The sequence below is a fragment of the Arabidopsis lyrata genome (genome assembly GCF_000004255.2).
Source record: "Arabidopsis lyrata subsp. lyrata unplaced genomic scaffold ARALYscaffold_4, whole genome shotgun sequence".
In the NCBI taxonomy this organism is placed as follows: Eukaryota; Viridiplantae; Streptophyta; class Magnoliopsida; order Brassicales; family Brassicaceae; genus Arabidopsis; species Arabidopsis lyrata.
Genome location: NW_003302552.1, coordinates 11,547,331 through 11,616,941, shown reverse-complemented (window position 1 = coordinate 11,616,941; position 69,611 = coordinate 11,547,331). Strand labels below are relative to the sequence as shown.

The window sequence follows — 69,611 nt, the reverse complement described above, 5'->3', positions numbered from 1 at the left end:
AAAAAAGGCGTTAGCGATTTTTTTCCGCAACAAAATTGTAAATTATTTTAAGCAATTTAAGTGGAGCTCTTATTGATTATTTTCAGTGGAACGCGTGGTCGTGACTAGATGATTCCTTCTTTCCCATAATAGTTCACCACAAATCTCTATCAAAAATCATACTAATTTTAGATTTTATATAACCATTATAAATTATATATATTATATATTTATAGGTTTATGGTTTGTCATCTGTTATATGTTTTAGTCAACGGTTGTTAATTAGTTGTATCAAAACTATGTTTCATGTGTAAAACCATTTACATTAATTGAAAGTAGAAAATACATCTTTAATTACCACACATGAATATATTCGACTATTTGAGATAGAAATTAAAAGAAACACGTGAGTGGATCAGGCGTTGAAGGCGGCGAGGTTAGGGAGGGCAGGTGACAGTAACAGAGAAAGGCGGTGATCGAGACGTGGCCGGCCGGTCCCTGAGATTCACGCCTCCTACTTCACCGTATATATTTTAAAATTCCTCATTTTAGTTAACTTTATGATTTTATTATATCACCAAAATTGTTTACTCGATTTATTTTTATTTTTAAAAATATGATGAAAATTGATGGTGAACAATATAAACATGGAAAAAAGATACTCAGCTACAAAGTATAACCGAATACATGATTACACATGCCAAGTTTAAAAATGTACGATCAACTACACGAACTAAATGTATTGCATACCCACATATACCAACTATATGACGACATGTGGTCAACATCACGAACATTTTATTCTGATACACTATTCATCAAAATTCGGCGTTGACAATCGTTGACCGGCAGTGGTGGATCCAAAACAGATTTCTATATAGGGCACAACATATAAACCACAATAATTTAATTACAAAAATTATCAAAAAGAGGCACTATATAGGAATCGAACTATAGAACTTGAGATAAACCTGGGGAAAATTTAACCAACTAAGCTAAATATATATTAATTGCTCTCAAGTACTCCCTCCGTTTCAATTTAGTTGTCGTTTTAGGATTTAAATTTTGTTTCATAATAGTTGTCGTTTTAGGTTTTCAATGCAAATGTTTGGTGAAAATTCCAGTTTTATCCCTACTGTTTTAATGTTTTGGCCAATGAAATTTTTTATAAAATATATTAATAAAGGGTAAAACAGAAAATTTAATGTTTTTCTTAATTTGGGTGAAAAAATCTTAGACGACAACTAAAACGAAACGGAGGGAGTGTTTATTAAGTTTATAAAATCTGTGTCGGGCACGTGCCCAACCTCCTCTCTAAGTAGATCCGCCCCTGTTGACCGGTATTGACCAACAAAAATATTCAAAAAAAATTATTTTTATTTATTTTAATATTAAAAAATTATTCTATTAAATCTTTTATGGTATGTATAATTAAAAAGGAAAACACATTCAATATTCAACATAAATATATTTTGTATATATATCTAATACATTGCTTATTATAATTAGTTAGTTTTATCAATTTCAAAAGTAAAATAAAAATAATTAGCGAATTAATTATTTTTACTTTGTAAATAAAAAAATTAACTTCTTATTTTACAAATATTTTTGCTAAAATCAATATCGTTAGATTTTCTATTTTTTGATATATTAAAAGAAACATTGCAGCTTTTTTTTGTTTGATTACGCGTTATTACGAAATTTTTTTTAATAATTTTAATTACAAAAGTTAACAATATAATTAAATTTAGACTAAAGAGTATGTAAAATTTTCTATATTTTTAACTATGTATTATGATTTTGATTTTAGTAAAAAACTTTATTTTTTTACCATGCAAACTTTAGACTAAAGAGTTATATACTCAAATTTCTAATAAAATTAATAAAATTTATTTTATTTCACTTTTAATGTAGTTTTGAAATTGTAAACATTAACTAATTATTAGAATCATACCAAACTAACGAACTAATTTTGTTAGTATGTCGACATAACTAACTAACTAATTTTGTTAAATGAAGATATTTTCATAGTTTTTAAACTGAAAAAGAGACTCTAGGAACTTCAATAAAGATTTTATGTAACACTCCGGTTTCAAGAATACGGTGGTGCATGCGAAAAGGTTTAAAAGAATCGATTTGGCTATCTATGTTACTAAAGTTCACTTATCTTCTCGGTCAAACGTCTTGAGAGAACTCCACAGTTAAGCGTGCTTGAGCTGGAGCAATTTTTCAGGATTGATGACTTTCTGAAAAATAATTGTCGGAACTGTGTGAATGAGGACAAAACACAAGAAAAGATCATGTGGTAATTTGTAGGATAGGTAAACAAATCTTTAAAGTCTTTCAAACATAGCGGATCGACTATCGGAAGATAGTAGACCCATGGTCCGAAAGAAGACGTGGAGCCCATAAAAAAGATGATACGTTATATACTAAATGCTAGAAGTCACTATATAACACAAATAATCGTTTAATTAGTTCAATTGCTTTCCTCTCACCTCAAACTCTAGCTAAACTTTGCATTTTGAATTAAACTTTAGAAGTTTTAAGAGACACTGTTGATGTTTCAAGTAACTTCGCTCGTGTTTTCTTTGGTTGATGCGTATTTACTCCTCGCAGCTGATCTTCAACGATATATGTTTTCTTAAAGAGTTTTGTGGACGCCTAAAACTTTTAACAAACAACTCTAAATTGGAGTATTAGATTACGGAAATTAGAGTTAATTAATAAGAATTATAACCCTCTTGATTAGAGAAAAGATTGATCCAACATGCAAAACAACATATATACACGTAAAAAATCTAGTGGAGAGGGTCCACACGTTTGACAACTCAAGTTGTATAGAGACGTACGTGTGCTATTAATCTTATTCTTAGAAACATTGACGATCGAAATAAAGAATCCTAACAATTGTACATACCTAATACATGATACAAAAAACAAATATTTCATTACTTGTCTCTTTCTGTCTTCGATCTAATATGCAAATTGCAACTTGATATAAAACTTATAAAACTAGAAGATGATTTGTACATGTGAATCGTGAAAGTTGCTTTTCATTGAAGCCGCCAGTGGTTATGGAGTGTTTGAATTGAAGACCAGTTGGGGAAGAATTGACCATACTCAATCCCAATTTTATAACCACCATCGTTGTTCTTATTTTAATAATGTTTTCGTCCCACATCCACATGTGAAACCAATAAGAAACGTCACTTTCAGTGTCGGTAAATTGCCTGATAATGTCACGTAGGAATAATATAAACCCACTGGGATATTAATGACTGCAATAACTGAGATATTAAATATCGATGACGAAAAAATCAAGTATCAGTTTTTTTTTCTACAAAAGAGAGGTCAAAATTGTAACGTAAATTGACGTAAGGAAAACAATCATTACAAGTGACGTTTCGTTGTAGGTAATTTAATAGTATATAAACTATTCGAGATTAGAATATTCAAGAAATGGAAGGTAGAAGTAGAACAGCTTGGATTTACATTATTTGTGTCCATAAATCAAACCTACTTATTCCTCTTTGATTTACATGCATGTAATTGAAGGAAACTAGCCAAATTCGTTATATTTATGCTTGAGCTGTAAAGGATATAAAGTAAATCACAATTATACATATTTTAATTACACTTTTGGGCAATTGATTAAGGACACTAATTCTTTTATATATATTATTAGTAAAATTCGACGTCGATATATATATATATATATATTTTTTATGATATTTTTGGATCGATAAGGCCCGAAGGCCCGATCCATAATCAATCTCTATTACATAGAGAAACGCGATTTAGTGGAGTTGAACTCCGATGGAAAAAGACGGAATCAAATAAACTTAACCACTTTACTAAAAACACATCCCCAAAGTTTGACATCGATAGTTTAACTAGACTTTTAACATTATAGTATTAGTTTAACAAATATAATAATTTTGTATGTTATTATTTCCAATTTAAAAAGATTATGTTCTTAGATCCCAAAAAAAATGAATTACCAATTATTAATTATTGAGTTTTATTTTCATTGGATTCTCTTAAAGCTTTCTGGGTTTTTCATGTAACCACGGTTCACTCAAATATTCGATGTCAAATTTGGTCCAAAAAAGGAAGAAAAATACACAAATAAGAGATACCATACCTATTAACAGAAAAAAATTACAAACATAGAAATACATTTATTAAAGGAATAAAAATATAATGTGTAATATAGAAATATAATGCATTAATGAAAGACACCTGGTAAGTTCGAGCTTTTTGACGAACGCGGAAAGCGAGATCGAAAAAAAAACAGTTGGATCTTTCCAAATTCCACCGTGTTGTTGTTATATACGTATTCTTAATACCAAAAAACTAAACCTCAAAAGAAAAAAAAAAAAAAAAGAAGAAGAAGAAGAGGAGCTAAAAACGACGGCGTAGAAGGAGATTCTTGCCATGGCCACACATAGTCTCTCCTTCTTCTTCAGAGTTCTTCTCCTCCTCTTTCTTACTCTCTCAGGTTTCCTCCTTCTCCTTCATTTTTGTTTTAATAACCGCGAAGTTCGGACCAAAGAGACATGTTTTTTTGTCTTTAGGCCAGGACCAGAGCATTCTAATTATGTTTTGTTTGTTTTTTTTATAGAGAGAATTAAAGGGCAAGGTGTGGGAATCAACTACGGCCAAATTGCTAACAATCTCCCATCTCCGGCGAGAGTTGCCGTACTCCTCCGATCACTAAACATCACAAGAGTCAAACTCTACGACGCAGATCCAAACGTTCTCTTCTCCTTCTCAAACTCACAAGTCGATTTCATGATCGGTTTAGGCAACGAGTATCTTCAAAACATGTCAACAGATCCAACCAAAGCTCAAGATTGGTTACAACAAAGACTTGAACCACATATCTCAAAAACTCGAATAACCTCAATCGTTGTCGGTAACGAAATCTTCAAAACCAATGATCATGTCCTCATCGAAAACCTTTTACCGGCTATGAAATCGGTTTACGCTGCTTTAACCAATCTTGGTTTAGAGAAACAAGTAACGGTTACTTCAGCTCATTCTTTAGACATTCTTTCAACTTCTTATCCTCCTTCTTCAGGATCATTTAAAGAAGAGTTTATTCAATATCTTCAACCACTTCTTGATTTTCATTCTCAAATCAAATCACCTTTCTTGATTAATGCTTATCCTTTCTTTGCTTATAAAGATAGTCCTAAAGAAGTTCCATTAGAGTATGTTTTGTTTCAACCTAATCAAGGTATGGTTGATCCAAACACTAATCTTCATTATGATAACATGTTGTTTGCTCAAGTTGATGCACTTTACTCTGCCATTAAAACTTTGGGACATACCGATATCGAGGTTCGGATATCGGAAACTGGATGGCCTTCTAAAGGAGATGAGAATGAGATCGGAGCTTCGCCGGAGAACGCGGCTTTGTATAATGGGAACTTGTTGAAGTTGATTCGGCAGAGGAAAGGAACTCCGGCGAAGCAATCTGTTCCTATTGATGTTTATGTTTTTGCTCTGTTTAATGAGAATCTTAAACCGGGTCCGGTTTCTGAGAGGAATTATGGACTTTTTTACCCGGATGGTAAACCGGTTTACAATGTCGGTATGCAGGGTTATTTACCTGATATTATCTACACTTCAAGGGCAACTACAATCAAGGTAAATTTCCTTTTTTTAATTAATATTTTTAGTTTCTTATGTAGATTTTTAAATCTTTAATTTTTGTTTTCGAAATTCAGCTCTACATATTTTCCATTACTACAATTTTTAAGTTTTTAATTAAAATACCAAAAAAAATTCAGAAATTCTAAAACCAATTGCATAATTTGGAAAATAAATAGTCATTTATAATTTTGGTCATAGTTGATATATGGTATACGTATTATATATTATTGAATACTACCTATGTCGTATCAAATTAAATACCAACTACGACCACATTTATGTAAGTCTATATTCTATATGTAGTGTACGCAATAATATGACAAAATACGAAAGAAACGTCTATATATACAATGACTACTTTACTTATACAGTTTTCCGTTTTTAAAAAAGTTCAAAATTATGTATGAAAATCTTTTAATGGTTGTTTATTTTTTTTGGTAGTAGATTTGGTTAAAAAGCATAAAAAGTTGTAATCTAGTGAAATTTCATTTTATCTATGGACTATAGTCAGATATTTCTTCTATGTTATGATTAAAGTTAAGGAATATCTATAAGTGATAAGATATATTGATAATGTGGATGTTGAATAATTGTGCAGATTTTGAATTTGTGGAGAGTCGTGATGGGTTTGGCTGTGGCTTGGTTTATACTCCTCGATATGGGCGGCAAGATGAGGATGAGATAAGCTTCGCTTGTGTCTTTGTCCTGTCCTTATAGGTTTTTTGTTTTTTTTTTTTTTGTTTTAATATGTTAGTTGATTATAGGTGAGTTATACAATTCTTTGTCATGTATTGGATTCGCAATAATTAAAAAAATTAATTCATTCCTTGACTGGAAAAATGTTTAAACAATTTGTTTGTTAAATATGCTAAGTACTAAAAAAACTCTGTGAATAAAATATACCTTTTATTTAGGTTTTTATGTTTCTGCAACGCAAGTTGATAAATTATTAAATACTAAATGTATTCATCTAGTGATCAACAATTCAACCAACCAATAAATATCCCTGTTTACTTTTTAGCTCAATTATTTTTCTAATACTACATTGTAAGCCGATTTATGTGGTTATGCTAAAAGTATATGTGAATTTCTATTTAAGTCCTTTAATGATACATAACTAAATAATAAATAACTAAATGTAACCATCTAGTGATCCACACATTTCAACCAATCAATTTAAACAACTCTATTTTCTTTTTAGCTCAACTTTTCTTTATCTAAAATATAGTAAGCCAGTTTTTGTAATTATGCTATATTATATGTGTCAAAATTAGTATGTTATTAACATATTTAAATGTGGGTCACACCACTTTTGGTTATCTTCAACTTGCTATCATACATGTGAATCATATCTCGTGATATAAAAAAAATGTTCCTCACAACTTCACCTATACAAAAGTCCATTGGTACAATCAACAATAGTTTAATGAGATTGTCAAAAAGTCGGTTTGTTCCATCAAAAATGTTTCTTTTCAAATATCTATTCATTTCCCCTTCTCACATACACCAGTCTCTAAACGTAATTATTAATTAATGAATTTTATAGAGTTTTTCAATGGTTATTAAATTAGTCTACAGTTGCGGAAACCTGTCAATTTAGTCTTCTTCCAAGTTTAAGTCGACGTTAATATAGGGGACCGGGAAAACGGCCATTTTTAATCCTAACTATTTGGGGTGGGTTTTTCCAACCCAAACTAAGACTCCCCGTCAATTTTTACCCAAACTCAAAACTAATTTAAATTCAAAACCTAAACTAATGAAAATTAGCCGATTTCAACATGACAGAAGACGGTGTTAGTTCGGGATTTAACGGCTGCTAAGTCAGCGATATCGTGGCATTGACGTGGCGGGAAAACGGCCATTTTCAACCCCAACTATTTGGGGGCGGGTTTTTCCAACCCAAACTATTTGGGGGCGGGAAAAAATAAAACGTCGTCGTTTTAATTTTGGGGAAAAATTAAAATTAGGGTTCTTCATTTTCTCTCGAAACAGAAAAATGTTCGTCGATTTTATGAATTCACAGGCACTGTAACTGGAATCTGAAAGTAATGTAGCAATAGCAAGAAAAAACAAAATTTGTTCCTGAATAGTTTGGTTTAACAAAGGGGTCCGTCTAAAGATTTTGTCTTTCTTCTTGCAGCGGAATCATGTACCAGACATTCTATCTGGAAACTTGTCTGAAATAAATAGGGTAACGTCAATAAACTCTTTCGTAACTCCATCACTTGTCGTAACCTTAAACGATAAACATTGTTGGGTAGAAATTGACGGGGGGTCTTAGTTTGGGTTGGAAAAACCCGTCCCCAAATAGTTGGGGTTGAAAATGGCCGTTTTCCCTATAGGGGACCCAAATCTGTTTCACTAATTTCCTTTTTATAAATTCGTAAAAAGAATTTTGATTAATTTATGTGTGAATTTATTTCTGATAAGTGAAATAAAACATATAATTATATATATATGAGAGTTGCCAACTCTATTCATCCTTCTACGTGCCACATAAGCAGTGGAGAGAGTGCCATGTGTCACATCAACATATCATATTTATGATTTTATTTAATTTAATTAAGAGTTTAAATCATGTATAATTCTTGTTTATATGAAAATTTACATGTTTTAACTTATTAATTAAGTAATTTTAATTTAATGCGCTACAAAAGTATATCAAACTCATATATAATTAATTTATTTAAATTTAGCTGAATAAATTGTATAAACTTACGCATAAACATAAAATCAATGGAAGTTTAATTAAATTTTTTGATTTTATTAAAGTATAAAAATTAAATAATATGATATTAGAATTTATTTCATGTTTTCATATACTATGATATATATAGGATTAGTGACAATGAATATGAGTTGAGTTTACAATTTATTTTAAGGCAAATATAAGATACTAAATTATCACTACTTTTCCGTTTATTAAAAGATACCTTTTAAAGGTAAGTAATTATAAATAAGTGTACAACTACAACTACATGCTTGGTTTGCATCAAGACAATACCAATGAGGGAATCTTCTTTGTAGTTTCTTAAAAAAAAATCTGCGATCATTTGTATAAACGTTTATTTTTTTAGAATATAATTTAACATTAGATTCAGAAAAAAGTGTTAAACAATTTAACTTAAATAAATAAATAAAACTAGAATGAATTATTTACTCGAGAGTTAGAGAAAAACATCAAAATGATTATTAAAAAAAACCAAAATATTATTTATCATATAAATTTAGTCGATGTAAATTATTTTAACTAATAAAATATGAATAAAAAACCCCGCACGTTGTGCGGATATTGGTCTAGTAATATATAATAATCACCTAATGTAGGGAAAATGTTGGGGTTACTTTTTGGATGCTTAAAGACAGCTAATCAATACATGACATGTGGTAGCCACCTTAGCAAAACTACAATGGGTAAAACTGACATGGTGTCAACAGCCTTAAGAATGCATATTTTTTTTTTCTAGAAGGCATTACCATTTCAGTATCTATCAAAAGCACTCTTCGTGTTTTGGTTATACATGAGAGTTTAGTTTAAAGAATGTGCAAAAAAGTTAAATAGAAAGCGTTAAAAATAATGGATTAACAACCAAATAAAATCAAAAGAGCGATACAATTAAATCTTGCAGTCATGAATCCCAACTTTACTTTAGTCGATCTAATTTTTTCGTAGAATTTAAACCTACTTTGCTATATTATGGTGATCCGCCACCGTGAACATTTCTAGCTCCTCTTCTACTCAAGAACATGCGGCATGTTTCTCCTTTTATTCATAACTTCTTTATATTTCCACACCCTCTACACGTGTTTAAAGCTCCACAACAAACCACCAATATTTGAGTCTGGAATTCGCCCTATATTTTAGGTGTCTCTAATATGATTTATCTATACACACGAGTGTTTTTTTTTAAATCTCACTTTCCTAAGAAAAGAGAAAAAGTATAGAAAAAGATTTGCACGACGACTGTTTTTTTATTAGGGAGTTATATGTAAATATAGTATATTTCCTAGAGTTTTATGTTAATATCCTTAAGTATGTTTAGGTTTTTTTGTAATATGTATATATACTCTCTCTTTGAGATGAATAAGACACAACATTCTCTTTATTCTCTTATCCCTTTGGCACGGTATCAGAGCTGCCGCTCAAGGAGTATGTTTTACACACTATACGTTGCTCCACTGATCCACCCACACTCTCACCTGCCTCTCAATCAGCGTCCTCTGCTCCAGGTATGATCCTCTATCCCATTGCCAATTATGTGAGTTGTGACAGATTTTCTGATTCACAGAGAGCGTTTCTTGCGGCCATTACTGCTGTCTCGGTTCCTAAGTCATAATCGGAAGCCGTTAAGGATGAGAAATGGTGCAATGCGATGTCTGGAGAGGTGAATGCTTTGGAAGCAAATGATACTTGGGATATTAGTGATCTTCCGCGAGGAAAGAAAGCTATTGGCAGTCATTGGATATTTACTATCAAGTATAAGTCGAATGGAGAAATAGAGCGTTACAAGGCTCGTCTGGTGGCCATGGGTAATCGACAGGTTGAAGGGTTAGATTTTGATGAGACATTCGCTCCGGTTGTGAAAATGATAACTATTCGAGAGTTTCTTAAGATTGCGGCTGTCAAAGGTTGGGAAGTACATTAGATGGATGTTCATAATGCGTTTCTACATGGGGATCTTGAGGAAGAGGTTTATATGAGATTACCTCCTGGCTTTGTTTCTCAAGATAAATCAAAAGTTTATCGCCTTAAGAGATCTTTATATGGTCTGCGTCAAGCACCACGTTGTTGGTTCGCTAAGCTTGCAGCAGCATTGAAAGGTTATGGGTTTGCTCAGCAGGTAGCAGATTACTCTCTTTTTACCTTGGAGCGTGGATCTATGCAACTCTTTGTGTTGGTATATGTGGATGATTTGTTGATTGGGGGAAATAATCTTAAAGGTATTCAGGAGTTTAAGGGATACCTTAGTGAATGCTTTCATATGAAGGACTTGGGGGCTATAAAATATTTTTTGGGCATTGAAGTATCTCGGTCTCCTGATGGCTTTTACTTGTCACAAAGGAAGTATGCTTTGGATATTGTAAGTGAATGTGGGTTGTTGGGATGAAAACCAGTGTCTACTCCGCTTGAACAGAACCATAAGTTACCAGATGATGAAGGAGAGTTTTATGAGGATGTCGAGAGGTATAGGAGGCTTGTTGGACGTTTGGTATATCTTACTTTTACTCGACCAGAATTTTCCTATGTTGTGCATATGTTGGCTCAATTTATGCAACAACCTCGTGCCAAACTTTGGGCTGCAGTCATACGGGTTGTCAGATATCTTAAAGGATGTCCAGGTCAAGGTATTGTGTTGAGTGCTGATTCTGATTTACAATTGACAGCTTATTGTGATTCAGATTTTTCTACATGTTCCCTATCTCGGAGATCGGTTACAGGGTTTATTGTTATGTTGGGTGATTCTCCGATAGCTTGGAAGACAAAGAAGCAAGATGTGGTGTCGTTTTCCTCAGCATAAGCTGAATATTGTGCAATGAGTTTCACTACTCGGGAGTTGAAATGGGATCGTGAGCTTTTAGGATGTTTTGGAGTATCTCATCCGCAGCCGATGCGTTTGTTTTGTGACACTAAAGCAGCCTTACATATTGCTGCCAATCCTGTTTTTCATGAGCGGACGAAGCATATTGAGAGGGATTGCCACTTCATTCGGAATGAAATTCAGGATGGTTCACTGATACTGCACATCTTACCACTACAGAGCAACCAACGGATATCTTTACTAAGGCTTTGGGTTCTCAACAATTTGCTTATTTACGGCGCAAGTTGGGCATGTATAATCTTCATGCTCTAACTTGAGGAGGGAGTATTAGGGAGTTATATGTAAATATAGTATATTTCCTAAAGTTTTATGTTAATATCCTTAAGTATGTTTAGGGTTTCTTGTAACATGTATATATACTCTTTCTTTGAGATGAATAAGACACAACATTCTTTTTATTCTCTTATCCCTTTGACATTTTTTTTTCTTCTTCTCATTAGCTATGTATGCCCATAATATTTGTCATTCGTGCAAAGCCTTACGTTGGATGACATTTGTGCAAAAAAGGAAACTAAGATTAGTTATTTTTTGTGATGTCCATGCATGCGTTTTACCTTTATATGAAATAGGTTGATGGGTTCCTAACTATGCATGTGTATACATATAACAAACGTACTTGTATAAAAAGAAAAAAAAGTACATATGCGTCCATGAAACATCTTGCTCGATCTGCCATTATTACACATGCTTTTCCATTTTATAGATTCGAATCTGATACGTTCGAGGTGTCACATTATCAATGCGGTTCTTGGTGAAGTGTCAAGCTGTCATATAAATTATTGGTATAAAGATGTCATTTTACTCCGATTTTTTTTTCTTGTATCAAACTTTAATTCGAGAGATGTGAAGTCAAAGTATAGTATTGATGAGTACATATGCGTTCACGTATTTTTTGGATCAGTAAAATTTTCCGCGAAGGTCGTCTAGACCCCCACACACGGCTGTCCTTCCTTTTTATGGGCCTTATGGCTATTATGTTTTCTAACTTTCTTTTCCACATATAAATTTTATGGATCCGTAATCATATATATCCGAAATCTATGTAATACTCCCTCTATATCATAAATAATGATTTTATGAGATTTTATTTTGAGAAATTGTTAAAAATGTCCATTTTTCAATATCCTTTTTCAAAAATGCCTTTTTTGAGAGTCCATTTTAAGTTTGCCTTCTTTTAATTTTTAATGACCATTTTATCCTTATTTGAAACAAAATTAGGTCCACAAAATACAAAATATTTTTTGGCGGGAAAAGTGATCCCGTAATTTTCTCGCCAAAACACTTGTAAAAACTTTAAAATACCTTGTAAAATTTTCCCGCCAAAAACTTTTTTTGCGGAAAACGTGATTCCGCAATTTTTTTGGCGGGAAAAATTTACAAGGTATTTTAAAGGTTTTACAGAGTATTTACAAGTGTTTTGTAAGGTTTTACAATGTATTTTAAAAGGTTTTACAAGGTACTTATAAGGTTTTATAAGGTATTTATAACTTGTAAAACCTTATAAAAAACTTGTAAAACCTTATAAAATAGTTTGTAAAATCTTATAATATCTTATAAATACCTTATAAATACGTTGTAAAACCATTAAAAATACATTGTAAAACCTTATAAATACCCTGTAAAAAACCTTTGAAATACCTTGTAAATTTTTCCTGCCAAAAATTTTACGTCAAAAAAATTGCGGAATCACTTTTTCCGCAAAAAAAATTTTTTGGCGGGAAATTTTTTTGGCGGGAAAAATTTTTACGGGAAAATTTTACAAGGTATTTTAAAGGTTTTACAAGTTTTTACAAAATCAAATTTGTAATTTTGATGTGTGCACATTCTCATGTTTTCCTTATTGTGATATCTTTTTATTAAAAGAAGGGTAATTTCGTCATTTTGTACATAAAAAGGGGTATTTTTAAAAATGGACAGCCAAATGGGGCATTTTTGAAAAGGGGTATTGAAAAAAGAGCATTTTTGTGAGTCTCCCTTTTATTTTTGTATCAAAAAGATTGATTTTCTGTAAACTTTTACTCCCTCCGTTTCAAAATGTAAGACGTTTTGAGATATTATTTTTGTTTTAAAATGTAAGACGTTTTCAAGTTTCTATGCAAATTATATATTAATTTAATATTTTCTGATTTTTTATATTATGCAGTCTTATTCATGATTAGTTGAACTTTTTAAAAATAGATATTTTGTAATCTGCGTGTTTTTAACTAAAACGTCTTATATTTTGAAACGGATGGAGTATCAATTAATGTTAATAAATTGTGAATTTCAAAAATCATTAATTGAGAAGTTTAAAATTTGATGAATTACGGTTGATAGTTATGAGAAATAGTTTAGTATGAATAAATAGTGTATTTATAACTAAACATTAAATATTTTTTAATTGGTGTGAAAACTCTTTAAAATTAAACTTTTTGATACAGATGGAGTATAAGTGTAACATGCATCCAAGATGGAAGGTAATCAAACGGTACCTAATATTAGTATAATTCAAATTTATATCAAAAGCTTGTTGAATTATAATGTAACTCCATTTTTAGCTATTCTTCTAATTTTTAATTTGGAAATTTCTATGGGATACTGTCATTGTCACTTTTTTTTTCTTTAATAATCGGACATAGCAACTAACTAATAACAGCGATACTTTAATGTATAAATAAATTCGTAAAACGAATATTACACGTGTATTCATATATTTAATGGATACTAATTGGTCAGAAAATAAAACATGTACATCATATGAAAGCAATATCAGACATATTGTCGGTGGGTGGTGGCTCTCAATATCATGTAAGTGTGGACCATCGTAACCAGTAAGTAAATATGGTTTCATTCGTTTGTCTTTGGTCTGAAAATTAAGGAAAAATGTCGTTTTAATTAGTAGCCAAACTTTTAAGAGTGGCCATTTAATACATCAATTTTTTTATCTGACCAATTTAAACATGAAGTAAACGTTGACCGGTCATTTTACACAAATGTATTCGTTGACCAGGCCAAAATCCACACGACGTTATCTGTCGTTAACAGATCCGATAACAGTCGTTTAACTCACGTTACCCATTCCGTTATTGCCTAAGACGAAGTTGTTTTGGACTTAATCTAAACCCCGAAAATCCCCAATTCGATTTTCAAATCCCCAAATCAAAACCAAAACCCTAAATATCAATTCTCTTCCTTTCAGCTCGAAATCACCATTTTCATCGAATTCTCCATCTTCTATAGATATGAGTTGCAATTCAGGGAGTTCGAGTGTTCAAGATGGAGGCAGTGGGAATTGTGGGTTTCCTTCGAAGTGTCATTGCGGGCGAGACATCGTCAGCTATACATCAAGCACGAAGAAGAATCCATGAAGACTTTTCTTCCGTTGTCCAACCAATCAAGAGGTAAGTTTATTTGATTTTGTATTTTTGTGTTTGGTCGAAAAATGATTTTCGATGTCAATGTAGGACTATTTGTTTAAATGGGTCGAAGATTGTGTGTACGAGGAGGTTGTAGATGTTATACCAAAAATTTCTATCATTGATAGCGAAGTAAACAATGCCAAATCTGAGGTTGCATACGAGATTGCAGAGTTAAAGGGTTTGATCAACGAATTGAAGGAAGATGGAATGTAGAGCAAAAGGGAATTTCAGATATGGAAATTGATGACCAAATTGTGCTTGGTGTGCCTTTGTATAACAGTCATTGCAATTGTGTTCATAATGTTCTATAAGACCAAAAACCAGAAACTTGTTCTTGGTTACTAGTGTAGTTGTGTGTTTGTTTTTTTGTCTTCTGTTGTTGTTGGTCTTTGTTATTTTGTTTGTATTTTCTTTTGTCTAACTTTGTAATGAAAGGTAATGAAATGCTGCTTTGGTAATCATAATGAGAATTTTAAAGAAAAGTTCAAATGCATAAAACCATTCATACATTACAACACTTATGTCAAAGACAAGTCCAAACAACAAAAGAAATCGAAACTAAGCTTATGTCATAAAGACAAGTCCAAACAACAAAAGAAACCGAAACTAAGCTTATGTCAAACACCAAAAAGTAACATGTGACTAAGCTTAAGTTCAAACAACAACAAAAAATCCATAGACTAAGATTGTCTGGAACACTCAAACCATGATGCAAATCTACCAAGTCTTTGAGGTTGAGCATGTGGTTCTGTTTGTGCGTGTGCATGTGGTTCTGTTTGTGCTTGTGCTTGTGATGTTGCAGATCCATGTCTTCGATCAAGCTGTGATCTTTGTCATGCTCCACGTGATGCCCTTTGTCCCTGTCCTTGTGATCCTTGATGAGCATGTGATCCTTGATTAGAATGAGAACCGTGTAATTGCTCTTGTGATCCTTGATATGATTGTGATCCTTATTGAAGTTGTGATCCAAGCACTTGTGGATCCTAAGTCAAATGTATGAAAGTCAGAAACACTTGATTAAGTGAGTTGTAATACAGAAAATAAAAAAAGAACTACAAACCTGATTTTTCCTTGGACGACCTCTTGGTCTCCTTGCTATATTCAGGACAGTTGCATTTTTGTACCCTTGTTTGTTGTGCCCTTCTTACAGGTAGTTAGAGCATGTCATGATTCTCTTTTCCCGTGACATCTTGTTCTTATTTGTAGAAGAGACATCTTCATTTCTTCATGTCCTCTTTGCATAGTTACTTGGCCTCCCAGCTCTGCCTCTTCTCCATGGTGGTGGCAAAACAGGCAACCTATTCGTCATAGGCCACAATGGCATCCCTTGGACAGGCTTTATACCTTTCCAGTATGTTTCTCGCCACCTTTCCTTCGTGTAATAGTCACTGACATAGTCTTCAACCTTCTCTTTTTTTCCTATTATCGCACGTCGCATGAACACAAGGGATCCCAACCGTCTGCCACTCCCTGCAACCTTAATTTTTTTCCTCCATATCAACAAAGTAGCCAAAACCATTAGCCCATATCTCATGCAAATTGCCTCTAGCCATATATCTTTCGCAATGTCTAAGCCCATCTATCATTTTCTCAATCTCCTCATGAGCTCTCCTAACTCTGAAACGCCTTCTGCCGGAGAAACTTAAACTCTGTCTCCGACAACAATATCTGATTCGCCTCGTGCTTCAACTCCGCATCCACAACACTCTTTGGTTCAATCCTCGATATCACGCCATTCTTTCTAACTAACGGCATTTGGGAAGACGATTTCAAGATTTTGGGGATTTTAGGGCTTAGGGTTCTAATTTGGGGATTTATCAGGATTAAGGGATTTGAGAATCGAATTGGGGATTTTCGGGGTTTAGATTAAGTCCAAAACGACGTCGTCTTAGGCAATAACAGAATGGTTAACGTGAGTGAAACGGCTGTTATCGGATCTGTTAACGACAGATAACGTCGTGTGGTTTTTCTTGGTCAACGAATATGTTTGTGCAGAATGGCCGGTCAACGTTTACTTCATGTTTAAATTGGCCATATAAGAAGTTGACGTATTAAATGACCACTTTTTGAAAGTTCGGCTATTAAACGACATTTTCCCACTGAAAATTACACTCAACCATCTATATATTTTTGTCGACCTAACCCAACCCAACCCAAGTCAAGTCTGGTTTCAAGAGTTTTTTTTAATTCTTTATGATGAGTTCAATTCACCCATATATTCCCACCGGCTCTTTGATCTCAGCAAATTCGGGAGCAAGAGCATAAAAACTCAAATAATGAACCTATTGATGTGTCTGGAAAACGATAATCACCAAAGGATCTCCCATTCCTCTTCCACGATGGGATGATCTCAGAATAGACCAACCAAGTGGAGAGAAACAAAACGATGAGAAGCTCAAACAGAAGTAAAAAAAATAGAGTTTTCAAAGATGTTTACAAGTAAACCAACAAATAATTGAGAACAGTTTCAAAGATTGTTGCCATAAATGTTGGTGTTAGATCCCGAACTCCGTGTTCGGATCCACCCGAAGATTGCCACGAAGATCGAGAGTCAACGAAACGGTGTTCAACAAAATATACCCCCGTGCCAAAGTAAGTATCCGAGGCGGAGAGCTCGGAGAAGTTGGACGAAGCGGAAAAAGCTCGAGAAGCAAGTGATGGGCCGAGAGCTCGAAAGCCCAAGAAGGATTCAAGAAAATTCAAATAGAAACATTATGGCATTCATTGGAGAATCAAAACGGACACATTTAAGAACATTTATTTCATTAATTAGCTAATCATGTAATCTTTGTGTATAAATACGAGACCTCCAAGTCCAAGATAAAAGGGGGTACATCGAATTCTTGCTTATTAGTCAATACTATACTATTTTCTCTCTACATTTTTGTTTACATTTTCGTACTATATTCTATACATTTTGTGTCTTGTATTTTGATCTTGAAAGCTTTAACCCACAAATAAATAAATACTTGAGTGTGTGAATCCGACATCCACATCAACAATAAATTAATCTACCAAGTGCAACTAAAAAATATAAACTTATATCACAAAGAAAAGGAATAAGCAATTAACATATCTGCTCAATATTTATAAGCTTACGAAGAACTCTAAGACAATACCAAATATGTTACACCTTCACACATGTAAATCTTGCATTGTTTTGAATCAGAGGCTATGTTAACAATGTAGACCAAAGAGGAAAAAACAGATTAATCAATAAACGGAAATGTGTAAACTTTACAACAAGTTTCTTCAATTTGTAAACCAAAAATAATTAAGACTACCTTAATCTGAAAATCAATTTTCATGTAGCAATCATTTTAACAGAGACTAGATTGTAAGCCGCGGTACACCGCAGAACGATTTGTTTTTAAAATTAGTGATTTTAAAATTTAATGGTTATATATTATATAAACAAATTGCAAAATTGTATCATTTTATAAGACATTTATATTTTATATTTTACAATTGTTATTAAGTAAAGGTATACCACAAGACAATTTTTATTTTATACAATTTACTTTAATTAGGATCATTCGATATGTCTAATATTGGTGGTGTTAAAAAAGTAATAAAATGAAGATTTAACCGTATTGAAGCAGCGGGTTAATGATGTTTTTATTTATTTATTCAAACTCGTTCCGTCATATAACCCCGTCCTGCAATATAACCGTTCCATGTTATTTTAACTCTTATTATATGTTCAAATGTTCTTATTTTATAAATTTTTTATTGATTTTAAATATATGAATTATAATATTTAAAACTTCTTAAAATTTGTCCAAAAAAAAAAAAAACTTCTTAAAAATCCGTCCCGTTATATAACCTTGTCTACCAATATAACCCGTCTCGTGTTATTGTAATTCTTTATATATGTTCAAATGTTCATAATATTAGAAATTTTTTTATTGATTTTAAATATATGAATTATATTATTTAAAACTTTTTAAAAGTTTAAAATTTATTATTTCCGTTAAAATTAAGCAGTTAAACTAAAAACTGAATGGAACGGTATATAATTTAAATTTGGATGCTTATTAAATTGAGCTTCTTGTTCATTAGGATTTGGATTCATTTTGATCATATTTATAATATAATTCTGAATCAATATTTAAATATTTTAGCCGATATGGGACGTTAAACACACACTTTTTTCAATAATTGGGTAACATATATCCGTTTTAAAAATTTCAAATCCCAATATATGCAGATTTTTTTTTACTTTATATATTATATGACGATTGAAAACAATTAAAAAATGTTCAAATAAAAATGATAGAAGAATTGTATTTCTAAATCTTAACCAAATCTTCGAAATATCTATATTTTTAAATATGGAATATCCAGTTCATAATTTTGGATATGTTTTGACCCGATCCAAAAACGATATGAACTATCAGGTGTAAGATTTATGAAGGAAATTTCTTATCGGGTCGGATACCAAATTTGTCGGATAACAATTTAACCCACCCACTAACAAATGTAATTCAAAAATACTAGTATAGATATTACAATAGTAAAACTCTCCTTCTTTCTCCTCAACCAACAAATAATTGGGCTTATATTCTCTTTCTTATTGTCATTTCTTTTATATTTGCTTATAATTTTCTCAAATTTTCTTATATTCTGTTTTATTTTTTGTTATTTTTTCAAAATGTTCAACAATTCTGATATATTGCATATGTAGTCATAAATAATGTATTAGGAAAAACTTAATTCGGTGTTTTGAAAAATATTTGACATAAATATATTTTACAATATTAATATTATTAGAATTTCAATTGGTAAATCTAGAACTACAACAACATTTTAAAGCATATCCTTTTAACTTGTCTGAATCTTGTGAGTTGATGGCGAAAACTGTAACTCAATTGAAAAATTGAATCACAAACACACAACTCGAACCAATGTTCATAAAACAAGGATCCACTTCTCATAAGCAAGAGTCTCAAAAACAGAAAGCTCCATCAAGAATGAGGAGTAGTTTAAGAATTACAAAGAATTTTCAGAGAACCAATGGAGAAGAAGAAGATAACAATCTCAACAACAAATTTTCATGAATGATCCAAATTCTGTTTTGCTTCCCTTTAACACGATTCTCCACTGCTTTTGTGCTCCAAATTATCTCCACCGTCGATCTCAACTTCTAATATCTATCATCCATGTGTCCCGCACTTCTTGACCATTCTTTTACTATATAAAATCCTTCCCTCCCAAACAACCATATCCTCATGGTTGAGAAGATGGATGTCCCTGCAACAAATCACAAAGAAACTCCCAAATAGTCTCTATTTCAATGGAGTTGCATCTTCGACTAAAAATCCTCCAAGATCCCCAACTCGGTTGTCAAAATTTTGCGAATATCGAGCCTTCCAACGATGCCACACATGGTAACTAATTAAGCAATCTCTTGCTCCATAAGAGCGGCGTCCATTCGTCACTATGTTCCCAAACAAAATGTTCATAAAGCACTATAGTATACCAGCTTTATAGGTTTTGGTTTTTAGATTTTAGATTTTGGTTTTGGTTTTTGAATTTTGCAAAAGAGAGAAAAATAAAATAAAAAATAAATGGAAAACAAAAAAAATTTTGAATCCACGGCAAATATTAAAAAAACTAACAAAAATGAGATATTAGATTTTGTTAAGAAAATTTTAAAAACTCTCAAAAATAGATTCCCTATTTTTTAGGAAAACCCATTTTTCTCATAATTTTGATTGGATGATTAAATGGTTTTTGAAAAATAAAAAAAAGAAACTATTATCTATTCAAGGCCTTCAATATCTCGGGCTGACGAGCTATTTTTCCACGAGAAGTATCGCATCAAAATTTGAATCCTAAGACAAAAATAAGTAAAAATAAAAATCCTACGGCAAAATAATGTGGCCTAAAAATCAAAAAACAAATTAGTGGCTTTAGGCAAATGCCTTTTTGCCAATACCATAAGCACGACACTAATTCAAACAAGACATAGTCCAAACTATGACCACATATTAGAGGTCTTCGGAAAAAATATTTGCCAAATCATATCTCACAGAATTGATAGTTTCCATCTGTTTCTCCGTAAATCTAGGTTTAGTTGGTTTACAAACTAAACCAAATACCAAACCACCTAACTAAACATAGTTTGAGGTCTATTTAGCTTGATGCGAAAGTTCTCGTGGTAAAATAGCTCGTTTGCTCCAATATCTCTATATTTCCTATTATTCACATTTAATATCTGTAAAATTGTCATGTGTTTGTGTATACTTACAAAGAAATATAATAGTCCTACCAAAAAAAAAAAGAAATACAATAGCTTGGGTGGTTAAGTAGTGGTTGGTAACTCTTGGAGGTGAGTGGTTCGAATCTCAAAGTTGTGTTCTTTTATAAACATAAAACGACGTCGTGTTTTGCAGTTTGACGAAAGTTTTTAACGTTGACTTAACCCCATTAAATTCGTCCGTCAAGTAACTTAACATCGTCAGTTAATCCCAATTTTGCATCTGAAAAAACTACCAAAAAACTTTAATCTCAATAAAACTATATGTACTTTCGGATTTGTTTTTAAAACTATATCTTCAATTGAACTGGTCAGTTAACCGGTAATATTTAATATGATTTAACTTACCTAGAATTTAAAATTTAATTGATTTTAACTCTATTCTTGGGAAAACGGCCAATTTTCCCCTGAACTTAGTTGCTTTATCGGATGCATACATAGAACTTTGCTTAGTGCCTATAACTACATGAACTCGACTAAAATTTGAATTTCCTACACGAACTATCCAAATTCGGTCAAAATCATCAAATCGACAAAAGGTGTTAGTGCTCCGTTAACAATATGCTGACTAGACGCCACGTCACGAGTACAAACGACTACAATGCAAAACGACGTCGTTTTATCAAAAAAAATCATTGATTCTCAGACTCGATCTCATGACCTTCAAGTGAGTTAAGCAAATTTAATACCACTTGAGCAACACTAGTTTCTGATTGAAATCAACAAATATTTATTGATATCTGGACGAGAGAGGGTTTTTCCATCATGGACGCTTTCGAGAAGCTTGAGGAGAAGAAGTGTCTCCATGAGGATGAAAAAGGTGTTCCTTCCAATATTCTCTGCGAAATCTCCATAGTCAATTCTTTCACTATCTCACTTGTTTTCCACATTTGATAGATCTCAATTTCATTCATATTAATCTGTTTGGAAAGTTAAATAATTGTTATATAATCAGATCTCTTCCAATTTCATCTTCTTCCAAATATGGGTTCGATCCCCCATTTGTCATATTTTGTATCAGATTTTTTTAATTTATAAAATTGAATGGTACAATGTGGCATCCCAGTCAGCATTCGTTAACGGAGTACTTACACCGTTTGTCGATTTGATGGTTTTGACCAAAGTTGGATAGTTCGTGTAAGAAATTCAAATTTTAGACGAGTTCATGTAGTTATAGGCACAAATCAAAGTTCTATGTATGCATCCGATAAAACAACTAAGTTCAGGGGGGAATTGGCCGTTTTCCCCCAAATACTGACCCCAAAAGAAAACAAAATCATAAGTCGCCCCATCAATTCTATTTCCGGCGGTCAAGCATTCTTCATCGCCGACAAAACATTTTTTACCGTTCTCCAGCTTCGTTAATCAATTCCGATCACGTTAATATTCCTAAATTCGATCTCGAAGGGGGTAGAGAAGTCTTTCGCGAAGAGAATCACGGGAATTTGATTACTTTTGGGATTCTTAGGGTTTCTTCCTGGTAAGATTTTCTATTTCTAACCTCAGATTCATCGGATCTCTATTGTTTAGCTTCTACATTTGGTGTCATCAATCCCAATTTTGATTTTATTCAATATCAGAAATTATAACTGCTATCTGAGATTCATGAGTTAGATCATTGATAGAAACTATGAATGAATCTCATTTTGTTGAGACGTTCAATTTTTTAGTTTTTATTTACAATTTGTGAGGATTTGCATTTTCATGGAAAAATTACTAAATTTGATTGATAAACGAGTCTGTAGACACAAGTCGTGATTGTAACTTAGAAAATTTCCTTTTGGATTCTGTTGATTTTCTAGATTTTGTTGTTTCCATTGATTTTCTTCCTTCATCCTCACTTTCTCGAAATAATTTCAAGTGCATTTCATGATTTCTCTATCACCTGTTGGTTTTGTGAATTTCAAAAATATACTGATCGTCGAAGAAAAAAGATATTTTGTTTTCTTTCATTTTTATGGGTTTGGGTTAAAATAGAATAAAATCGATTAAATTTGATTAAATTCTAGATAAGTCAAACCGGATTAAATATTATGTGTTAATTGTTTGGTTCAATTGAAAACGTAATTTTAAGAATAATTCTGACAGTACATGTTGTTTTATTGTAAGTTTATTAGAAACAAAAAGTTTGCTAAGATTACAACTAATATAAGACTGAAAAAAATAGTTAATTTTATAAAATAGATAATTACAAAAGTGATTATCCATCACTTATCTCTATCCATCTAATATTGGATAATGCTCATCTTGTAATTACTTCCTCTCCAAGTTTTCTATACTATATATATGTGGTACGTCAGAAGCAATAAGCTTCACACTTTATTCTCTCGTCTCTCTCCACTTTCTCTCATAGTTTCTCTCTCCACTTTATCTCATCTTTTGTTTATTTTATATACATATATATTTATATACATTATCGTTTATAACAGTTAACTCTTACTAAGTTGATGTTTTAAATGACATTATTTCCTATCTATTGTCTATTGTTATTTTATTTTATTTTTTATTCATATTTGATTCAAGGTTTTCTAATACATGAAAAAAATAAAACACAAGGGTCCAAAGAAGTCCAATTTTTTAATTTAAAGCTCAAAACACATACTATATATTGGAACCTAATTTTTTAAGTCAACTCAAGGAGAAGAAGATGGTCTTGTCTCAGGCCTAGGCCTAGGCAAAAAAACCGGTTCGGAGCGGGTACGGATAAGAGGAAATTATCTCATTAGATACAGTTTTTGTAAATTCGTGGATATCGGGTCAGTCCGGGTATTACCCGTTACCCAAACAGGGTACCCGAGTATCCGAACATATAATTAAATATCCAAAATATTAATTATATATAATTTTAATATAATTTAATTATCTAGAATTATAATTATAAATCTAAATATGACAATTAACTTTAGACTTAAATACCCCAAACAACCAAACTATCCAAAAATTATTTGTTATGTTTGTCAAAAATTTAGCAAAATGTATTCAAATATAACTAAATTTATTAAAATTTAACAAATTTTTAATGTTTTTTTTGAGTACCCGATATTTTACGTACAAAATCCGACATTTTACATATAAAATACCATAACCGAACGGGTACCCATATTTTTCGGGTATTTATAGGGTCTAAATTTTTCTATCCGAACCGACCCGAACACGACGATATCCGAACCGGATCGGAACCAAATGTTTAGAAATACCCGAATGGATCGTAAATTTATTACCTATTTAACCCAAATCCAAACGGGTTTTACTTGAACCGAACGGGTTACCCATATGCCCAGGCATACTCAGGCCCATAGAAGATAGAAATGATTAAACTGGTCCAGTCACACAAAATTGCTAATCTCGTCACTTTAATATTTATTATCAGTCAAATTATCCAAAATTGTGACCATCTCCGTCGTCGATTTCTTCGTATTCCGGTGGCTGAGGAGGTTACTTTCTCATATTCTCCCTCTTTTGTTTTCCCTGTTCGAGCGGATCTCTCTTTTCTTTTACCAATTCGTTTCTTTGTTCATTGATTTTTAATACCCTGATTCATTTTTGCTTTGTCTTTTCTGTGATTCAAGCTGTTTCCTTTTACGTTGTGGGATCCTTAACGTGTGTATTATTTTGGTATTTTTGAAGTGATCTTAGTTATTTTTCTCACTGTGAAGGCAAAAACTGTACAAACCAATTGTAACTTGTAGTTTGGTTTGGTTTGTGTTTATCTTATATGACTGTGACAAATCGATTTATATATGGAATTGCTAAATAAAAGTTGAAGATATGTGGCTCTGTTAGTTAATTATTATTAGTTTTGATTGTGCAGCATTTGTTTAGGTTTTCTCAGACAAACACTGTGAGAAAATTTTAAGTGTTCCTGAGGAGTAAAAGAGGAAAAAGGAGAATGAGAATAGTCGGGTTAACGGGAGGCATAGCGTCTGGGAAGAGTACAGTCTCCAACCTCTTCAAGGCTAGTGGCATTCCCGTTGTTGACGCTGATGTTGTTGCTCGAGTAAGTAACAAACATCTCTCTCTTTTCTATTTGAGTGATCATTGCAAAGAGAGAGGTCCTCCTAGATGAAATTTAGCTTAAGAGAAGTTTAGTAAATGGTTTGGAAATGTGTTGTTTTGCTATATAGGATGTATTGAAGAAAGGAAGCGGTGGTTGGAAAAGAGTAGTTGCAGCTTTTGGTGAGGAGATTCTGCTTCCTAGTGGAGAAGTGGATCGTCCAAAACTCGGTCAGATTGTGTTTTCATCTGGTTCTAAGCGCCAACTTCTAAACAAGTAAGGATTTGAAAATTCCCTTTATTGTCTATTTTATGAGGTCCTGAAATTGGTGTTGTGTCTTTCTCTCTATAGACTGATGGCTCCATACATATCAAGTGGTATCTTTTGGGAAATTCTGAAACAATGGGCGAGTGGTGCTAAAGTGATAGTTGTCGATATCCCTTTGTTGTTCGAAGTGAAGATGGATAAATGGACTAAACCTATTGTGGTTGTGTGGGTTAGTCAAGAAACACAGCTTAAGAGACTAGTGGAGAGAGATGGACTGAGTGAGGAAGATGCAAGAAATAGAGTGATGGCTCAGATGCCGTTGGATTCGAAAAGAAGCAAAGCTGATCTTGTGATCGATAATAATGGCTCTCTCGACGACCTCCACCAACAGTTCGACAAGGTTTTGTCTGAAATCAGAAAACCCTTGACGTGGATCGAGTTTTGGCGTTCAAGGCAAGGAGCCTTCTCGGTCATTGGTTCGGTGATTTTAGGATTATCTGTTTGCAAACAGCTCAAAATTGGCTCTTAACATTTTGATTTTTTTCTGATTTTTCAATGATGCAAACTGTAAGTCATCACTTCTGTTACTGTTAATAAATTTCTTGTAAGAATCTTTCAACTTTCATATATTTAATCTCCCTCTCCCCAACATTAACTTACACTACTCACTAGTTTGATTTCACTTTCCTATTCAGTTCTCAGACATCTATTATCCATGTACAACTTGAAGCTGAGATTGAGAAAAAGAAAGAAGCAGCAAGTGACAATTAATCATAGGAGACGACGAACGGAATGACCATCAACAAGAAAACATCGTAAGGGAGCGTTGCATAGCCTGTGTAACCAGGGTCATTCTCTTTGAACTTCTCAGTCAATCCCTGATAATAAGCATATGACATGCTGTTAAAAAAAAAATAAGCATATGACACAGATATTAAACGATTTCAAGTGGTTTAGATTCTCAATAGAGGTTAAAAGATCATAGTTCATACCTTGACAATCATCCCACATCTGCAAATCCACCACAAAAATGATATTTAGAAACCGAATCAAGAACTACATAATCGACGAAAGACACAGAGAAGAAAACTTACTCAAGGAAACTATCGAAACAGAGGTCAACAGTTTTGCCAGTCCCATCATCAAACTGAGATACGATAAGTTGAAGAACCGAGGTTGGAAGCATGTATCCCAGATGAAAGAAAGCGTCTCTTAGCTCGGTAGCATTGATCTTTCCGCTCCTATCTCTATCGTACCTGTCAAATATTGCCTACAACAGACAACAATACTCACTAGATTGATTAATAAAAGAGAGTCTTAGACACTTAATTGTTCACTTACACGCCATTGTGCAAGGCAATTCCACAACTCAACATACTCCTTAGGACCTACACAAATGGAACATCATAACTCATACTAATCTAAACGCAGCAGAATCAAAAGAAACTAAGGCCTTGAATGGTTGGTCAGTACGCTCTGGACCGGGCTAAAATCGAATCAGTTCAATGTTTATAAAGAGTGATTGAAATTGAATTTCACTTATTTGCATTCTGTTCTATAAAATGAAATTCAAAACCAATTTCAAAACCACAAATAAGTGAATTTACCAAGCCGAAGCAGAGAATCTCCAGGACTCTTGTAAATAAACAGCAGAAACCTAATCGTTCTGTTACTAATTCCTTCGTAACCAGATAACAACAACGCTTGCCGGAGCTCCGACTCTTCGAGAAATCCGCTCCGATCTCTATCCGCCGACTCAAAGCTCCTCACAATCTGCGGATGCGTTTCCGGTGAAAACATCCCGGAGGAGGAGCTTAATTGTTGAGTTTGTTGATATGATGGATACGCGTAACTGTATCTATTTTCGCCGTCGTACTGCTGCTGACCGAACGATTCTGGCAACTCCGGTGCTGACGGCGCGTAGGCGTTTGAGGAAGCCATTGATCAGATTATGAAATTCTTAGAAATGGCTCGAATTCGGAGAATCTGGTTATTGCTTTCTCTCAAATTCCAGAGGTTGAAGACGACTGATTCTGATTCGCGTGATTTAATCGAATTTATTAGTATTATGATTGGACGGTGAAGATATTAATGTATTTAATCCAACGGTGAGATTGAGAGCGTGTGCGTGCTTATAACTCTTTAGTGCTTATCAATTTAAATATGGGCTTTTAATATTAATGGGCCGATATATTAGACGGTGAGGATTTTGTTAAATTAATCCAACGGGTAAGATTTAGCGCGTGGTCATAACTCTTTAGTGCTTATCAATTTGAATATGGGCTTTTATTATTAATGGGCCGAGCAGCTTGTTAGGCGGGAAAGACGGCGAGAGAGAGAGAGAGAAGAGAAGAATGGAATCGGAGAAAGTGGTGGTGGACGAGCTGCCGCTGGCTATCGTGCGCCGGGTGGTGAAGGATAAGCTGTCGGAGTGTTCGCCGGAGTATGACGTCAGTATACACAAGGAAGCGTTGCTTGCATTCTCAGAGAGTGCGAGGATCTTCATCCACTACCTCTCCTCCACGTACGTAGACCTCACAAACCCTAACTTTTTTTCGAGTTTGTTCACTGTGATAGTTAATGATTTGGAATGTTCCAAGTTTGGGTTATTGTTAATGTGATTCAATTGATGAATTTTAGTGTTTGTGATCTATTGAATTGATGAATTTAGTTTAATTTTGGGGGTGAATGATATAGGGCAAATGATTTTTGTAAAGATGCAAGAAGACAAACTATGAAGGCTGATGATGTTTTTAAGGCATTAGAAGAAATGGATTTTTCAGAATTTTTGGAGCCGCTTAAAACTTCTCTTGAAGGTAAGTTTTTTTTTTTTTTTTTTTTTTCCTGATGAAGATCATATTCTCACTATCTGTTGTTTAATTCATGAAGTTTTAGCAGAATTGGCTTAGGCTGTGATTTGTCTTCTTATGGACACTGGCCTAGGTGTGTGCCCTTTGAGCTTTATGATGTCAATCCTAATGTAATCTACATGACTGATTTTCAGATTTTAAGAAGAAGAACGCTGGGAAAAAAGCGGGTGGTGGAGCAGCTTCAAAGCCTGCTGGTGGAGCTGCTTCAAAATCTGCTGGTGCAACAGCTTCGAAGCCCAAAGAGACGAAGAAGAGGAAACAGGAAGGGCCATCAACACAAAAGGGTGCGAGGAAAAGCAAAATAGATGAGGAAACTAACAAGAATGATGAGGAGAATGAGAATGACAACACAGAAGAAGAGAATGGAAACGATGAGGAGGATGACAATGACGATGAAAATACGGAAGAGAATGGGAATGATGAGGAGAACGAGAAGGAGGATGAGGGAAACAGCATGGAAGAGAATGGGAATGAGAGCGAGGAGAGTGGGAATGAGGACCATAGCATGGATGAAAATGGGAGTGGGGATGGTGAAGATAATGAGAACGAGGACGGGAGTGGAAGCGGAAGTGGTGAAGAGGTAGAGGGTGATGAAGAAGATGAATGAACTCAAGGTTATATTTTTTGCTAAGAACATGTTTTCAGGTTAACGTTAGATTAGCTTGTAAGCTTGAAGCAGTGGTTGTGGCCATGAGCATGTCATAGACTCATATCAAATTGTTTTGCTCTTTGGCTCTACTGTTAACAGATATGTAAGTCAAAGTTTAGAAATGAAATTTTGCAACAAAAGAGTGAAGAGCAAATTTTGGCTTATTATTCATTCTGATTTAGAGATCAAAAAAGTTGGGATGCTAGTCTAAGCAAATGTTACAACAAGAAGAGCAAAACTCTTAAATGGGAAAAGTTTTGACACAGTTGAAATTTTTGAGTTCAGTGGCACAGCACTTGAGGACCTCAATATTCATCTTGACATCATCCAGAATCCTAAAACTCACATATTAGAACTCAACTAGCCAATAAAGACACCCTAATGAAAAGCTCGAGGTTGGATGTATAAAAAAACTAAAGGGTCATTTGGCTTTCACTTCATGTATTCAGTGACACGCTGCGAAATATCGTCGAGGAAAGACACGAAACCCATGGCGCTAGCAAAACCAATACCGTCCACATCTTGTTCTTCTATAAGATAGTTCTCAAAGACAGTAGCATCGTCTCGTCCTCCTCGGATAAACATCAGTTTTGGTGTGATGCTCCTTTCTTGCTTCACCTTATTTATGGTCTGCCTCAATAAACCTGTAAGATAAAAGTTTTCAAATCAGCATAATCCAACAGATCTAAAGGTGGTTGAACTGGATTTCATTTGGCAAGCAAACTTACAGTCTTGAGGTGGAGGGAAAGGTATCGACGGGTCTGCAGTTGATGAGTAGAAGACTATCAAAGTGGTATATGCATCTAGGAAAAATATTGGACTACCACTTGTAATCAAAGCCGCGCGGCTCAATGAATGACGCGGATATGCCAGTGTATCTGGTGTTGAATATGACATTAGTGCTGGGTAAATCCCGCAATGAAGAGAGCTCGGGTCCAACACGCTGCAATTTCAAGGAAAAAAAGAACACAAACGGGAAATTTAGGTACTTAAGCCTTGATTGTGGTTGCGTTTACATGCGGTACCAAGGTATTTTTTTTCAAAATAAATCCACTATCTTATATTACCCTACATATGCAATATTGTTCACGATGACTCATTAGGGTGGCTATTAGTAGTTCATTGGGATGGTTACCTGAAAAGGCATTGCAAGTAGATTCTGTAATCAGGATGAACACCTTCTTCATGAAACCGGAGAAGGGGGTTACGGAGTAAGGCAAAGACTAAACGAGGCAAAGGCTCAAGTTGAGGACATTGTGAAAATGTGATATCAATCTGAGAACTCATCGACTTGTTTCCGTTTTTGTATTGGACGAGATTAAAGGCATCGTTGTATTGTGCTGTTAGAATTACTAGCCAATCATGAAGTAATGCCCTCCCTTCACGGACTCCATCTTCCAGAGAGGCTAAAATTACCTGCAGAGAAATAATTACGAAAATACAGACAGAATTAGCAGATTAGTAATGGATTCATTTCTTTCACTGGAGCCGAGATAAAAACAAGAAATGACTTTTACCTTGTGAACGAGCAATGAGAGAACTACTTCATGATCCACACTGTCGTAAATTTCATTGATGTTGTGGGCAGTTCCAAATTGCATGGTTCTGATCCTTAATCGTCTCTGAAGTGTGTGTTTGCCTCTGTGTAACACAGAATAAATCAAACCGAGCTTGAAACACTACAAGATCCACAGTAGTGATTACCATGAAAGGCAATTCTGGGCTCTGGGATTGACCGAGTACAAGGTCATTAATGTAAGGGAAGTTCAAGGTTTACTATCAACTCTAGGCTCTGGCATGGACAGTTTGTTTACGAGGTATGAAATTCATTTCTAGGATACAAAACACTATGAATGTTCCAATGATAAAAAATTCCAATAAAAAGCATAGCCCCATATGAATATGATTATAATGATCAATCAACACCTTTAGCATGGATTAATCTTACCTACTTGAAGATGACATTTCTGAATTTGACAGTCCCTCGGGAGGTACAACAACTGTGTACTGAAATGCAATTTGCACAACTGGTTGCTCTCCAGAATGCCTGGAAAAGAGCACAAGAAGTAAGCATCTTTTAAGTGCCAAGTCTGTTTATCAAATTAGTTAAAAGACTTAGCAGTGGTTTCAACAATATAGTAAAAAGTTCAATAATTTTTTTTAAAGCAATACTTTATTGCAGGTCAGGGAAAGCATGGCAATGACTAGTTACAGATATACTGCGAGTCAAATTAAGTACAAAATCAATGACTAGCGGCTTTACAATTGCATGGAATCAATCAGCATCCATTTCGTCCCTTCGACCAAATCATAAATATAGGAAAAAAGCAATTATTGTTAAGTTTACCTGGAAAATCCAGAATTATCTGCAAAATCAAAGTCATATGCATATGTTGCATATGAATCACAGCAGATGATATGCTGAAGGTTCTCGTACTGTGGATCTGGAAAGAAGTGACCAAACTGCAAGTAAGGCCAAACTGTTAGCTAAAGCAAAAAAAAAAATTCATTATCTGAACTTTCGTTTCTCACAAAAACCACATACAGAGTTGCCAGGTTTGAATTCAGTTGATGTCCTCAATCGCAAGACACAATTGAATGCATACGGCCGGTTAAGCATTCGAAACCTACAAAAGAAGATCATGCAATTTTGTTTTAATTAATTTGGTATAAATAAAGAAAATACAGCATGCTTTCTTTCTATTGGAGTGGAAAAATAATGCCAAGCATCAGAACTAACATGTCTTGGGGAAGAGTTGAATCATCGGTGCTTGAATACAAAAACAGCGAGCCACCACTTTCGATGCTAAGGAACTTCAGGGATGCTAAATCTGTGTATTCATTTGTAACTGCGAATAAATCTACACATACACCAGATTGGACAGCAATGGTGGCCTATAAAAGAGCCGTTAGATCTTAGCTGAAAGTATATATCCATCTTGGAGATAGAAAATCTTGAAATAATACTTACTAGGTCTTTGTAGAATGGTGTTTGTTCAGGAAGCAGAGCACGATCAGCATCTACCCTTTTACTTGCATATTGTTCACCATATCTACTTGTATCCAGTTGTCCACGTCCATAATCAGGAGGACCAGATAGGAAAGCAAACACCCTAGCTGCACTTATATCAAGTCAGTAAAACACTGCCCAGTGCAAAACAACCTGATGAGGAAAGAAACTAGACTGTGTTGAAACATATAGAGTATAGACATGCTACAAATTTTCACATACCTAATGCAAATGTATTCCCAAATTCAGATCCTAGATAGTTGAATAGAGCTTCCATAGCTGTACCAAAGCCCCTACCACCCATCAATACACTATCCATCCCTTGAGCTGCTCCAGCTGATCTCTCCCAAGAAGTTATTGGTCTGAGTGTCTCAAGAGCTGCAGCAATACGATCCTTGCAAGTTTCTACCTGTAGGAAGTATAGAAAGGGAACTTTGTCTGTCTACAGGTGTTCCTAGCTATGTGATCCAACAATCACCATGATTGACCAAGAAAGTACGAAATATGAAACGAAATGTTAAAAAATGACCATACCGGAGCCAAAAATTGTAACAAGGGCATGACATCCTCAAGTTCTAGCGATAGGCTACTCTCCCCATCAGGAGGAATGAATACATTCTTTACAACTGGTATAGGTCCTTGAACATCATACAGTCCTATTTTGTGGCTGAACGTAACAAGACCGAAAAGAGCCCCTGGACTTAGAGCTGCAAAATAGAAAAAACGAGAGAAAAATATACCCTCAGAACACAGTTACAGAGAAGAAAAAGCACATCCTTGCTTTAAATTTTGTATGAAATGACCTTCCAGAGCGGCTAGCAATGCACTTTTTGTAAGTTCCAAAAATTCCTCGGAAGCTGCAGATTGAAAAAGGAATTATGAGCAACAAAAAAATGCAACATTTGAACAAGAAGATGGCACTGATATACATATCAGACAGAAACATAGGAACTCTGAAGAAAATGAGTAGTATGATCTTAAGAAAGCAATAACATGTGTATTGTTCTAGCGGATCGAAATGATATTTACTAGAATAAGAGACATGGACGTTCACGTACAACACATTATATTGGAAGGCCCAGTCAAACAGAAACTTGATGAAAACCAGCTCACTGTCTAGAACAATTCGAAGTAAATTTACTGCTACCATACTCTGCCAAAGCATGGCAAAATTACAACATGAACAACAGAAAAGACATACAAACCCAAGCTAGAATCACAATCTAGATCAAATTACATACAAAACGAAGCCAAAACTCAATAAGAACAACAGAAAAGACATACAAACCCAAGCTAGAATACAATCTAGATCAAATGACACACATTGCTTCTGAGAATTACAATGCAAAGATTATCAACACACAATTCAACTACAATTCACACTGATCATGATGAACAAGAAGATGATATTCAAAGAAGTGAAACAAATTATATTGGAGGACCATTCAAACAAAACTTGATGATAACCAGCAGAATGATCACACAATTCACATTACAGAACAATTCAAAGCAAATGTATTCCCACCATAGCCTATCTCCAAAATCATGACAAAATCACACTCGATAAGAAACAACAAAAACATATAAAACAAAGCTAGAATCATAATCCACAGTAAAATGACACACACATTGCTTTCAAAATTCACAATCCCAAAGTTCACTAACACACAATTCAAGTACAATCTACATTAACCAACAATAAAATTGAACATAAGAGTGAAGAAAGAAGCCTTACACGAGATATCAATCGCCGCGACATACACAGGCCGTGCTTGAGTCATCTCTTCCTCCGATCCATCCACTAAAAACAAAAAAAAATCAAGCAGAAATCAGAACCAATTCCAACAAGAAACCAAAAGAATCAGTACAGAGATGACATAATACATACGAGGCATCTCAAGATCAATGAAGGAAGAAGTCATTTCAGGTATAGACTGAGGATTAGAGTAACGAGCAACAGCATCAGAAGGAAGTCCATTGAGAGTTCCACAAAGCGAGCAATTCCAAGCCCATTGATCAAGCTCACAGTAGGTATTGAAGTAAGCGTAGCAGTTTTCGCAACGAGGAAGAAGATGACCGTTAGATCCGTACGCTGGTCCGACTTCGTTCTCGTCTTTAGCCGCGAATGGTGTTACTGTTAGTCCCCAAGGAAGTCCTGACGCCTCTTGAGCATCTGCATCGATCGGAAAACGCGACACCGTTGCTCTCACGGCCATTGCTTCAGATATTTCGAAAGGTAAATTTTGATTCTGGTTGAAGGTTTTCGGAGAATTGGTGTGGATCGGTGAAAATGGGATGAGCACGGAGAGAATTTGGTGCACATTAGCTTACGACGTTAAATTTGGCGCTGCACGTTAGCTTACGACGTTAAATTTGGCGCACGTTAGCTTACGACGTTAAATTTGGCGCACGTTAGCTTATGATAACTTATTTTGCGAAACGTTTCACAACTCTTCTTGGTTTTTGGAATTATTTTTTTTTACTCGAATCCTTTCATATAGAAACATCAAAGAGGCTAATGATTTAGTGGTGGATGAAGTGACGGTACTACATAAAGATGGAGTGATGCAACAACTGAAGTCTAAGACCATCATCGCAAAGGTTAAAGACACGGGAAATTCGCTATGTTTTTGTTCTTGGAGAGAGCTCGAACTTAAAGATATACTCTATGTTAGTCGATAGTATGGATGTGGTGTCAATGTAGCATCAAATAAATTGAGGATTAAGTACATGAATGAAACCCTCTTTCACCTCCGAACTGAACTAAGAGCGTTTTTTTTTTCCTAACAAAAAAAGGCTAGAAAGAGAGTATTCTTTAACCCGACTTGATTTTGTACGTATATACTATATCATACATAGTATATCATAAATTTCAAAATTAAATGTATGCCCGATTAAAAAAATCTATCAAAATAGATACCTCGTTATTGCTCAGAAGAACAATAATAGGTAAGGATGACAGGATTTGAACTCCTAGACTCCTCAATTAAATATCTTCCTGGATCATTGACTATTTTTCCTTGCTAGCTTTCTATGTAGGAGATTGTTTAGTCACGACAGATTCATTGGTTGTTGACAAATGCAAAGCCCCAAAAATATCGTTCATCTATGGGTATCCCTTCTTTGCAATCTTTGAAACAAACTTTGACTTTGTGGTTTGCTAATAACCAATCAATTTATGTCAATAGTAGTAAGATATTTTCTCATTTGTTTTTGTTCTAGTGAGAGATGTGTTGTTAACATGGCGAGATATGCACTTCTTAAAATTATACACGTGAGATACAAGAAAATATGCGTATTGCAACTAAATTTTGCGACCAATTATCTAATTGCAAAACATTGTGATTAATTCTTGACTTATTTCCGACGTTTTACCAACTAATTAAAAAATGGAGAGTAAACAGTCGCATTTATGCGACGAAACAAATAAGTCGGTGAACAATCGTAAATTAGCGACTGTTATGTGACAGATTAAAGGCTAATATGTTTTGGTCGCAAAAGAATCGCAGATCTGCGACTAATATGCGACGTGATATTGAGTTAGAAACTATGGTCGACATTAAGTCACAAAAAAAGCGACGATTTAACAACCAAATTTTATAAGATCTTTAGACATATAGAATTTGAAGAGGAATAATTTGAATAATTAAAAAACAATGAGTCTAAATGTGTGTTTTGTAATAGTGTCATGTGTGTTTTATATATTAAAAAAAGAAAATTATAAACATTGTCTCAATTTATTTACATATATTTATGACAAATATTAGATTGAGTACACTGGTAATTTGGTAACATACTTTGCATATGTCTCAGAGAACTACGGTTCGATTCTAGACAAAAAAAATTCCATACATTTTACACATGGTCACAAAACAGTCGCAAACCTGCCAGCGTTTTGCGACTATAAGTAAAATGCTACTACTTTGTTCGACCATTTTTATTTTTAGTCCCTAATTAGTCGGTGTTTCGACTAGCACCTGAAGGTTTTTGCGACTAACACCTGAATTAGCGACTAAGTTGAGACTATTTACCAACTCTCGATTTTTTTTTTTCAAAAATTCACATTTAAAATTTTATTACATGTTAAGTTAAACGTTTTTACACTGATTTGATCGAACTTAGTAATAAAAACTTAACCAAAGTCATAAATTTTGATGTTTACAAACAAAACATTCAAAAGTACCAAATCTTTTTCTAGTTTTACTTTACTTATATGAGTAATGTTTAGAAATCTTGATATAAAAATCTATATTAATCTAAGCACGATGATATACGATAAATAAAAATAATTCAAAACTCCAAGAAGAAATCAATATAAATAAATTTTAAAAAAACTAAAATTGTCAAAGTCTCTTTGTTCCAATGGATGACTAAAGGTTCATTAATACTTCTACACCAAGCTCGGGTTTGAGTCCCAAAGAACACAATTTCTTGCAGATTAATGCTGTAAAACTTATCGAAGGTCCTAAAAGCCTCATGTAGAGCCGTTCGTAGTGGTATGAGTGTTGCATGGAGAGCATGTCCATCGCGGAGATGTCGTACATGCATAACTGACCGTTGAAGATCTGATTATTGCTAGGAATGATGCGCCGTGGAATCGTTGTTCGTGGGAGCTGTTCATCATAATCGCATATGCTGCAAGTAGTTGAATCTCATCATAATAAGACTAGGTTAAATATCTCTAATGATAATGATGATGTAATAAGACGACAAAAAAAACTAAAATTAAGCTAAAATATATCACTACAAGAAAACATAGGTATTTCTGACTAACAATATGATCGAGAATAATTGACACATATTACAATTGTGTTAATTACAAATTCTGAAAAATCAAGGTTTACATAATAATATTTTCTCTTTTTACTAAATTTTCCTTTTTATTAAATTTTCTTGTTTTAATTGAAGTATATCCTTTTTAATTATATTGTATAGTTAAATATATACGTTTTGTTTTTATTTTTTAAAAGTTAAGGATTTGTAATTTTCATTAGCATATGTCAAATTCTGATCTTAAGAAGTTTTTTACACTTGTCAAAATCTCATCAATTGATTGACACATATCGCGATCATGTAAATAGCTAAGTTTGAAATATCTAGATTATCTAATAAGATTTTATATTTTTTTTTCTTTTTATGTATTTTAAGAAAATAAAATTTGTTATCTTTTCTTTTTAAAATTAGTAATTTACTATATTTTATTAATATTTTCTTTACATATCTTTGAAAAATCTGTAATCTTTTTAATTTTAGGATTTATAATTTAGTTTATAATTTCCTTTTTATTAAAGTTTTATAGATTATATCCAAAAAAAAAATCTAATCCTTTTACTTTTACTATTTGTAATTTACTATATAATTTTTTTTTTTTTATAATTTTCTTTTTATACTTGTCGAAATCTGATTGATAGACTTAACATGTGTCTCGATCATGCGAATTACTAACTTTGAAACCAAGCTGTAAATAATAAGATAAAAATATAAACTGTTATAAATAATAATTAAATAATAAATTAGTATTAAAATAGAAAACCTAGTAGGGAAAAGATATAATTTTTGAAAGAAAAAAAGAAAAGAAAACAAAGTCCGTAATAATGTAATCTAAACTTATTTCTTAAGAAGTTTTTTTCAGTTAACCTCTTTATCCCTATATAAGAAAGGGCAAATGTGAAAGCTTATAAACCAAATATCTGATTTCCTCTAGATCAAGTAAAAACAATGGTGAGAATGGATATTCCATGGGATTTGTAGATGAAATACTCTCTCGACTTCCGGCAACATTTCTTGGCCGACTACGATTTACATGCAAACGATGGAATGCTTTACTCAAAGATTCGAAATTCATCACAAAGCAATTGGATAAAGCAGCAAAGCAGAATTTGGTTCTCATGTTGAGTAATTTTAGGGTTTACTCGATGAGTATCAATCTCAAAGAAATTCATAACAACATTGATGTTGATCCATCTATAAAGTTTACTGCTAAACTTAGCCAACAAGTCGAAATAACGCAAGTTTTTCACTGCAATGGCTTATTGTTATGTTCCACGAAAGAGGCCGACAAGACTAAACTCGTTGTTGTGAATCCGTGTACTGGTCAAACCAGGTGGATCGAACCAAGAAGTGATTGCAATATATATGATATGTATACTCTAGGTTACGAAAACAACAACAAGAAATCGTATGATAGCTACAAAATCTTGAGGATTTCGTATGGTTGCAATCTCTTGGAAATCTTTGAGCTAAAGTCTAATTCATGGAGGGTTCTTCCTCAAGTCCCTCCCAACATGGGTCTGGATCTACGTCTGTATGGAAGAGGCGAGTCTTTGAAGGGAAATACCTACTGGTTTTGCTATTTTAAATTCGGTATGTTGAGTTTTGATTTCACAACAGAGACACTTAGACGTGTGCCTCTTCCATTTCCGTATGGGCATCGTGATTTATGTACTTTGTCTCTATCAGTTGTTAAAGAAGAACAACTTTCGGTGTTACGTTCGAGTCATGATACGCGACAGATGGAGATATGGGTGAGTGATAAGATTGATACTGGAACCGTGTTGTCGTGGAGCAAATCCCATACATTCGATTTTGTTTCTCTGCGTGATCATCTTGGTTTTGCGGGTTCTGTGAGTGTCTTCATTGAAGAAGACAAGAAAGTGATTATTGTGGGTTGTGGCAGAAGCGAGGAGAAGTACAAGAACATGATATATATTGTTGAAAAGAATGGATGCAGAAAATTAGATTGTGATATAGACAAATCTTATATTGCTCGGCCGTTTCTCTTTAGTTATGTTCCACGTTTAGTTAGTTTATATCCACCAATGTAATATTTATTTTTTCTTCCTCTTTGTATATAAAGTTTTTGCTACCTTCATTTCTTGTGGTGGACCGGTGGTCATATGAAAAAACCAGTCGTCATAATCCTAATATTAACGCATCATTTTTATTTTTAGTGACATGAAACTCTGAATCTTGGGTTAATAAAACTAAAATCTTATTCAACGTTTAGTGAAGATGATAATGCTCTTTTTATTTTTCCGTAACCATAGTACTTTTACATTTATAGGATGTTGTTTTGCATGATAAATTGAGGGAGAAGGAGAAATCACGTGAAATCTCTAATATCCTTGTTGAGCACTCTCTTCTTCACTTCTTTCGCCTGCAGATCCGTTTTCTCATTTTATCATCCTTCTGCTTGGTTCGCTTTTCAGATGCGGCAAGTCGCAATATGTTTTGATCATATCGACGCTTTTCTAAAATTGTTTATCGTTTCCTTTTGCCTCATACAAGTTGTTTGATTTGCACTAAACTTGGAACATAAGCGCACAAATGTGGTATACAGTTTTTTTTGGCAGGTTCTCCGAGATCTAATTCTCTAAAGTATCCAGTCTCTCCAATGATGGTAACTCTATGGAGATTCATGCTATTTCTGAAACCCACGGAGACTTTCTTCTCCTCGTCAATGAAGAAACTCCCATTGCTAAATGGGATCGATCTGTTAGCCAATGGTCTTGTATCCATTTTCAAAAACTGGCTCCACGACACCTTTTTGGCCTCAATCTTAGTCGTAATCCATATCTCAAACTCACATGGATTTATTCTGTTGTGTGTAAGTAAAACCGCAAGCTTCTCTTCTCTAACACAAATAAAATCACATAGTTATAATTCCCAACAGTATAAGGCAAAGACAGAAGTGGCCCAAATCTATTTCTTGTGAAATCAAAGCAGATTATGTGATCATCTAATCCGTGGTTTCCGCCAACTTCTGAGTTTCTTCCTGAAGCACGAAAGTAAGTGTTTCCCTTGAAAGAAACGCCATCATTACCAAACGCTATACGCCAGTACGGAGTGACATCAAGTGTTGTCCATAAATCAGAGTCAAAATCGTAAATTTCATACCAAAAATATCGGCTTTCGTGTTCACAATAGTAGTAATCTATAAACCTTAGTAATTTGTAGCTATGACAAAATTTCTTATTCTCATATCCTAGTGCATAATTGGACTCATATCCGAGTGCATAACTGAACCCATCCCTTGCGAATGGATGGTGAGAATATCTCGGTTCCATCCACCTTGTTTGCCCCAAATATGGATTCCAAACCACAAATCTAGTATCATCTTTCAAGATGCATAACACTATAAACCCTCGCAGTGAATGACTTGAGATATCTTGACTTGTTCTGAATCGTTTAAGCAAGTAAGTTTACCTTTCTGCTCTACTGATGGATCAATGTCAAATCCATTGAAGACAATGCTATTCAAATAAAGATTGTAATCCATCAACATGATCATTCTAGTCTCACCTTCCTTTATTGCTCCTACTCCTTTACTAATGTGCAACTTCATAAAGCTCGGACTTTTAGATAAAGTGTTCAAGGTTTTGCATGTTAATCGCACTGCTCTCATAGACATCAAGGGAATACTAGAGAAAATCTCTTCTACCAAATCTCTTGGAAGATTGAAGATCGTCATCGTCATTCTTTCAAATTGCAACAAGGGTTTTGTTTAACCTTTACAAACCTGTTTTTTTATTTTTTTTCCCCTCTGATTCCTTGCAGCTGAAGTAGAGGCTATATACATATTTAACAACAATTTAAGACTCGAAAATTCATAAAGTTTCAATTCGTTCTTGATCACAAAAAGTTTTGAATTTTTTTTTGTGCACATTATGTTAGTATAGTATTTGATCAAACACAAATTATAAAAATAGAAAACCTAATACGAAAAGGAAAATAGTAAACTTATATCAAGACAAGGCAAAACGTGAAGCTTAATTATAACCCTAAAATTATATTTTTCTTCAAGATCAACGAGAGAAACAATGGTGAGGTTTGATCTTCCATGGGATTTGGTAGAGGAGATACTTTCTAGAGTTCCAGCGACATATCTGCAGAGACGATTAAGATTTACTTGCAAAAGATGGAACGCTTTATTCAAAGATCCGGAATTTATTTGCTAGCAGAGAAGCCGTGTTGGGTTCTCATGTTAAGCTCTTTTAGGGTTTATTCGCTGAGTGTCAATATCAACTCCGTTCACAATAACATTGATGTTGAACTTAGAAGAAGAAACCTAAACGAGTCAGAAAAAGTCGAAATAACTAACCATTTCATTGCAACGGCTTATTGTTATGTTCCACGAACGAGGAAAAGACTAAACTCGTGGTTGTGAATCCATGTACCGGTCAAACCAGATGGATCAAACCAAGAAGTGCTTACGATATGTTTGATAAGTATGCTTTAGGTTATGAAAACAACAATGGAAGTTCATACGGTAGCTACAAAATCTTGAGGTTCCCTGGTCATATATACTACTGATGGCAACCATTTGGAAATCTTTGAGCTAAAGTCTAACTCATGGAGGGTTCTTGCTAACATCCCACCTAAACTGATATTTGGGAGACGCGTGTCTTTGAAGGGAAATACATATTGGTTTTCTTGTGTCTTGAGTGACATTGATATATTGAGTTTTGATTTTGCAACAGAGAAATTCAGAAGTTTGTGTCTTCCATTTATTTTTATGCTTCCGATGGTTATGGAGTCGAATACTTTAGCTTTATCAGTTGTTAGAGAAGAGAAACTTTCGGTGTTACATCTAAACTTTGGTGCACGACAGATGGAGATATGGATGAGTACTAAGATTGATACTGAAACTTTTTCGTGGAGCAAATCCTTTGTATTTGATTTAAGCTCACACTTGGATCTTTTAATTTTTACTAAGAGAAGTGAGTTTCTTCATTGATGAAGAGAAGAAAGTGATTATGTATTGTGGCAGAAGCGAGGATTTCACGAAGAACATGATATACATTGTTGGAAAGCATGGTTGCAGAAAATTCGATTATTATAGAAACCAATCAAAACATTGTCTCAGCTGGTTTCTCTTTAGTTATGTTCCAAATTTAGTTAGTTTAAATCCACCAATGTAAACTTTTCTTTTCGTCCTGTGGTGCGATGATATATGAAAGACCAGTAGTTTTTAACACAAGCTTAACACATATATCGACGGGTTAGAATTTATTCACATTTTATGAAGATAATGCTCTTTGGGGAGGGGGGCTTATATCTCTTTTTCTTTGTGTTGTCAAATATTGTCGTCCTGATAATAATAGATAGATTTCGTCAAAAATTAATATGTTATACAATTATACAAACTATTCAAGAAGACAAAGAGTATCGAACGGACGACAATAGTTTGTATAACATATTAATTTTTATAGTTTGTATAACATAACTTAAAAAACAAAAATAATTTTAAGGTTTTTAGGTCTATAAAGACCTAGTTGCTTTGGACTTTATATCCCTAGTGGAAAATAGGTGCTAGCTCTTTCCATTGACTTCATTGCTTCTCTCTTCTTCGACATCCAAATCCATTATCATAAGAGCATTAGTCATTCAACAATCTAATAATAATCTAGACTACACATCTCCGGATACCAATAGTTACCATAAGTCTCTCTTATAGAAAGCTCAAACTTGGAGATGAATTTTTAAGCATTCATAGATTTTTAAGCATTCATGGATTCTCTACATGATTTGATCTGATCTCGCTCCATTTAAATGATGATTGTGCAATGAGGCGCTATGATGTATTGAAAGAAAAGAACGTACTCATCCTAATAATACCTTATCCTTCTTCATTGGGATTCGGGGAAAAGTGGATGGGCAATTCTTTGTGAACTCTTGTGATGAAAAAAACTCCATTACTTGCAAGTTCTTTTCTTTCAATTAGGTATGTCAATCGGGCTAGCCCGGTCCGGCCCGGCCCGAAGCTTTCAAAACCCGCATATATATGTTTGAGCCCGGCCCGGCCCAGCCCGTAAAAATTCCGAGCCTAGATTTTGAAGCCCTGCCCGGGGATTTTACGGGCTTCTTTGGGCTTTTCTTTCGAGAAAAATAAACCCTTCTAATTTATAATATCTCTTGAAAAAAACGAATCTATGTATAAAACGAATCAAACGAAACTTAAATAACAACTAAAGCCAATTTAGTTTTTAAAAAATTTAAAATAAAATAAATAATCCAAATAAATTGTTTAAACCCACACTAAATAAAATATAAAATCAGAACACTTATAGTAAGACACAATTAGAAAACTAGGTTTAGGGGTTTTAACTCTATTAAAATTTTTTTTAAACAAATCTCTTAATTCAACAATAATATTAACAAAAAAAAAAAGTTAAAATCTCTTTTTAAGGGCTTTTCGGACCAGTCCAAGCCCGGCCGGGCTAAGCCCTAAAAACTCTTTAGCCCAACGGGCTTAGCCCGAAAGGCCAGATTTTTATCTGGACATATATTTTTAAGCCCGAACCCGCTGTTTTTCAGGGCTGGACCGGGCCAGCCCGCGAGCTTTGACCCTAATTAACATGCCTACTTTCAATAAGGCAATTTTGTATGTTTACTTGTTTTACTAAATAACTTAAAATACGACCAAAAATATTTTTAGTTAGAAAAAAGTTATTTACATATTTTTGAATATATATTTAAAATTGTTTTTTTTTAAGTTAAGTTTTATTTTTAAGTCAATAGTGGTATTCTTGACTATAATATTATCATACAACTTGATTTTAACCTACGGTAAACCGCGAAATAATTTATTTTTTAAAGTTAGTATATATAAAATTTTGCAAATTGTATCTTCGTATAAAATATCAAAATTTTATAGTTTACAATTGTTATTAAGTAACAGTATACCACGAGTCCATGAGACAATTGTTAATAAACTGAAGATTTAACCCGTATTAAAGCGGCATGTTAATGATATTTTAAATTTTATAAATACTTATTCAAACCCGTCTGCCATATAAACTTGTTTCAAAATATAACTCGTCCCGTAATTTTATAACCCGTCCCGTATTTTATTTTCTAAAAGTATTGATTTTAAAATTTAATGATTATTTATTATATATAAAAGCTTACATATTGTATCATTCTCTAAGTCATTCATATTTTAATAAACTAAAGATTTAATCTGTATTAAAGCGGCATGTTAATGATATTTTAAAATTTTATAAATATTGATTCAAACTCGTCCACCATATAATCCCGATCCGAAATATAACTCGTCCTGTAATTTCTTAACCCGTCCTGTGATTTGTTTTTTAAAAGTAGTAATTTTAAAATTTTAACAATTATTTAATATATATAAAAGTTTAGAAATTGTATCATTCTCTAAGACATTTATATTTTATAGTTTACAATTGTTTTTAAGTAACATTATACTAAGGAACAATATTTGGTTTTATACAATTTTTTCTAAATGAGACTGATTTAATATGTCTAATATTGGTGGAATTAAAAAAAAAATTAAGGATTTAATCCGTATTGAAGCGGCAGATTAATGATATTTTAATTTTTTTTATTATTTATTCAAAAACTTGTTTTGCCAAACCCGTCCCCCCAAAAAACTCATTTAACTTATTAATGTTGATCTTATTTATGATATGATTATGAATCATTGTCTAAATATTTTTGTATATGTAGAACGTTGAACACACATTTTTCGTCAGTTGGATAATATATGTATGTTTTTAAAATTTTGAATTTATGTATTATATGATGATTCAAAACAGTTAAATATGTAATATCTGGTATATGAGTTAGGTTAAATATAACCCTACCTAATAAAATTTTTATTACCAAAATTTGTAAACGGGTCGGATACCCATCGTATCCAAATGCATTTTGCCCCACTCGCTAAAAATGTACTTCAAAAATACTAGTATGGATTTTCTCTTAGAATTAACTGTATAATTTTCTTATACTAGGTAAAGATCCGTGCATATAAATTGTATACTTGAAAGTCATTTTTTATTTTAGTAAGACTAATATATTTGATGTATCTATAGAGAATCAACGAATCAATATAATTGTTGAGTTTGACTATAATTTGATGACTTGCTAAATCATAATATTCAAATTTAATAAAATAAAAACATTATTACTACAGAATTCTTTTACAATGTATTAAATCATATTACTTAAGATAGACTTTGTACCACCGGAATCAAAAGAGACTTTCTTAAGTCGTCTTTGTTATCAAATTTTTTTTTACAATGTATTAAATCATATTAAATTTCTTTTTTATCTTAATATATAACAAACTTTGTACAAGTCTTGCTCATAAAAGTAATCGTTGAACAATCGGACTTGTTTCTAGCTATGCAAAACTTTTGTTGCTAAGCATAACCTTCTTATGTGGTTGTTAAGATATCAAATACGAAACAAAGTCAATTGCAAATAAAATCGTACCTAATTCGAATATACTAACAAGATAGTGAGAATCGCAATTTCTTCGTCGGGGTTGTGCTACAATATCAACTACATCCCACTCATGGAGGTCTTTGTAGTGATTCGCATTAAAGAAAAGAAGCCTTCGTTCCTGGGCAAAAGTCCATGGCGCTGTTAATAGTCATAGTTATATTATTGTTGTATATTAAGCCTTTTTAACCTTTATTGTTTCTATTAAAACTAGAGAAATACCCGCTATCCACTGTAGGTTGATTTTTTTTTCTTTCAAATTTTAATGTTTATAAAATATGAATTCTAAATTATTTTCTAAAATCAAGTGTTATTAGATTAGTGATTTTAAAATTTACAATCAAATTCACTGTTATTTGAAACGTTTAAGTAGTAGATTTGAAGTGATTTGAGTGACTTTGGGTGGGATTTCAGACACTTTTTTAGTTAAAAATTCAAACATCCAAATCTCACGGTTTTAAGTGAGATTTGGGAGAATTTTAATAACAAATTTCTTAATTCACCAAAATTTCACCAAAATCATCTCAAAACTCACTGCAGATATATCTCTTTGAGTTAATGAGTTTTAATGAATTTTGCAATCCAAGGTATTTTAAAATACAGTATATACAGATATATGATAATATTTAGCATTCATTTGGGATTGCAAAAAGATGTTTAACCTTGATCCCCCAATATTCTCAATTTTCTTTCAAACCTAGCCCTAACCATCGACAACCTTTATAAATAACATTCCACTAATGCAAAAAAAATTAGAGCAATAACGCTGCCTAGGTAAGCTCATCCTCTTATTCTTCATCTGTTGATTTTTTTTTTGAAGATCACATCTGCTAATACTAATTATCTCTTTGTTTATTTAAAAGGTATGGGATTCATCAAGCAAATATATTTTCTACTCTGATCCCAAACTTTACTCGCGGCCTCTAGCAATCAATGGCACAAGCATTCTTCAAAGTTAAAGATAAGATGTTCTCAATTCAAATTTTAATTTTAATTTTTATGTTTGAGATTCTATTTTTATAAATAACATTTCTACATGTTTGCCCAAAAAAAAAAAAAAAACATATCTACATGAACGAGAGTATATCTTAATCCTCATTAAAATCCACAATCGTTTTTTCTTTTCTCATAATATTTGTTTTCTTTTCATTTTTGTAGACATTGACTTTCATCTGGTCTTAAAGTAATGAGAAAACACATCGGAAAAAACATCTAAACATGTGGGACGTGATGGCACGCAAGTGTATTGCGCATCTGAAGCTAAATGATCACATACTTGTCTCAGGCCGCCTTGCTTCTTATGGCAAGAGATCCAGCAATGTATATAGCGGCTTAGATCACGAATATCATGTTTTTGTTTATTTTCTTAACCATTAGAAGTTGTCTCAAACTCTATATTAGTAAAATGTCCAAGTTCTGCTTCCATCAGATTCTATTGATGAATGGTGTATAGTAATTGTGTTGTTGGTATATCATGCGCTCTCCTTATATACCGCCACCCCTAGGCCTCGAACAAGACTCGTTGATATATAAATGTTTTAAGCAACTTCATGTATCTGTGTGTAGCTAAGATTGACCAGGCTGGTTAATTATTTTAGGTTAAAGTGACAGAAGTGAATTATGTGGCGGCTCCACCAAGTCACGTCTTAGATTCTCCGAAAACCCAAAACCGGAAACAGGTTATTATCTCTTCTACTCATCTGCTTCTCTATTGGTAGTGAATATGAATCCATAATGATTAAAAGAACATTATACCAAGCTCATGAATCCACAACAGGTTTTGTATCTTCATGTTTTGTGTACTCGGGTTTATAAAAGTTTTATGCATTAGTTTTGAATGTTGCATACATTTTAAAAGAAAAAATGATAAAATTTTCTTGCTTGTGTGTTTTGGTATTTCTTAGAAGATGGTATAGAAGAATCCAAGAATGAAGATATATTATTGTGGCAAGTCTCTTTTTCGAATCCATACGATTGGTGGGACAACAGGGAGAGATAAGAAGAGCCCAAGGCAACATGACTTTAAACATAAAGATACAGGTGAAGCTCTCTGGCTTGACTCTGATATACCAGATTGGATTACTAGACGACTGGAATTCTTCGACCAGAGAAACCGCTGCTACGATGAGGAAAAATCACGTCGTGGCCGTCTTTCTGACTATATTTAGGACGAGATATTCTTGCGATATTACAAGTGTGTTGCATCAATTCATGATTATCAATTTATCATCCAGTTAATGAGAGAGTAAACTATCTTGAAAACAGTTTATATATCAGGCCCGGCTTAGCACATGTGCTAGGAGTGCTAGGGCACAGGGTCCTAGCCTCCTAGGGTCCAACTTTTTTTTTTTTTTTTTTTTTTCATAAAAAAATCCCAACTTTTTTATAAAATAACCAATTAAATAAAAAATTATACCTTAAAAATCCCAAATTTTGTTAAAAACAATATAAAAAAAATTCAAGTTTAAGAAAATAACATTTCTATAATTAAAAACAACAATTATTTGAATACAAATTTGGTATTTTTTTTTAAATTATAATAATAGACAAAAAAATTTTTTTTGTCTAAGAGCCCTTAATTTTTTTGGGACAGATCTAGCACCGGGTCTCGTCAATAATTGAACCGGCCACAGGTTTGAATCGCATGCACCCAATAGACGAGTATCACTCACATATGTGTGTGTGTCTATACAGTGAAACCTCTATTAATTAATACTCTATAGAAATAAATGACATCATGGTTGAGGTATTCTAAAATATCTTTTTCCAATTATTTTATTTTTGAAATTTATTTGTTAACAAAAAGAAGTTTTATGTACATAAGAGTTTGTTAAACTGAAAACATAGAAAAATGCTGGAAAAATAGAGAGCTGCACTAAAACAAAGCATTAATTAGAGTAGCCAAAAAATTAGCACTTAGCCAATGTGATCTCATAGCTTTTCATGATGAATGTCTATTGTGGTTTTTGCCAACTATATACTCATATTGCAAAAATCCATCATAATGATTCTAGTGTTTATAAAATAAAATCTGATGTCAAGAAGTGACTTATCTATCAAATTGTTTTAAAAGAGTGTAAGATAACTGATAAATCTGATTAGTAGAAATGTCCATATTTATGCAAGTATTTTCCAAATTTAAAACTTTATAGGCAGTGGCGGAGGCAATTAAGAAACATGGGTGTCATATGACCCCCATGGAATTAAAATTTTCAGCTTAGGTTTGTTAAAATAATTATTTGACACATGTTCAAGAATGCTATTGACACCCCTCTCAAATATTATTGACCACTCTCACAAAAATTTAAAATAGAAATATGCCATTAATTTTAAGAATTATCTATAGTTTAATTGAGATTCAACATTATCGTTGGCTTTTTTAACTGTTGGGCTTTAACTAAGTTTTTATTTATTAATTTTGTTGTTTAAAACTTAATTATAAAGATGCATCTTTAAAAAAAAATTTGTAATGACATTTTTTATAATAAAATTAATATTTATAAAAAAAAAAAATTATGACCCCGTAACTAATTTTTCTGGCTCCGCCACTGTTTATAGGATCAATGTCTGTATTTATTTTATACTTTATAATTCACGGTTATATAACTTTGATGGAACATCCATTCCTGCAGCTATTCATCTGGTTTGGTGGTTGGCTTATCATGGTTCAGTGTTTGCCAACCAGGAATCGGATAGCATGCATGACGCTGAATCTTTGACCCGTTCACATATATGTATATATGTGACACCAATTAAGGTATTCCAAAATACCTTTTTTCCTTTATTTTGACTTTTCAGATATTGAATATATTTAGGAAATGATAAATAGAATAATGTTGAGGAGTTGGAAAAAAGCTAATGTCGATGGATTTAATGGATTATTTTGATTTTAAATTGGCTGCCAATAAATGTGTAAAGACTATAAAGAGGGGTTTTGTGCAAAATTTTTTTTCCAATTCGCCTATTTTTGTAATGTTATATTTTATCTCCGAAAAATGTAGATTAATCATACTAAACCCAAAATAATACGTAATATAACCCTTATACGTATATTATAAACGTTTTTCCGGTCGCATACATTAGTTTTATAAAATTCTAAAAGTAGAGTTGAACTCTTCATCGCGAGGGCTTCGATTTGAGATATTATTTGTCAAAAATTTACGAACTTGATGGTAGCGAATAAGTGTTACATTGCATATTATTTTGGACTTCATAAGATTAATCTCTACTTTTCAGAGATAAAAGGTAAAATTGCAAAAATGGACGAGTTGGAAGTTTTTTTTTTTGTACAAAACCCTTATAAGAGTGTAAGATAAATTTCATTGGTCGTATTATTATGTTGTCCAAAACAAAATCTGATTGGTAAAAAAATTCTATAAGTTTATAAGTGTTTCCAACTTTAAAATTTATTATGATCACTTTTTGTATATAACTATATATTATATTAGATTAAGACCAGTCCAATGGACGGTTTAAAATTTTTTTTAATTAAAATCAATTTAGCAAAATATTAAATCAAAATTTGTTTGTAAGTAGAAATTATCTTTAAAATATAGAATTTTTGGTTAAAAAAACTTATTTATATATTCGTTCTTTTTCCTTAATATACTAATGTTTATTTATATATTTTAAATTTATTGTAGCATTTATTATAATAATATTTTTTGGTGAATACATTTATTATAATAATCTAGTAAAATTAAATTATCAATTACCAAAACTTTTTCAAATATATATCATTATTATTATTGCTAAATGTCAAAAACCCTTTAGAAAATATTTTGCCATCTCAAATCTCAAAAAACATAGTTTTGTCATCTCGCCTAAAATAATTCAACAACATTTTAGATGCAAACCACTGGTTAAACCGTCATTTTATTTACATCTATTAACAAATTTACTATTTTGACCTCTAATTATAATAAACAAAAATTTCATAATTTTATAAATAGGACAACATTTATCTTAGATGATTTAATAATTAGTATAGCATAACTATAAATAGTGTTTTATATTGCACATTATACATAATAAATCTATATTTAAAAATAACTAAAATGCTGACTTTTCTAAAATTTAAAAATATATGTTTTTTTTTCCACTGAGTTTCATTAAATCAAAAAAACTAAAGTCACGAAATACAAAGACCATTGTAAGGAAGAATAGAGCAACGCCAATATGAAGATGAGACAATAAGAGAGAAACCAGAAACTTAGCCTTATGATCGACGATCTCTTTCAATTCGATCTTGCAACCATGAAGGTCCTCCTAAAGCTAAGTCTGAGGTGAGACGTCCTTCTCGGGTAACACTGCATGAAATATCCCTAGCCAACGAATTGGCTTTCGGTGAAGAGAGTTTGAAAGTAACCTCTCCCATCACCCGTATTACCTGCACAATTTTGTTAAGAACAGAGCGATATTTTGGCCAATCTTTTGGATTCTCCAAGGCTGAGACTGCCGCAGAACAGCCGGTCCAAACCTAACAGGAGGCAATGTGAAGATCATGAAGACTTTGAAGAGCCCAGAGAATGCACTTCAGCTCCACTGCAACTCTGTTAAACAGAGGTAAGAAGGCATCCCTAGCATGAAATAGAGCATCACCGTTATGATTTCGAAGGATCCATGCTGTTGCACAAAAACACTCATCATTTATCCAAGACGCATTAATGTTGCACTTTAAAACACCAACAGCAGGTATAGTCCAAACTTTTCGGGATATAGAATGATTTCTTGCATCCCACGCAGACTATTGTGAGGTAATCTGGTTTTGTTTGATCCATTCCTCCGCTTCATCCAATGCATTAGCAATCACAAAGTGATGGTCAGTAGCCTTAGCTGCGTATAAGAGAGCATTCCGAGCCTTCCAAATCTCCCATAAGAGCCATGGAACTGCAGACCGAAACTGTGGGTCTAAAACTGGCTTCCCTTTTAAGCTTAGAGTGTATTCTATGTTATGCGCAACAGAGTTGGTGAATTCATGACTTGGTAAGGGCAGGTTAGTTGCAGACCACACCTGAGATGCCAATGAACATCTGAATAGCACATGGGATATGTTTAATAATTTTAGTAACGCCTGTAGAAAATAAAGAATAATAATTTGACCAGCAATCCGTGCAACGCACGGGTCCATATCTAGTTATATATATAGATTTGATAGCTCTTAGTCCACCTAGTCCGGTTACTCCCCTCTTAGTCGTTAGACCCATCCTATCCGCCTTGATTAATGACTAATCCTTTAGAAAAATCAGTCAGCCGATTACTCTCTGCCTAATCTGATTATTTTCCGCCAAATCTTACATATCCCGATTATTTTTAGATTGCAAGTATAAAACAACTTTTTTTTTGTTATTCAAACATTTGAATTGGGAGTTTGTTATGTTTTACAATAACTTATGTTCAAATTTTAATAAAAATCACAAAAATTTTTCATAAAAATCATAAAAATTTGTCTTAAAATACATTTTTATGTGTTTACTGCAATTTTGAAAACAATATTAGATTAATATATTTTAACAATATTAAAATATGATATGATAATGGGAAGCAGCAGGATATGTGGTCATTGAATCAAGCTTATCTGATCAACCACGGCGAATATATGCATGAAACCAGTTGGAGAATGTGCTCAGCTCAATTACGAAACTCCTCGAAGAAGAATCAGATCAATCGGAGTTCAGATGAAGGAGTTATGCAATTTACAAAATCGGTGATCTCCAGCTTACGCGAATTCAGACATACGCCCATTCAAAGAAGGATTCCGACAAGACCAGATTGAATTAAGCTACAAACCAAATTGTTCTGGAATCTTGGTCAATCAGAGAAGCCCATCAAAGTGGATTCAGCCCAAAAACAAGAAGAAAAGAGAGATTTTCGTCCATCCTCAAAACAACATTTAAAGTGTTTTTCTCTCTCTTACATGCACTTTAGAGTTTGAATTTCTATTTCCAAGTTGTGCTGCATGTTATGGACGAAATTGTTGTATCTCCTCTATATAATGAGGCTTAATTCATGAATAAAAGTAAGTTTTGTTGTTGAGTAAAAAATCAGAGAAGTTTCTCTCTTTCAAGATGTGATATCTTGTAATTTTTGGAACTCCATGTTCATGGTGTGTCATATCTATGTTCATGGCTTGTTCAGACTTATCATAGATCCTTTCACAGATCTTTGTGGCGTCTCTCGATCCATCTCTCTATCCATTCCTTGTTGGTGCGTCATATCCAGCAAGTTATCGATCTCCTTTGGTGTGTAATATCCAAAGAATCGATCCACCGGTAAATCAGGAGTCTTCCGCAGCTCTTGTGCGACCATTCACTCCACAACCTTTGATCCTTTAGAGTTCACAGTCTCTTGGATGCAAAGTTATCCCTTTCACCACCTTAGAGTGCATAATCCTTGGGAGGATCGTATCAAAATAACTCTAAAACTAGTCCCCGATTAATTCTCAATTTTAATCCGATTTTTCGATTACTCGCTAGATCTATACCAAACGTCCGATTAGCGTCTAACGATTTTTCAAACAAGGGATAGACTTGACTCTTGCGTGGCGTTGCGTTTGCGTTTGCACTTGCGTCCTTTTTTTATTCGATTTGTGGAAAAAGAGAACATTTCTCTTTTCTTCTTATTCTCTCTGCGAGTTACAGTCTCAAATATGTCAGCTACCTTATATTCGATTTTGAGCGTTCCTTATTTCCTTCACTGAGAAAAGAAAAAACACAGAGAAAGAGAGGGAAACCATGGAAATGCAAGGAAGAAGACGAGAAGTGGTTGTTTCATCTCTCCAATTCGCTTGCTCCGACGATATCTCCACCAATGTCGCCGCCGCTGAGCGGTTCGTCTCTCTCTCCCTCTCTCTGACTATCAATCTCTCTCATCTTCCTCCTCCTTGTAATTTTCATGTGTATATCCTTCTCGAGCAATTTAGGATGATCACGGACCTTAGATTTCATTTCTTTTCCTGCAAATTGCTCCTTTCGAATCCGATTTCACTATCTGAGAATGGAATTGTTTACGTTTACGCAGATTAGTCAGAGAAGCTCACGCTAAAGGAGCTAATATCGTTCTTATTCAGGTCAGATTATAAGTCTCACTTGATTAGTCTCTGAAGCTGCGTATACGATATAGTGTTTTTGATTTATCTAGTTTCGAATCGTCTTCGTTTGTCTTATATAGTTTAGTTTCTTGATAACAGGAACTTTTTGAAGGATATTACTTCTGTCAAGCACAAAGAGAAGATTTCTTTCAGCGAGCCAAGCCTTACAAGAACCATCCTACAATTGCAAGGTGACATTACTTATTCGATTTCTAACGCAGTAAAGTGGAATCTTGATGTATGTACTGTGTAGTGTTTTGATGGTTGGAGAGTTTATTTAACATAGGATGCAGAAGCTGGCAAAGGAATTGGGTGTAGTAATACCTGTTAGCTTCTTTGAGGAGGCAAATGCTGCACATTACAATTCGATAGCGATAATTGATGCTGATGGAACTGACCTTGGAATTTATAGGAAGTCGCATATTCCTGATGGACCGGGTGAGTCAAGTTTGGAGTTGGAAATATAGCTTTCGTTCTTGTTACCTTTTTGCTAAGACCTCTACTTATCTTCAGGGTATCAAGAGAAGTTTTATTTCAATCCTGGAGACACTGGCTTTAAGGTAGTTTTGTCAAGGAAACACCCAAACTGAAAAAAGATTTCTTATCTGTCATGTTATTTGGTTCACATGATTGATCTCTTCCCCCTTTGGCGTGAATAGGTTTTCCAGACAAAGTTTGCAAAAATTGGAGTGGGTAAGATGCTCTATGCAGAACTCTGTTTCTTATGTCCTTTTCTTTTGTTACTTCATCTTAATTGAAGTATTGGTGCAATGTCTTGTTTAGCTATATGTTGGGATCAGTGGTTTCCTGAGGCAGCTCGAGCTATGGTTCTACAGGGTGCTGAAGTACTGTTTTATCCCACTGCTATTGGTTCTGAACCTCAAGACCAGGGATTGGATTCTCGTGATCATTGGAGGAGAGTTATGCAAGGGCATGCTGGGTCTAACGTGGTAAGCTATTATTAGGTCTTAAACATTTCAGTTTTCAAATTCATCAGTGTCTTATCCGATCGCTACGAGTATAACTTATAACTGAAAGCTATTTTACCGTGACATGAACAATAAATTACATGCATCTAGTTTGTTCCATTATTTGTACTGATTGTAACTTGTCAAAATGTGCTTCAATGGTTAGATTAATCGGTCATTTTTTCCCAATGATTAATCGATTTTGCTGTAATGGTTTGCTAATGAGTGGGGCATATACTTTGGGTTTCAGGTGCCTCTAGTCGCTTCAAATCGCATAGGGAAGGAAATAATTGAAACTGAGCATGGACCAAGTCAGATCACTTTCTACGGAACTTCCTTCATTGCCGGTATCAATTTATAAACTTACTCAGATGAGATCAATAATTTTGAAGTTTAGATGCAAATTTATCAATAAGCATTTTCCCAACAGTTTGTCCCAATATCGTTGTTATGATATGACAGGGCCAACAGGTGAAATTGTGGCTGAGGCAGATGATAAATCGGAAGCCGTTCTCGTGGCACAGTTTGATCTTGAGATGATCAAGTCGAAAAGGCAAAGCTGGGGAGTGTTCCGTGACCGTCGTCCAGATTTGTACAAGGTGCTTCTTACTATGGATGGTAATATCTGAATCTTTTGCTGTTTGAAGCTTTGATCTTTTGTTTAAGATCACACTGAGGAAATCCATTTAACAACAATTATTACTGGCTTAATCTTAAAGGGTAAGCCCAAAAATAAAAGACCTGAAAATGATATAATACATCTCAAAATTTGCTGTGGCTCTTTCATCTTTCTAGGTCATATGAAAAAATTGGATATGTAAACACAAATGCATAAGTTGTATTTGGAACAATTAGCCTAAGTTACATGCACCTTAGATAACGAAGAAAATACAATCGAAACACACAATACTGCTAATTACGTTTCCAGCTCCAACATCTGTCTTCATGTTTCCTTTTTCTTTTGATCATTAGCATTCACTGTGCTTGATGGTTTGTGTTCGTCAGCAAGCAGTGTTATTCTCCCGGATTCTTCGATTATCTCGTCTTCCTTGTCCAGATCATCAACATCTTCTCCTTCTTCTTCAAGAACATACATTTCTTCTTCTTGATTATATTCTCCGACATCATCATCTTCAGCTTCACTTCTGTCATCAGAAGGATTGACATGTGATGACGCAACTTTCCTCTCCCTGAGCGTTTTGTCTGTGAGGTTCCTCAGCAAGTTCATCACTTGCACCGCATACATTAATGCTGTTAAAGGATCTGCCATCTGCAATAAAACCAAAACAGATCCAGTTTGCGGGTCAGAGGCTTGATAAGTAGCATTGATGCATATTGGTATTAGGACTAAGGTCAATGCCAGAATTCAAAAAGAAAAAATCTTGGAGGAATATGTTGCAAAAACTGACCTGAGACATGTTGGGTGCGAAGACTAAAGCAAGATTACGGGAGGTCATCTTATTGACATCTTCAAACTCTACAAAATCAGCCATTAGATTGATTGCCCAATTCAGAAGAGAAGCTTCCGTTTGCGGCAAGAGTCTCACAACCTTCACGAAATCCTCCTCTGACTCGCACTGCATCACTTGTTGAGATGGTAGAGAATCGAGTACCCCTCTCGGTAATTCTCTGAACCAAGCCTTTATAAGTCCGGCGAGACAGTGGATATCAATGCCTTCTGGTAGGACTCCTTTGTTTAACTCTTCTCTAATAAACTCTTCCTCACTGTTATCCCCTGTGATTCTGAAAATTCCTTCTACCTGCAAACCTCCTTGATCGTATAGCCGGCTTTGTAATAGCGTGAGTATCGTCGGAACACAATTCCCTCTCGAGTCGTATGATAACTGCATCGACTCTGTAGAAACCCCAAACACTGTTGCACTGCAAACCCGCAAACAGATCAACAAATCATGAAGCAAGAACATAATATTTCCATCACATTGTTCACAAAGATTCATGGTCATGTCTCTTATATACTACATTAGATTACAATTTATATAGTCAATTTGAAATGGAATTCTGACGCATCTTTCCAATAAGATAACGTTTTGAATCCCTTTTAGGATTATTGTGACATGATTTCGAATTGTTTTGAATGTCAAAACGAACATTGCATTTTCTTTTGCATTTTACAATGTTATAATATTTAATAATCTTAAATTTCAAATGCAAACACAAACGCAAAAATAATCATGGCATAGGTTTCAACTCAATTCACGGTTTACATTGGAAAGAAGAAGAAGCTGAACCTTGCACTAGGGGGCTTCTTGGGTACGTCGGGCTCAAATTCAGAAGGAAGACCAAGAAAACCATCGAAGCGATCGTATGTTACATGAGCCACGTGACAGATATTGGTTGGGCGACCAATGTCCATGGCTTGTCGTTCGTTTTCCTCCGCCATTATATCTCTCGAGAAGCAACGAGATAGCTCCAAGACGACTCGACCAACTGACGCGGAGCTGCCGAACCGCGAGAGTTCGGGCTTTCCGCGTCTTCTCACTCGCGCTATCTCTCCTTCACAGCCACGTCACCCAAATATCTAAACACACAGTTTCTTCTTCTTCTCTTCTGATTGGGGTTTTTACTCTGTAATGTCAATGTGTGATAAGAAAGGGTGATTGATATGGGAATGGGATTGTCATGGCCAGCGAGGAAACGGGCTTACACGTACGCAAAATGTTGCCGAGAGACTATGTGGCGGTGAAGAAAAATGGTTAAGAGTAATGTAGGACGTGGGAATCACTACTTGTAAAACTTACTATTAATTAGTGGTAGATGTTTATTTTTTCCTTCTTACGATGCGATTCCAACCACGGTTCTAAAATTTTATTTATCAACTCATAATTTTATTTGACTAGAATTAAATTTAAATGATATCGATAACAAATGTTGTTAACGCGTTTGATTAACACAAGTACATAGTTTGTTCTAAACAATTTTGGAAGCCATTTTTAGAGTGGAGGTCGACATTAATATGACTCGATCATCCATATTTCCTAGGAAATCTGACCATTTCACAATCCATCCGTGTTAAGTGGATAAACAAATTAATGTTTATCCATTTTTAGAGTGGAGGTCGACATTAATATGACTCGATCATCCATATTTCCTAGGACATCTGACCATTCAGCAATCCATCCGTGTTAAGTGGATAAACAATAATTTGTATATCCATTCATGATCTAGTCCATAGTCGATTTAGATATCGATTATACTCCCCATATATAGTCCTAAACGATATTGTACCACATTACATTAGGTATATTTAAAGAGTTACAAAGATGTTCAGTCCAATCCAATTAAGATAACAATAGAATTCTAATTCTCGGGGACCCTAGGACAAGTTTATATGGTTTACTCATTCACTGGTCCTTCTTTGATTATTATCCAATTTTCTTCGAAACAAACTGTCTAGGTGTTCATACTATAGAACACGAGCCTTACATAAATCTTTAATTACGCCGAAAATTGTAGAACTTTATATCATCACTTTTGGACATCAAAGTTTGTCATAAGAAGGATGATTCTAGATCATTGACTTTGGCAATTATATACGACCCAAGTTTATTTTAAACACCTCAGAAATACGAGTAAACACACCTAGTTGCACTTATACAAAAGAAATTGCCAAACACTATATAAAGAAAATTAACAATATATTTTCATAAACCAAATTGCAACTAAAAAAAAACAGGAAATTAATCGTGGCCAAAACCATTTCAATGGTCATCTTTGGCAGTTTCATAAACACTTTTAATTGGTGTAGTTTTCTAAACAAGAAGTGTGGCCATCTTTGGTCGTACCGAGGTTAAGATGGATCTGACACACATGAACGTGTTAATTAATGAAACAAGAGAAATTAAAAAGAGATTATTAGTTTTAGTGTTTCAATGATCTCTCTGCTGTAACCTTATGGTGAGATTTAGAAGAGACAAAACTGTTCTTGTGCATGTGCACTATCTTGCCTCCTCGCTTGTCCCCTTCTTCTCCTCCACATTATTCCTTATTTACTTAACTTAATCCTGGTTAATGATAATTATATTTAAATCAGAATTCTTTGTTACAACCATTTTATATATATCTGGATCTAATCTCTGCTAGTTTCTTTGCACTACAAAAAATTTCCACATTGATAGCACATGATGATAGCTCATTTTCTTTGACTGCTATGAAAGATAAGTTTTTTATTTTAATTTTATATAATAGCACTGAAACAACGCTAAGATAGAAAATCACCAAATAAAAAACTAAAATCACTCGTTCCGCCAAAATTTAGCGAAATAATTCACTTAGCGCCATATGGCTCTGATCCAAAAAAATTAAAGCCAAAGTCCAAAAAAATAAAACCCTTCACTTTACCCTATAGAAAACATATCTCCAAAAAAAAAAACATCCCAAATCGAAGAAAGAGATTTGGGATTTCGTGTGAAGCTCATCGCCGACCTCCACCGTGAAGCTCGTTGCCGGCCTCCACCGTAAAGCTCGTCGCCGGCCTCCACCCTAATTTCTATATATCTTCTCCATCCTCTTTCTCTCCTTTACCTCTTCGCTTTCTTCCTCGATTCTTCTTTTCTTCCTAGATTATTCCCTTCTCCTTAGCTCTCCTTTACCTCTTCACTCTCTTCCTACGATTATACAGCTCTGGATATATTGGATTTTGATTTCGTTGGCCTGAAACCCCAAACCAGTTTCGACGCTCGGTGCTTCACCATTCAATTAAGTCAGCCTCCTCCCTCTTTATTCTTTTCTTTTTCCTCCGCATGTACGATTTTGTTAGGGTTCAATTGATTTATGAGCACTTGAGTTAGATTTTGTTAGGGTTCAGTTGATCTATTTGGGTTAGATTGATTTCTTAGAAGCTTTTGGCCGAAGTTCTGATGATGCTTTTCATGCCCTCCAGGTGTTCGACGAATTGCCTCATTATTGGCTTGCTTGTTTCTTAACATTATTTGTCGTTCTGTAAGCTGATTCCTATTAGCTATACATATCTTATTTGATATTAGTATTACTAGAACTGTTTTGTGAATAAAAATCTAATTGTTGTGAATAAAAATTAGAGTTTTGAAATGTTTTGTGTTGATTTTTGTTTTGTGGTGTTGATGCTGAAACTTGCAGGTGCTTAAGATTCTACCTTTGAGGTCGTTAACAGGTAGAACAGTAGAGAAGAGGTCTGGTTTTTCTTTGGAAGGTCCTTAAGATTTTAATTAGTTGGTCTCGAGGTACAATTATCAACTCATATATGATTATTGCTATCTCCACAATTGTCCACTTTTGTTTTAGCTTTTTGTGTGCATACCTAAATGTTTTAGCTTTTTGTTGTTTATTCTTGTTTTGTTCACAGGAAACATTATTGCAATCTCCACAATTGTCCACCGTTGAGAAAATCAGAGATTGAGTACTACGCAATGCTTGCTAAAGTTGGTGTTCACCATTACAATGGAAGTAAGTTCGTTTCTTCTTTAGCCCGTGTAGTTTTTAAGCTTCATTGTCCCCTTCTTTGTATTTAGGTTCCATTGGGTATAATAACTGAGAATGTATTATCCTAAGTAGATGAAAGTGTAATAATCTGCTTATATGGACCATTAAGCTGATTATGAAAGTAGGATTCTAAGTAGAGTAGACTGTTATGTTTAATTGACATAAAGTGTTGATCTTTCGCAAGATCAGGAACTGCTTGAATTGCTATTGTTGTCTCTATATGTGTTTCAAATTGATTGTTGTGTTGGTCTATGATTTTGGATTGCTAGAGTTTTATATATATATATATAGACAAGAGATGCTGATATTATTAGTTGATTATTAATTTCCCTAAGTTTTTTATCTTCTAATGTTTTTCTTGCATAAGATTTCTCTAAGTGCTCTTAAAGAGAGAGATAGAAAGTGGAGGTCGGGCAGCCAAAGAAAAAGACTAACGGAAGCACTCAGGACAAAGACAATGTAGAGGATACCAAGGTGAAAGAGGAGCGAATAGAAAGAATTAAGAGATGGATGATAGTGAAGGTAACTCATTTTCTTGGAATCTGTTTTCCAAATTTGCTTGGCTGGTTGGGAAGATCTGTATATCTTGTTGTTTTAACTGCATTGATTTTATTTATGTGGTTCTTCACTTCTGTTTTCAGAATTCTCAGAAGTTTCTGATCTAAGTAAGTGGTTTTCGAGTTATGTCTATGAGTCACCGATGTTGGATACAAGTGATGGTCTTGAGTTTCTTGGAGAAAGTAAAGGTACAAAGGAAATGGAATTAGTCTCTTCTCAGGCTAAAGATATGTCTCAATCGCAGGTTGATTTTTCAGGTGAGTAAAGAGATTTGTTTACTAATAAAGTGACTCAATAATTTTTTGGTCAAGAAGCCTGAATTTTACTTGTTTTATTTCATGTTCTAACAAAAGATATAATGAATCTCGTCGTTGACGACAGTGACATAGATGAAGACTGCTGTATTTGGGGGAAATCTAAGAGAAAAGGTAGCAGTATTTTTCGAGAACCTAAGAGAAAGGAAGAGACTACAACAACCTGTGAAGCTGAGCTAACTTCCTTGAGGAATCGAGTCCAATATCTAGAAAACGAAGTAAGGATTTTGCATGATCTCATCAATAACTTCCTTGGCAAAAGTAGTATATAGAAGTTAGGATATTAGTTTAAGTATTGGATTGAGACTTGTGTTATGTATGAATTGATTTTTGGTTTATGAAAGGATGTATATCTTTTGGATGTTTATTATTATTATTATTATATTTATATTGGATATTTTGAAATTAAACAGGTTCCACCAAATACAAATAGTTTAAAACAACCGCATAAAATTAGAGTTATGGCACTGAATATTATAGCATCATAAAAATTATAGATCATAGCTTATATATATCGCTATTATAAGTCGTTATATCAAAGCGTTTGCCTAATGCTATGGTAGAATGCTCTATAATAACATACGGAAAAAACGCTATCGTATGTAGGGGGTCTACCATAACAGGGGCATAAGACAGCGTTTATGAAAACGCTATTAATGACATATAATAGCTCTTATCTCTTGCTAATAATGTAGATATTTCTTGTAGTGTTGCAAATGACCACGAGGGCCAATGAAAGGTTGTTATTTTTATTCATTTTCTTGGAATCTTTTGTTGAAAACTAAAATTCTTAACAACATTTTCTAAGTGATCTAGATGTGTTAGTCAGACGATAATCAAACATCGTGCATCTATAACATGTATAGTCGACATATAATCGACTGTCAATAAATTGTCCGTAGTCAAATAATGTACATAATTACATTTATATTCAATAAAATGAAAATGAATTTTAGTTCGTGAACAAATAATTATGCCATTACATTCCTATATTGGGTTTTTGAAAAAAAAAAAAATTGATATAAAAATATGCAAACCATTTCAGAACTTGGGATCATTTAATAGAATGCTACATCTTTTTTTCTGTCATCCGAAATTAATTAGAGTTCAAAAGAGTCATTTCTAACGAATGTCGTTTACATAATTATGAAGCGGTTCGGTACGAACTTTTCGTGCCAGATTATCCGCTTTTACATTTGCACAACGAGAAAATAAAGATAAAGAAAAGTTTGAGAACTCTCCCTTGTATATATAAATAGGGGAATTACGGTGGATTGTATCGATATCCAATTGTATATGGTAAGCAACTGATGATATTTACTGACGAGTTTCCGATAGAACTAGGTTTAGGAAAACATGTGGCATGGAACGACTATTGACGTTACACTTGGTTTATGATATCTAATATGTTAGCAATAGTACATCAAACATATGTTGGCGTGTTACCAACACCTATTACCCAAGAAGTGTCATCGGTAAAATAGTTAGGAAAATTATTGACTCTTTATCGATGGATAATAGTTACTGACGAAATTTAGGACGTTGGTCAACTGTTGATAAATTGAATTATCGACGGAATGGATCTAACCAAATGCTTTTTTTTTTTTTTTGAGGTGACTGACAAGATAAAGAAGCTTAGGCCTTGCCGGAGTTTTAGGACACATGAAGTATATACTAAAACATTATTAATTATGCGATACAAAACGTACATCACTTTTTTTTCTTTACAATAATACTTTTCTAAAAATCTTACCGGCATTAGGCATATACCTCAATGGCCCCCATAAATACCTAAAGTTGGACAAATATCAATATGTAGATATATATATATGACGAGCGAAGTCCACTAAAAGAAACAGAACATAACATCATCTATCCATTATGTCTTCCTCTCGAACACAACCCTCTTCGTCTTCTTCTTCAGTTTGGCAACTCCAATACATGAAGCTCCACTTTTTCACAAAGATTCGTTGCCTTTTGAAATCCAAAGCATCTTCCCGCAAACGAAATCTTCAAGCCTTACCAGAGAAATCAAGAACCTATCAAGATTCCGAGAAAGTGGCGGCGCTTCCGGAAGCAATAGTACTAAAGCTACCAGAAGATGAGAATGAGGAGGTTGTGTTACAGAAAACTGTGAAGAAGCTTCACTTTGGAAGCTGGGAAGAGAAGGAAAAAGCTGCCATCGAGATCGAGAAACTTGCTCGAGAAGACAAGAAGACTCGGAAGCTCATGGCTGAGCTCGGTGTTCTTCAAGTTCTTGTTTATATGGTCGCTTCCGATGTTTCCGGCCATCAGAAAGCTGCTGTCAATGCTCTTATTCAGCTTTCTCATGGAACCTACAAGTAAGTTCCTTTAGTTTTTCAAAAAGAACTTTTACTAATTTTATCAAATTATTCCACTGATAAATCAAAATTCATAAATATCCATGCATGTGTATAATATATGTTGTCAATATTAAAAAATAATAATAATAATGTTGTCAATATTTGTCTAATTTATGTGACCACAAGAAGGAAATGTTAAATATTTTTCTTGTGTTATTGTTTAGTCTTGGTTTTTGTTTTTGGTGTGTATGGTAATTGTCCAATTACCTTCTTGTGTTGCTTTACAATCATTTAGACTAGACTTGCATTTGATTTTAAATCAACTTGCATTTTTCCCTTTATCCAAACTAAAGGTGATTGAATTATTGGATTTACGTTTATAAAAAATATATTGGATTTACGTTATTGGCTAGATATGAATTTTAGAAGATATCATACCATCTGTCCTTTTGCTTTGTATATCTTTGACTTAGAAAGTTAGAATATTAAAATGAGGAAAATAAATAGTTTGAAAATAGATAGTGAAGTTTTCGAATATATAAAATAAGTTCATAAGTCATTGGTTGACAAAACTATCCACTATAGTGATATTTTACCGAAATTAATTCCTTTGACTAAAGGTGATGTTATGCCTAATTTTCTCCATTCACTAATCACTATAATCGTCAATTTCTTTTTGTCAACCAATATTCATTTTTTCTTTTTCTTTTTATTTTTTGACATAGTTTTGATTTTGAAACTAATGCGATAAATAATTATAACCATAATAGTGGATCCTGCCGTAGCATCTAATTTGCCTTTATGAAGTACGCTTGAAGTTTCCCTCACGTGCCTTTCTTTCTCTCACTGATTTAAGTTTGCTCAATATTGAGATTTGAGTGCTACATAAAGGCAACATTATCACCTTATACACCTATAGGTATAATAATTAATTTAGAATTGTGCATGTGTGTACCATATTATATTATTATGTATAACTCTAAAATTTTGTTTTTGTATAAATTTATCTGCAAATGATTTTTCAATCTGAAATTAATTTATCTGCAATGTATTTTTCATAGTGTTAAAGATAGTTTAGAATTTGATATATGTGTTCATTTTTAGTAAATGATAATGTATAATATAGATGCCTATAACTTACGGAAAATACAAAGAATATAGACATAGACGAGTTTGGAAAGCTTCGGTGGCATTCCACTAAGAAATGGATGAATATGTATTGGTCAGTATTGTGATATATTCATCCATTTCTTAATACTAATAAACAAACAGATAAATGTGACATTATAGTCTAATAATGAATGTTAATCACTATTAAAAGAAAATTAAGAATATTAATTCCGAGTGCGTCGGAACTTGGAAGAGCCGAGAGATCAAATCACGTTAGTTGACAGCCCATTAGTATATCTCTAATTGGCCATTAATTTTTTCTGACCATTCATCTATTAGACAAGTTGAAGATCATATTCCACTGACCTCTGCCTAATCTATACGTGTCTTACTTAGTACATAATAACATACATATGATTATTTTTATATAATTATTGTAACTCTTTCTAATACTACAAGATCTATCAATAACTACATAGATTTAGCAAAAAGTTGAAACATATCTTTAGATGAATTTGAAATTGATTAAAACGTGGTTGTTAAGAAAAACTTTTAGGACTTAATCAATGTTACTTGAGTTTTTAAGAACTTTATCTCTTCTTGCTTCACAAATGATTCTTTTTAAAGAGATATATTTTAGTTTTGCATCAGCGAATACTGAATAAATTGTTTTTTGGAATTCTCATAAAAGTTGTTGGAAAATTTGCGTCACTTTATCATAAATTTTTGTTTTATATTTTAAAAGTTTATTTTTTTTGCATAAATAATTGAAATTAAATATATAATACTAATATATAATATAAACTTACTAAATATATGAAATATTGATATAAATGGATATATTGAATTTTATTATATAAATTTTTTCCTGCGATTTTGCGGAGAGGTTTTGAGTTTGATTATATACAATATTGATAATTTCAATAACGTAAAGTAGGTGATATCCGCGCCATGCGCAGAAAAGATGTTACGTCAAAGGCAAACTCTTATGAGAAAAGGATCGAAAGAGATAAAATTTGATATTTCATATAGTGTAAAATAAACGGAAACTTAGTGTTCAAAGAAAAAAAAATGCAATAAACGAAAACGTTAATATTTTTAATATCCTTTGTCTCTGGCATCAAAAATACTCCGCATTCTTAAAACTTCTAGGCATGTAGGATCTATATATACATTTTTAAAGTACATTTAGCAAATAAATCCTGAAGTTGAGAAGTATTTACAATAGAATGCCATTGTCATAAATGTTTATATATTAACTAATATTACAAAATATTTTCAAAAACAACTTTTAGAAACTGTGGCTTCCAAATATGGTAACAAATTGATTTTGTTTCTAAATTTTCCCAAAACATGTCTACCAAATTTAAACATTAATATATAATCCTTTTTTCACTTCTATATGATCTTACAGTAATTTATTTTGAATTTATATAAAATACATATAATTAATAAAATAGTAAGATTTTTCTGCATATAATGTTATTCAAATTTTTAAAAATGGACATATATTACTCAATCAATGAACAAAAAGTATGTGTACAATACAAAAAGTATTGCTTAAAAAATTGGACAATGGTTCAGAGTCATACTATAAAAATGACCAAAATGATTCTGAGTACAAAACGAGGTTATATGGTGGGACGGATTTGAGTCGATATTAATACGTGACGGTATACCTCGGGTGAAACCTAGAATTAAAAATAAAAATATAATTATATAATCTTAAATATTTTTTTTTGTTTAAATGTGTAATCTTAAATATTATATAATCTTAAATATTAAACAAACCAAACAATATTAACCAAAAAAAATATAACTTAAAATTTTTAGTTTAAAAAAATCGACCCGCCATATACCGCGGGGTAAATTTTTTCGATACAAAATAATATCAAATTATTATAATAGTCTATGATTATAAATACTTGCCAATATTAACACTATATCATTTATACACCTACAAATCTTCTAAGTACACATATTTCAACTATATTAATTATAATATAAAATAATTAAATGAGATTTTTTTTATAATATCAATTTTAAAATACAATAAATTATAAATTATTATATAAAATACATAAAATACAATTTTGCCCTGCGATGTACCGCGGGTTAAATCCTACTTGAATAAAATATGGATGCATGTACGTGCAGTAGTACCTCTCAAGATACCTAATCGATCAAAATAATATAAACTTAAAACAAACACTAATATAGTTTAAAATATATACAATCATAAACAACGTATAATATTATATACATAATACAGTATTGAGAATTTCAATAATGTAAATTAGTTTTAAAGTTTGATTCTTATTTTTCTCTTACTTCAGGAACAAGGCGCTGATGGTGAACGCCGATATATGCTCAAAGCTACCCAAAAATGTCGAAGTTCTCGACCAATCAACAAGACATGGCTTTGCGGAGCTTCTGCTTTCACTGTCTTCTCTAACAAACACACAATTACCAGTAGCTTCATCACAGATTCTACCGTTCTTAATGGACACAATGAACTCAGATTCAACAGACATGAAAATAAAAGAGATTTGTCTAGCCACCATAAGCAATCTCTGCCTCGTGTTGGAAAACGCAGGACCATTGGTCTTGAACGGGGCAGTGCAGACACTCCTAAGGCTAATGTCAGCTAAAGACTTGTCCGAGAAGGCACTAGCGAGTCTAGGGCAATTGGTGGTAACTCAAATGGGTAAAAAAGCAATGGAGGATTGTTTGATTGTGCCCAAAGGTTTGATAGAGATTCTAACATGGGAAGATAAACCGAAATGCCAAGAATACTCAGTGTATATCTTGATGGTATTAGCTCATCAGAGTTGGAGCCAGCGCGAGAAAATGACCAAGGCAGGGATTGTGCCGGTACTTCTTGAAGTGAGCTTACTTGGGAGCCCTCTAGTTCAAAAGAGGGCAGTGAAACTATTGCAGTGGTTCAAGGATGAGAGAAATGTACGGATGGGTCCTCATTCGGGTCCACAAACGGGTTGGATGAGTCCTGGGATGGGATCTCCAATGAGCCCGAGGTCAGGGGAAGAAGGTAGGAAGATGATGAAGAATCTAGTGAAACAGAGTTTGTACAAGAACATGGAGATGATAACTCGACGAGGGAATGTGGATATGGAGAGTGAAAGTTGTAGGCTTAAGTCTTTGATCATCAGCACTAGCTCCAAAAGCTTGACTTATTGATCTTTATTTTGTGTTCTGACATTGCCATATAAAGTATCAGTGAGTGCCTTGCTCTGAACAGAAAAATATTTATTTATACAAGAGAATAAAAAAAGGGAGAAGAGAGAAGTGCAATTACCAAAATATGAAACTTTTAGAATGATAATTTAAAGAAATCAGCATTTTCACTTATAACTTAGAGAACGAGTTAGAGAATGTGAAGCACAAAGAGTATTTTACAAGTAAAAGTTTTTATCTAAGAACATAATCGTTTTTCCGAGGTTAATAATCTTATTTATAGAAGAGTCGAATTCGGAAGCTTAGTTGAATCGGTCTATTAGACAACTACAATTTGATTTATACACCGTTTAAGACTTCATGTTCATGATAGACTAAACAACTTTTCTTGGAGGAATTTGACAACATGCTAGCTTTATAATAATCATTACCCATTTAAATGGCAACATTTAAAGTCCATGATGAATCGGAAATTCGCTTTTGTTACTTGTAAGCAACATTGTTTTTGAAAGGAAAGCCCAAGAATAGTGGAGTAAAGATTAATGATTGACGTGAATTTTCAACATACAAAGGTCAAGAAACGGATCAAGTGCCACTAGAAGGGACTTGGGCATTTCAATAGGGATTGTCAAGTCATGATAAATGAATATATTAGATTAAAAACCATGAATGGGGAATATGTATCCAGTCACTTATCGCTTACAATTCTGGTTGAGTTGGGCCGGACTCTTGTCTTATGTTTAATGGGGTTGGAGAGCCCATCAGTAAATTTTTGGCATAGAAGTAGCCCATTTATTTCTAATCTTGACCCGTTAAGATGCATTACCTTGGTTTCGACTGATGAAGAGGTTTTTGCATTCTCCAACTTGGTATACAACAAGCCAATTGTTTCCTATCATGTAAAGTGATCCTTGCACTGTTCCTCTTTTTTGGAAGAGAAATTGATCCCATCTATTTCCCTCTTCATGAGAGGTGATCTTATTCCAAATCTAATTGCGAAGATATTTTCTGCTATCCTAACTATTTCACATTTTTGTGTAAAGGTCTATACAAGACCAAAAGATGCAACACGTCTCATTTTGGTGAGTCTCGAAGTTTAAGACTGTGAATCAAAGTCACATTGTAAAGTGACCAGCTATTCCAAAGTTAATTGAAAGATTTGTACTGAAGTTCGTTTCTCTCATGGGTGTGCTAATATGTGGCATCTTCGATAATTCTTTTAATGATTTTTCAAACTCTGCTGAGTTTGCGTATTTATCTTTATTTTGCTTTATTGCGATAGGAGATAGGCTTGCACATTAGGTATGTCTGATGATGCCTTCAACATTTGTAATCGCTTAAATTTCAATGAAGTTGAGATTTGACCTAAAACAATAAAAAACAAAAAAGACAATAACAGAAATATAAAACATAGGGAATCTTGCAAAATGTACCACTTTTTGAAAAGTGGCTTTCAAAATCTACCACAATTGGAAACAATTTTCAAAATCTACCACATTTCATTGCCACATGCAAATTTGTGGACGAAATTGTCCTTGATTGTGACAGACTGCTGTGTCAGATAAAAGGGACAAGTTAACACTGGCGGGAAGAAAAGGAAGCAAACTGCATTAAATGTTGCACGTTTACAATTGCATATAATTTTATTTAAATAATATATTATATCGGGGACAAATTCAGATCGAATGAGTAAGAGAATTAGATCGGGGACAAATTCAGATCGAATGGGTAATAGATATAGATCGAGGACAAGTTCAGCTCGAATGGGTAATAGAACTAGATCGGGAACAAGTTCTGATAGAATGAGTAATATAATTAGATCGGGGACAAGTTCATATCGAATGAGTGATAGAATTAGATCGGAGACAAGTTTAGATAGAATGGGTAATAGAATTAGATCGGGGACAAGTCAAATCGAATGAGTAATATAATTAAATCAAAAATTGAGCGTGATGATTTTATCATCCAATTCTCTTTACTGTTCATCGCCAGATGGTGTAGTTTTGCCTGCCAGAGATCTGGATTTACTCGGGGACAACTGGATCTTTTTGTTATTTTGCAATAGAAGGAAAAATCCAGATCTCTGGCAGGCAAAACTACAAGATCTAAATAAAATTCGAAACACTTAAATGAGAACAATTGGTGGACAAGATGTGGGATTCATGATAATAAAGCAAGATGATGAAATTGGGGACAAGATCTAGACGCAACAGAGAATTTCCAATCGAGGACAAGATCTGGAGACAAAAACGAAAGTTAATTGTTTAGTTTCAAGAGATATAATGTTTCTCGGTTAAAGCGCACGTGTCTCGAGAGAAGAGAGATAAATAGAGAAGTGAATGGGGTAGGGAAGATAAATAGGGAGGAGAGATAAATAGGAAAGATAAATAGAGAGGGCAAATTGGTAACTTCAAATACTAAATGTGGTAGGAGTTGAAAGGAAGTTATGAATGTGGTAGATTTTAAAAGAAATTGGAAAAAAGTGGTAATTGTTGTAGTTTTTCCTAAAACATATGTTTGACAAAGAAAAAAAAAATACAAATCATAATTCCTAAATAATAGGTCTGGGCATTCGGGTATGCGGGTCGGATTCCGGTAAAACCTGATCGGGTACGAGTTTTTCGGATATAT

The 69,611-nt window shown here is 33.5% G+C and overlaps 9 protein-coding genes and 3 pseudogenes across 11 annotated transcripts; 8 read left to right on the top strand and 4 right to left on the bottom strand.

Annotated features, from left to right (window-relative positions):
• The first annotated feature begins 4,210 nt into the window (after positions 1-4,210).
• Positions 4,211-6,556, top strand: LOC9316988 (glucan endo-1,3-beta-glucosidase 14). The gene is made up of 3 exons (XM_002880875.2): positions 4,211-4,483; positions 4,607-5,637; positions 6,242-6,556. Exons 1-3 carry the CDS (start codon positions 4,420-4,422, stop codon positions 6,326-6,328), a joined length of 1,182 nt encoding a protein of 393 aa, XP_002880921.1. The 5' UTR covers positions 4,211-4,419; the 3' UTR covers positions 6,329-6,556.
• A 17,674-nt stretch (positions 6,557-24,230) lies between these two features.
• On the top strand, positions 24,231-25,798 carry LOC9315159 (dephospho-CoA kinase). Its single transcript, XM_021027730.1, has 4 exons — positions 24,231-24,337; positions 24,715-24,900; positions 25,028-25,173; positions 25,249-25,798. The coding sequence occupies exons 2-4, from the start codon at positions 24,793-24,795 to the stop codon at positions 25,691-25,693; spliced, it is 699 nt and encodes a 232-aa protein (XP_020883389.1). The 5' UTR covers positions 24,231-24,337; positions 24,715-24,792; the 3' UTR covers positions 25,694-25,798.
• On the bottom strand, positions 25,774-27,226 carry LOC9316987 (probable calcium-binding protein CML48). Of its 2 annotated transcripts, none has more exons than XM_002879045.2 (5): positions 26,772-27,226; positions 26,506-26,552; positions 26,259-26,434; positions 26,157-26,175; positions 25,774-26,042 (listed from the first exon to the last, which is right to left on the bottom strand). In XM_002879045.2, the coding sequence occupies exons 1-5, from the start codon at positions 27,103-27,105 to the stop codon at positions 25,932-25,934; spliced, it is 687 nt and encodes a 228-aa protein (XP_002879091.1). In that variant the 5' UTR covers positions 27,106-27,226; the 3' UTR covers positions 25,774-25,931. The 2 variants fall into 2 exon arrangements, with proteins under 2 accessions (XP_002879091.1, XP_020883390.1); XM_021027731.1 differs by having other exon boundaries at positions 25,943-26,064; positions 26,772-27,212.
• Positions 27,227-27,451: 225 nt separating this feature from the next.
• Positions 27,452-28,847, top strand: LOC9315158 (DNA polymerase epsilon subunit 3). Its single transcript, XM_021027729.1, has 3 exons — positions 27,452-27,688; positions 27,862-27,980; positions 28,169-28,847. Exons 1-3 carry the CDS (start codon positions 27,519-27,521, stop codon positions 28,639-28,641), a joined length of 762 nt encoding a protein of 253 aa, XP_020883388.1. The 5' UTR covers positions 27,452-27,518; the 3' UTR covers positions 28,642-28,847.
• Positions 28,827-33,997, bottom strand: LOC9316986 (protein transport protein sec24). Of its 2 annotated transcripts, XM_021027728.1 has the most exons (15): positions 33,582-33,997; positions 33,429-33,494; positions 32,497-32,550; positions 32,228-32,400; positions 31,916-32,102; positions 31,655-31,800; positions 31,424-31,578; positions 31,229-31,310; positions 31,031-31,146; positions 30,632-30,730; positions 30,201-30,324; positions 29,819-30,099; positions 29,412-29,626; positions 29,081-29,327; positions 28,827-28,965 (listed from the first exon to the last, which is right to left on the bottom strand). In XM_021027728.1, the coding sequence occupies exons 1-14, from the start codon at positions 33,907-33,909 to the stop codon at positions 29,116-29,118; spliced, it is 2,238 nt and encodes a 745-aa protein (XP_020883387.1). In that variant the 5' UTR covers positions 33,910-33,997; the 3' UTR covers positions 28,827-28,965; positions 29,081-29,115. The 2 variants fall into 2 exon arrangements, with proteins under 2 accessions (XP_020883387.1, XP_020883386.1); XM_021027727.1 differs by having other exon boundaries at positions 28,887-29,327.
• Positions 33,998-37,343: 3,346 nt separating this feature from the next.
• On the top strand, positions 37,344-38,592 carry LOC9316985 (F-box/LRR-repeat/kelch-repeat protein At2g27520). Its single transcript, XM_021029771.1, is given in 2 exon segments — positions 37,344-37,436; positions 37,439-38,592. Coding segments are annotated over 2 exon segments (1,104 nt in total). The 5' UTR covers positions 37,344-37,411; the 3' UTR covers positions 38,518-38,592.
• Positions 38,593-38,971: 379 nt separating this feature from the next.
• Positions 38,972-40,169, bottom strand: LOC110229264 (annotated as a pseudogene).
• A 632-nt stretch (positions 40,170-40,801) lies between these two features.
• On the top strand, positions 40,802-41,616 carry LOC110228838 (annotated as a pseudogene).
• Positions 41,617-52,567: 10,951 nt separating this feature from the next.
• Positions 52,568-54,829, top strand: LOC9315156 (N-carbamoylputrescine amidase). Its single transcript, XM_021029270.1, has 9 exons — positions 52,568-52,772; positions 52,964-53,012; positions 53,133-53,224; positions 53,320-53,471; positions 53,547-53,593; positions 53,693-53,726; positions 53,817-53,983; positions 54,252-54,348; positions 54,464-54,829. Exons 1-9 carry the CDS (start codon positions 52,678-52,680, stop codon positions 54,628-54,630), a joined length of 900 nt encoding a protein of 299 aa, XP_020884929.1. The 5' UTR covers positions 52,568-52,677; the 3' UTR covers positions 54,631-54,829.
• A 98-nt stretch (positions 54,830-54,927) lies between these two features.
• LOC9316983 (rho GTPase-activating protein 5) lies at positions 54,928-56,703 on the bottom strand. The gene is made up of 3 exons (XM_002879042.2): positions 56,251-56,703; positions 55,411-55,882; positions 54,928-55,271 (listed from the first exon to the last, which is right to left on the bottom strand). Exons 1-3 carry the CDS (start codon positions 56,400-56,402, stop codon positions 54,945-54,947), a joined length of 951 nt encoding a protein of 316 aa, XP_002879088.1. The 5' UTR covers positions 56,403-56,703; the 3' UTR covers positions 54,928-54,944.
• Positions 56,704-58,386: 1,683 nt separating this feature from the next.
• LOC9316982 lies at positions 58,387-60,612 on the top strand (annotated as a pseudogene).
• A 1,408-nt stretch (positions 60,613-62,020) lies between these two features.
• LOC9315155 (U-box domain-containing protein 6) lies at positions 62,021-67,106 on the top strand. Its single transcript, XM_002880868.2, has 2 exons — positions 62,021-62,693; positions 66,122-67,106. The coding sequence occupies exons 1-2, from the start codon at positions 62,233-62,235 to the stop codon at positions 66,981-66,983; spliced, it is 1,323 nt and encodes a 440-aa protein (XP_002880914.1). The 5' UTR covers positions 62,021-62,232; the 3' UTR covers positions 66,984-67,106.
• Positions 67,107-69,611: the final 2,505 nt, after the last annotated feature.

Bases quoted from the DNA above. Each gene is read 5' to 3' on its own strand.
- LOC9316983 (XM_002879042.2), bottom strand. From the start codon at position 56,402: ATGGCGGAGGAAAACGAACGACAAGCCATGGACATTGGTCGCCCAACC. The intron at 55,883-56,250 runs GTTCAGCTTCTT...GCGGGTTTGCAG, and splicing joins AAGAAGCCCCCTAGTGCAAG to TGCAACAGTGTTTGGGGTTT. The intron at 55,272-55,410 runs GTCAGTTTTTGC...GTTTTATTGCAG, and splicing joins TCGCACCCAACATGTCTCAG to ATGGCAGATCCTTTAACAGC.
- LOC9316986 (XM_021027728.1), bottom strand. From the start codon at position 33,909: ATGGCCGTGAGAGCAACGGTGTCGCGTTTTCCGATCGATGCAGATGCT. The intron at 30,325-30,631 runs GTAAGATTAATC...TGTGTTACACAG, and splicing joins GAAATGTCATCTTCAAGTAG to AGGCAAACACACACTTCAGA. The intron at 29,627-29,818 runs GTAACCATCCCA...TTGAAATTGCAG, and splicing joins TACTTGCAATGCCTTTTCAG to CGTGTTGGACCCGAGCTCTC.
- LOC9315156 (XM_021029270.1), top strand. From the start codon at position 52,678: ATGGAAATGCAAGGAAGAAGACGAGAAGTGGTTGTTTCATCTCTCCAA. The intron at 53,013-53,132 runs GTCAGATTATAA...TCTTGATAACAG, and splicing joins CTAATATCGTTCTTATTCAG to GAACTTTTTGAAGGATATTA. The intron at 53,727-53,816 runs GTAAGATGCTCT...TGTCTTGTTTAG, and splicing joins GTTTGCAAAAATTGGAGTGG to CTATATGTTGGGATCAGTGG.
- LOC9316987 (XM_002879045.2), bottom strand. From the start codon at position 27,105: ATGGCTTCCTCAAACGCCTACGCGCCGTCAGCACCGGAGTTGCCAGAA. The intron at 26,553-26,771 runs GTAAATTCACTT...CCATTTGTGTAG, and splicing joins AGATTCTCTGCTTCGGCTTG to GTCCTAAGGAGTATGTTGAG. The intron at 26,435-26,505 runs GTAAGTGAACAA...TGTCTGTTGTAG, and splicing joins ATTGCCTTGCACAATGGCGT to GCAATATTTGACAGGTACGA.
- LOC9316988 (XM_002880875.2), top strand. From the start codon at position 4,420: ATGGCCACACATAGTCTCTCCTTCTTCTTCAGAGTTCTTCTCCTCCTC. The intron at 4,484-4,606 runs GTTTCCTCCTTC...TTTTTTTTATAG, and splicing joins CCTCTTTCTTACTCTCTCAG to AGAGAATTAAAGGGCAAGGT. The intron at 5,638-6,241 runs GTAAATTTCCTT...ATAATTGTGCAG, and splicing joins CAAGGGCAACTACAATCAAG to ATTTTGAATTTGTGGAGAGT.
- LOC9315158 (XM_021027729.1), top strand. From the start codon at position 27,519: ATGGAATCGGAGAAAGTGGTGGTGGACGAGCTGCCGCTGGCTATCGTG. The intron at 27,689-27,861 runs GTACGTAGACCT...TGAATGATATAG, and splicing joins ATCCACTACCTCTCCTCCAC to GGCAAATGATTTTTGTAAAG. The intron at 27,981-28,168 runs GTAAGTTTTTTT...ACTGATTTTCAG, and splicing joins GCTTAAAACTTCTCTTGAAG to ATTTTAAGAAGAAGAACGCT.
- LOC9315159 (XM_021027730.1), top strand. From the start codon at position 24,793: ATGAGAATAGTCGGGTTAACGGGAGGCATAGCGTCTGGGAAGAGTACA. The intron at 24,901-25,027 runs GTAAGTAACAAA...TTTGCTATATAG, and splicing joins ACGCTGATGTTGTTGCTCGA to GATGTATTGAAGAAAGGAAG. The intron at 25,174-25,248 runs GTAAGGATTTGA...TTCTCTCTATAG, and splicing joins AAGCGCCAACTTCTAAACAA to ACTGATGGCTCCATACATAT.
- LOC9315155 (XM_002880868.2), top strand. From the start codon at position 62,233: ATGTCTTCCTCTCGAACACAACCCTCTTCGTCTTCTTCTTCAGTTTGG. The intron at 62,694-66,121 runs GTAAGTTCCTTT...CTCTTACTTCAG, and splicing joins CTTTCTCATGGAACCTACAA to GAACAAGGCGCTGATGGTGA.